This window comes from Panthera tigris, chromosome D1 (assembly GCF_018350195.1).
Source record: "Panthera tigris isolate Pti1 chromosome D1, P.tigris_Pti1_mat1.1, whole genome shotgun sequence".
Classification (NCBI taxonomy): domain Eukaryota; kingdom Metazoa; phylum Chordata; class Mammalia; order Carnivora; family Felidae; genus Panthera; species Panthera tigris.
The window spans coordinates 99,439,201-99,511,289 of NC_056669.1; the positions used below are offsets into that span (position 1 = coordinate 99,439,201).

The 72,089-nt window shown below is 38.1% G+C and overlaps 4 protein-coding genes, 1 long non-coding RNA gene and 2 pseudogenes across 5 annotated transcripts; 6 read left to right on the forward strand and 1 right to left on the reverse strand.

Annotated features, from left to right (window-relative positions):
* The first annotated feature begins 9,173 nt into the window (after positions 1-9,173).
* On the forward strand, positions 9,174-11,487 carry LOC122231127. Its single transcript, XR_006208284.1, has 3 exons — positions 9,174-9,241; positions 10,349-10,414; positions 11,383-11,487. It is a non-coding gene; the product is annotated as an uncharacterized LOC122231127 (long non-coding RNA).
* A 720-nt stretch (positions 11,488-12,207) lies between these two features.
* LOC102972175 (olfactory receptor 4A47-like) lies at positions 12,208-13,134 on the forward strand. Its single transcript, XM_007082180.2, has one exon. It carries the CDS (start codon positions 12,208-12,210, stop codon positions 13,132-13,134), a length of 927 nt encoding a protein of 308 aa, XP_007082242.1.
* Positions 13,135-13,957: 823 nt separating this feature from the next.
* Positions 13,958-15,535, forward strand: LOC102955698 (annotated as a pseudogene).
* Positions 15,536-32,079: 16,544 nt separating this feature from the next.
* On the reverse strand, positions 32,080-33,490 carry LOC102955987 (olfactory receptor 4A47-like). Its single transcript, XM_007082205.2, has 2 exons — positions 32,582-33,490; positions 32,080-32,166 (listed from the first exon to the last, which is right to left on the reverse strand). Exons 1-2 carry the CDS (start codon positions 33,488-33,490, stop codon positions 32,080-32,082), a joined length of 996 nt encoding a protein of 331 aa, XP_007082267.2.
* Positions 33,491-45,349: 11,859 nt separating this feature from the next.
* LOC102956277 lies at positions 45,350-46,295 on the forward strand (annotated as a pseudogene).
* A 12,179-nt stretch (positions 46,296-58,474) lies between these two features.
* LOC102956550 (olfactory receptor 4A47-like) lies at positions 58,475-59,404 on the forward strand. Its single transcript, XM_042959624.1, has one exon. It carries the CDS (start codon positions 58,475-58,477, stop codon positions 59,402-59,404), a length of 930 nt encoding a protein of 309 aa, XP_042815558.1.
* A 9,145-nt stretch (positions 59,405-68,549) lies between these two features.
* On the forward strand, positions 68,550-69,467 carry LOC102972462 (olfactory receptor 4A47-like). The gene has a single exon (XM_007082181.2). The coding sequence runs from the start codon at positions 68,550-68,552 to the stop codon at positions 69,465-69,467; it is 918 nt and encodes a 305-aa protein (XP_007082243.2).
* The last annotated feature ends 2,622 nt before the right edge of the window (positions 69,468-72,089 follow it).

A 72,089-nucleotide genomic window follows, 5' to 3' on the forward strand; every position in this document is an offset into this window, starting at 1 on the left:
CTACATTCTGTTAATTTGATGCCGTAAGTAACGCATGTAAGTGGAAGCATACAATATTTGTCCTTTTGTGACTGCCTTATTTCACTTAGAATAATGTATTGTAGGTTAATGAATGTTTTGGCATGTGTCAGAATTTCCCTCATATTTAAGGCTGAATAATATTTCACTGTGTCCATATGTGTCATTTTTTTATACATGTATCTATCTGTGGATTCTTTGGTTGCTTCTCCTTACTGACTGTTGTGAATACCACCATGGAGATGAGTGTAGAAATATTTGTTTGAATTCCTGATTTCCATTATTTTGGATATATACCTAAAAGTAAAATTGCTAGATCATATAATTAATCTTTAAGTTTTTGAGTAACTACAATAACATTTTCCATAGGAGCCACATCATTTGACATTCTCACCAGTAATGCACAATTATGCCATGTTCTCCATAGTCTCTCTTACATTTGTGTGGTGTGTGTGTGTGTGTGTGTGTGTGTGTGTCTTTCTTAATAGTTATCTTAATGAGTCTGAAGTGGTATTTCATTATGGTTTTGAAATGCATTTCCTAATGATTAGTGACGCTGAGATCTTTTCATGTGCTTACAGGCATATCTTTATATATCTTTTTCTGAGAAATGTCTATTCAAGTCCTTCATTTTTAATCAAGTTGTTTCTTTCATTGTGTTTTTAGATGTAGAAGTTCTTTATGTACTCTGGATATTAGTATCTAATCAAATATATTATTTGCAAATATTTTCTCCAATTCTGTCAATTACCTTTTTACTCTGTTGGTGTTGCTTGATGCACAAAAGTGCCTAATATTGATAAAGTATAATTTATCTATTCCTTTTTGGCCTGTGCTTTTGGTATCATACTCAAGAAATTACTGCCAAATCCAATGTCATGGTTATTATTCTATGTTTTTTAATAACTGTGGTATAGTCTTAGCTATATCTTAAGTCTTTGGTCCATTTTGAGTTACATTTTATATATGGTATATATAAGGATTCAAATTCATGACTATGTGGATATGAAGTGTCACAGCACCATTTTTTGAACTACCTGTCTTTAACCCACGAATACTCTTGACCCCCTTGTTGAAAATCATTTGAATATGTATGCAAAGCTTTATTTCTAGGTTCTTTTTATTCATTAGTTCATCTGTTTTTATGTTAACACCATCTTGTTTTGATTACGATAACGTTGTATTAAGTTTAGAGACAGGAGAATTTTCTGACTTTGTTCTTTTTGTTTCATTTTGCTTTGTTTTAAATATTAGCTTGGCTGTTTTATTCTCAGTTTATTCTTGGTTCTTAAGAGTCTCTCATGGTTTGCCTCCTTCCTGCTCGGTAACTTTTTTTGCCCCCTTCCTCTCCCCCATGGTCTTATGTTAAGTTTCTCAGGATCCACATAAGAGTGAAAACATATGGTATCTGTCTCTCTCTGTATGACTTATTTCACTTAGCATAACACTCTCCAGTTCCATCCACGTTGCTAAAAAAGGCCATATTTTATTGTTTCTCATTACCAAGTAATATTCCATTGTATATATAAACCACATCTTCTTTATCCATTTGTCAGTTGATGGATATTTAGGCTCTTTCCATAATTTGGCTATTGTTGAAAGTGCTGCTATAAACATTGGGGTACAAGTGCCCCTAGGCATCAGCACTCTTGTATCCTTGGGTAAATCCCTAGCAGTGCTATTGGTGGGTCATAGGATAGATCTATTTTTAATTTTTTGAGGAACCTCCATGCTGTTTTCCAGAGTGGCTGCACCAGTTTGCATTCCCACCAAGAGTGCAAGAGGGTTCCCATTTCTCCACATCCTCTCCAGCATCTATAGTCTCCTGATTTGTTCATTTTAGCCACTCTGACTGGCATGAGGTGATATCTCAGTGTGGTTTTGATTTGTATTTCCCTGATGAGGAGCGATGTTGAGCATCTTTTCATGTGCCTGTTTTCTTTAGAAAAGTGTCCATTCATGTATTCCGCCCATTTCTTCACTGGATTATTTGTTTTTCGGCTGTGGGGTTTGGTGAATTCTTTATAGATTTTGGATACTAGCCCTTTATCCGATATGTCATTTGCAAATATCTTTTCCCATTCCATCGGTTGGACTTTAGTTTTGTTGATTGTTTCCTTTGCAGTGCAGAAGATTTTTATCTTCATGAGGTCCCAATAGTTCATTTTTGCTTTTAATTCCCTTACCTTTGGAGATGTGTCAAGTAAGAAATTGCTGCGGCTGAGGTCAGGGAGGTTTTTTCCTGCTTTCCCCTCTAGGGTTTTGATGGTTTCCTGTCTCACATTCAGGTCCTTCAGCAATTTTGAGTTTATTTTTGTGAGTGGTGTAAGAAAGTGGTCTAGTTTCATCCTTCTGCATGTTGCTGTCCAGTTCTCCCAGCACCATTTGTTAAAGAGACTGTCTTTTTTCCATTGGACATTCTTTCCTGCTTTGTCAAAGATTAGTTGGCCATACTTGTGTGGGTCTAATTCTGGAGTCTCTATTCTATTCCACTAGTCTGTGTGTGTCTGTTTTTGTGCCAATACCATGCTGTCTTGATGATGACAGCTTTGTAGTAGTGGCTAAAGTCTGGGATTGTGATGCCTCCCACTTTGGTCTTCCTCTTCAATATTACTTGGCTATTTGGGGTCTTTTGTGGTTCCATATGAATTTTAGGATTGCTTGTTCTAGCTTCGGGAAGAATGCTGGTGCAGTTTTGATTGGGATTGCATTGAATGTGTAGATAGCTTTGGGTAGTATTGACATTTTAACAATATTTATTCTTCTAATCCATGAGCACAGAATGTTTTTCCATTTCTTTGTATCTTCTTCAATTTCTTTCATAAGCTTTCTATAGTGTTCAGCATACAGATCTTTTACATCCTTGGTTAGGTTTATTCCTAGGTACTTTATGATTCTTGGTGCAATTGTGAATGGGATCAGTTTCTTTATTTGTCTTTCTGTTGCTTCATTATTAGTGTATAAGAATGCAACTGATTTCTGTATGTTAATTTTGTATCCTGCAACTTTGCTGAATTCATGTATCAGTTCTAGCAGACTTTTGGTTGAGTCTATCGGATTTTCCATGTATAATATCATGTCATCTGCAAAAAGTGAAAGCTTGATTTCATCTTTGCCAATTTTGATGCTTTTGATTTCCTTTTGTTGTCTGATTGCTGATGCTAGAACTTCCAACACTATGTGAAACAACAGCGGTGAGAGTAGACATCCCTCTTGTGTTCCTGTTCTCAGGGGGAAAGCTCTCAGTTTTTCCCATTGAGGATGATATGAGCTGTGGGCTTTTCTTAAATGGCTTTTATGATGTTTAAGTATATTCCTTCTATCCTGACTTTCTCGAGGGTTTGTATTAAGAAAGGATGCTGAATTTTGTCAAATGCTTTTTCTGCATCAATTGACAGGATCATAGGGTTCTGTTCTTTTATTAATGTGATGTATCACATTGATTGATTTGCGAATATTGAACCAGCCCTGTAGCCAGGAATGAATCCCACTTGATCATGGTGAATAATTCTTTTTATATGCTGTTGAATTCGATTTGCTAGTATCTTGTTGAGAACTTTTGCATCCATATTCATCTTTTTTTGCATGCATCATATTTTGGGGGGGAGATTCAGGATTGTTTTTATTTTCAGATCCTGCAACAGGTGGTCAGCAATGCTAGCTAAGCTGGTACAATCTGAAGACCATCCCACCTCCCTTTCCAGGCATTCAGCCAACATAATCCCTATAAACAAGATTAGAGACCAACTGAGATGTGTCTCAATGTGTGGTGAGCGAGGGAAGAGGCCTTCCTCTCTCCTCCCGTTCCCCTCCTCCCCACTTACTTTTTCTAACAAGATTGTTTTATGGCCAAATGCAACTCAAACCCAGAACAGCAATCAGCCATCTCCATTACGACTGCTTCCCTCCCCAGTTCCAGAGCAGGAAGCGAGGAGATGAGACTGGCACTTGTGTGTAAGAAAAACCTGGCTATGCCCAACAGAGCAGAGATGGTGAGGAGGCTGGTGCCTGTGGGTGGGCATAAGCAGGAACCAAATAGGCCTGTCCAGCATCCACCAACACAGCCCCAGCTCCTTGGATAAGAGGTGTTCCTTTGAGACCCCCATTTCCATGGGGTTAGATGAGGGGGCAACTAGTGATGAGCCATCACTCCCTGTCCCTCAAATTCCAACATGATAAACTCAAAGTTTTACCTTCAAAATCTACTATGCTGCCTCCTAAGAAGCACATTCTATATGGTCATCTGTATGCGAGCACCCATATCCCTCTCCTAATGCCCAGGGCTTCCAGCCCATCTTTTCATCCTTGGGTGGCCCAGCCAACACTGATTTGATATTCCTTGACTCATGAAATGACTATTTTTAGAAAATTAAAAGCTATTCAAGAGTATCAGTAATAGAAGACACTCGGTGATTTTTTTTTGTTTTTGTTTTTGTTTTTGTTTTTTGGTACGTGGAAGTTTTAATAAGGAGTAGCACATACAAAGTTTAGTTAGATTGGCTGCAAGAGGAGTAGATGAGTAGATCTCTGGATCCTCTCACCAAAATCTTAAAGTTTACATAGCACATGACTGGGCTCAGTCATGCACACCATCCAGATGACCTCAAATACACTCTATTCTCCAAGGCTATGGCCCTTGAACTAGCTCCCACCATAGGATTGGTGTAGAATGTACTTTCCAAAGACAAAAAGGGTGAGGAGTCTCTAAATGTCCAATTGTAGCTCACAGGTCAACCAATAGTCCTGTCCTCTTAATGACCTCCTCCAACAAGCACTATGATTTTTTTTAGCAGAACCTTTGCAGGCCAGAAGTCATGGTATGACATATTCAAAGTGCCGAGTCCTTCCAATCAGCTGGAATTATAGTTTGGAGTTTTAAACGTTGACAGGCTTGGCTGGCATAAAGGCCCAACTCCTGGAGGGAAAATAGACAAACAACTTGGGGCAGACATGTGGAAACAGCAATCATGATCGGAGGATCCAAGATGGCGGAACAGCATGGAAGTTTTTTTTGTGTCTCGCGTCCATGAAATACAGCCAGACCAACACTAAACCATCCTACACACCTAGAAAACTGATTGGAGGATTAACACAACAATCTGCACGACTGAACCACAGAATTCAGTAGGTCCCTGGCGCGGAGAAGTGAACTTGGGGAGAGAAAAGCCTGCGGCGGGCAGGGAGCCACTTTTGCAGGGGGAGAGAGGATATAACTCGATATTGGCCTGTACTCTTTTTTTGCTGGGTCTCTGTCTGGTTTGGGAATCAAAGTAATGCTGGATTCATAGAATGAGTCTGGAAGTTTTCCTTCCCTTTCTGTTTTTTGGAACAGCTTGAGAACGATCGTTATTATCTCTGCTTTAAATGTCTGGTAGAATTCCCCAGGGAAGCCATTTGGTCCTGGACTCTTATTTGTTGGGAGATTTTTGATAACTGATTCAATTTCTTCGCTGGTTATGGGTCTGTTCACGTTTGCTATTTCTTCCTGTTTTGTGTGGGTGCTTGGGACTTTGTCCATTTCTTCCAGGTTGTCCAGTTTGTTGGCATATAATTTTTCATAATATTCCCTGATAATTGCTTGTATTTCTGAGGGATTGGTTGTAATAATTCCATTTTCATTCCTGATTTTATCTATTTGGGTCATCTCCCTTTTCTTTTTGAGAAGCCTGGCTAGAGGTTTATCAATTTTGTTTATTTTTTCAAAAAACCAACTCTTGGTTTCACTGATCTGCTCTACAGCTTTTTTAGATTCTATATTGTTTATTTCTGCTCCGATCATTATTATTTCTCTTCTTCTGCTGGGTTTGGGGTGCCTTTGATGTTCTGCTTCTAGTTCCTTTAGGTGTGTTGTTAGATTTTGTATTTGGGATTTTTCTTGTTTCTTGAGATAGGCCTGGATTGCAATGTATTTTCCTCTCAGGACTGCCTTCGCTGCATCCCAAAGCAGTTGGATTGTTGTATTTTCATTTTCATTTGTTTCTGTATATTTTTAAATTTTTTCTCTAATTGTCTGATTGACCCATTCATTCTTTAGTAGGGTGTTCTTTAACCTCCCTGCTTTTGGAGGTTTTCCAGACTTTTTCCCATGGTTGATTTCAAGTTTCATAGCATTGTAGTCTGAAAGTGTGCATGGTATGATCTCAGTTCTTTTATACTTATGAAGGGCTGTTTTGTGACCCAGTATGTGATCTATTTGGAGAATGTTCCATGTGCACTCAAGAAGAAAGTATATTCTGTTGCTTTGGGATGCAGAGTTCTAAATATATCTGTCAAGTCCATCTGATCCAATGTATCATTCAGGGCCCTGGGTTCTTTACTGATCCTGTGTCTAGATGATCTATCCATTGTTGTAAGTGGAGTATTAAAGTCCCCCGCAACTACCACATTCTCATCAATAAGGTTGCTTATGTTTGTGAGTAATTGTTTTATATATTTGGGGGCTCCCGTATTCGGCGCATAGACATTTATAATTGTTAGCTCTTCCTGATGGATAGACCCTGTAATTATTATATAATGCCCTTCTTCATCTCTTGTTACAGCCTTTAATTTAATGTCTAGCTTGCCTGATGTAAGTATGGCTACTCCAGCTTTCTTTTGACTTCCAGTAGCATGATAGATAGTTCTCCATCCCCTCACTTTCCATCTGAAGGTGTCCTCAGGTCTAAAATGAGTCTCTTGTAGACAGAAAATAGATGGGTCTTGTTTTTTTTATCCATTATGATACCTTATGTCTTTTGGTTGGAGCATTTATTCCATTTACATTCAGTGTTATTATGAAAGATGTCGGTTTAGAGTCACTGTGATGTCTGTAGTTTTCATGCTTGTAGTGATGTCTCTGGTACTTTGTAGTCCTTGCAACATTTCACTCACAGAGTCCCCCTTAGGATCTCTTGTAGGGCTGGTTTAGTGGTGAGGAATTCCTTCAGTTTTTGTTTGTTTGGGAAAACCTTTATCTCTCCTTCTATTCTGAATGACACTTTCTGGATAAGGATTCTCGGCTGCATATTTTTTCTGTTGATCACATTGAAGATTTCCTGCCATTCTTTTCTGGCCTGCCAAGTTTCAGTAGATAGGTCTTCCACTAGTCTTATGGGTCTCCCTTTATAAGTTAGAGCCTGTTTATCTTCAGAATATTCTCTTTATCCTTGTATTTTGCCAGTTTCACTATGATATGTCGTGCAGAAGATTGATTCAAGTTATGTCTGAAGGGAGTTCTCTGTGCCTCTTGGATTTCAATGCCTTTTTCCTTCCCCAGATCAGGGAACATCTCAGCTATGATTTGTTCAAGTACACCTTCAGCCCTTTTCTCTCTCTCTTCCTCTTCTGGAATTCCTATTATGCAGATATTGTTCCGTTTGATTGCATCACTTAGTTCCTAATTCTCCCCTCATACTCCTGGACTTTATTATCTCTCTTTTTCTCAGCTTCCTCTTTTTCCATAATTTTATCTTCTAATTCACCTATTCTCTCCTCTGTCTCTTCAATCCGAGCTGTGGTCACCTCCATTTTATTTTGCAGCTCATTTACAACATTTTTTAGCTCCTCATGACTATTTCTTAGTCACTTGATCTCTGTAGCAATAGATTCTCTGCTGTCCTCTATACTTTTTTCAAGTCCAGAGATTAATTTTATGACTATTATTTTATATTCATTTTCTGCTATATTTCTTAAATCGTTTTTTGATCAATTCGTTAGCTATCGCTACTTCTTGGAGTTTCTTTTGAGGAGAATTCCTCCATTTCATCATTTTGGATAGTCCCTGGAGTGGCGGGGAATTGCAGGGCTCTTGTGCTGTCTGGAGTAACTTGTGTTGGTGGGCGGGCCGCAGTCAGACCCCATGTCTGCCCCCAGCCCACCGCTGGGGCCACAGTCAGACTGGTGTGTACCTTATCTTCCCCTCTCCCAGGGGCAGGACTCACTGTGGAGTGGTGTGGCCCCTGTCTGGGTTACTTGCACACTGCCAGGCTTGTGGTGCTGCTGTGATGGGATCTGGCCAAGGGCGTATTAGCTGGGGTGGATCCGCAAGGTGCAAAGGGGTGGGAGGGGTAGGCTCAGCTCGCTTTGCCATTGGTGGTTCCCTGTGGGAGGGGCCCTACAGCACTGGGAGGGAGGCAGACCCCTCGGAGGGATGGATCCATAGAAGCACAGCATTGGGTATTTGCGCAGTGCAAGTAAGTTCCATGATGGGAACTGGTTCCCTTTGGGATTTTGACTGGGGGATGGGAGAGGGAGATGGTGCTGGCCACTGCCTTTGTTCCATGCTGAGCTGAGCTCTGTCTTCCGGGGCTCAACAACTCTCCCTTCTGGTGTCCTCTTGCCCTCCCACTCTCTGAGCAGAGCTGTTGACTTTTAACATTCCAGATGTTAAGTCCCGCTGGCTGTCAGAACTCACGCAGTCTGGCCCCAATGCTTTTGCAAGCCAGACTTGGGGGCTCTGCCTTGCCCGGCGGGCTGCCCCTCCATCGCCCTGGCTCTCCTCTGCCAGTCCATGAAGGACGCACTGCTCTCCACCCTTCCTACCCTCTTCCATGGCCCTCTTGTCTACGCTTGGCTCTGGAGAGTCCATTCTGGTAGTCTTCTGGCCATTTTCTGGGTTATTTAGGCTGATGTGGTTGGAATCTAAGCGATCAGCAGGATGAGGTTTGCCCAGCATCCTCCCATGCCTCCATCTTTCTTTCTCTTCAGCATTTTATAGTTTTTAAGTGTACAAAAGTTTTTGCCTCCTTATGTAAGTTTATTCTTAAATATTCTTTTTGATGCTGTTGTAAAAGGAATTGTATTTCCTCTCGGAGTTGTTCTTTGGTAGGATAGAATTTCAATGTATTTTCATGATACAAGTAACCTCACAACAAATTGGGTATAGAAGGCATGTACCTCAACATAATAAAGGCCATATGTGACAGATCCATAGCTAACAGGACACTCAACAGTGAAGTTTGAAAGCTTTCCCACTACAATCAGGAAGTTGATTAGAGTGCCCACACTTACCATTCCTTTTCAAAGGGCCCTGGAATAAAAATCTGTGTGAAGTTTTTAGCATTTTCTTACATAGGTCATGCCATCAATGAAGTGAGAACAAATTGCTTATAATTAATGTTTACTTAATTTTACTACCTGTAGGTGTTTCCAGTGGTAGCTGCCTTCTGTCCTGTGGATCTCAGCTTAAGCATCATCTTTGAAGAAAGATCTTCCCCGGTCACCTTCTCCATAGAATTCTCCCTGAGTATGCTGTTTGCTGTCTTATTAGCACTGATGAAGACTGTAATTAGTTTCCTAAATTGTCCCATTACGTACTGCCTGATTCTGTTATGAGAATAGAAGGTCCATGCAGGAAGGACCTGTTGCATAATTCGTCCCCCTATTTCATTAATTGCTGTGTCCACTCTCATAGCATGGTTTCTGGAAGTAACCAGGAGCTCCAAATTAAGGAAATTAATAATTGGGTAAATAGTTTTTCTGTCTAAATCTGTGAATAAATATCTACAATATCTACCACAGTTCAAGGTAGAATAAATTGAATATTAAATACAAGGGAAGAAAAACTTGCTATGGCAAGTGGGGAAATACATGATAAATTAATCTTCCCTCAAACAAAATGGGCAGAAATTTTATTTTTGACTGGCAGTAGTTTTACAATGGTTCTAAAGCTATTTTTTTGTTATTGTTACATCTTCCTAATTATCTGATTTTGCAAAATAGGATCTTTACATAGATATTTTTGAAAGTTTTTGCAAAAATTCCCAGTGAATTTAATTAAGCAAGAATCAGTCTTGGACACTTCCCAACTCTAGGACTTAATGAAGAATGTGGTTAGAAAGGATAAAATGTCCAGTGATCTTTGCCCTACTGGGAAGAAGATACAATAGTCTTAAATTGATACACATTTTTAAAGAAGGTTTCTGATAGGCTTAAAGAATTGCCTACAGAGAAGCACAAGAATGTCTCTTAAAATATCAAGTCAGCTAATGTGACGAAAGCAACAGTATAGAATGAGGATACCTAAGCCTTTGAATGGTATTTTTCTGTTTAGAAATCAGAGGCAAAGAAGTTACTTGAGAAAAATCTGCCTGGGAAATGACTGGTAGATATTTTTCTTATGTAAGGATAGGAATTTCTTGTCTTTTAAATAAATTATCCTAATGTGATAAATTTTTGCTTTTCTATATGGCCCTGGGAATTCCCAGGAAACAATCTGCAGTGCAAATAAAATCAACCTTCTGAATATTCAGGAGACTCCATGGAGAAAATGGATAGACAGTCAAATGAAATAAAATATGTCCTCAAGTAATAATGCAGCTTTTTTGCTTTCTCTTGTCAAATTGGATGACAGATGAAATCCAGGTTGCTATGAATGAATAAGAGGTGTTCCTTCAGATTGCAGACTTGCCTTCCCAAGGTAAGACTAATAGTAAATAGTGGAAACCAGCCTTGCAATTGTGTGACTATTTTTAATAAGAAAAAGTGAGAACACTTTGAGTGCAAGCAAACTTTGATTCTAATTCTAGTTTTATCACTTAAAAATGGGTGACCCTGGGAAAATTATTAGATGACCTGAGCCTTAGTCTTTTCACCTATGAAATGGAGATTATAGTTCCTGTTACTGTAAAATGAACTGTGATTCATTAAGTTGTGACTATGTGATTAGAATCCACTGTAGGTGTTGTTAGCAGTGGAGTGATAGATCAGATTCAGATTTGAAAAGGATCATTTGGTCTGAATGAGGAGAATAAATTGATGGAGGCCAGAATGAAAGGGGAAGGACCTGGCAGGAGGTTAATGTAGTAGGGTAGAAGTTGTGGGGAGTGGGGGTGGGGGGAGGGAAATGATCTTATTTGTGATGTGTGTGTGTGTGTGTGTGTGTGTGTGTGTGTGTACACACACACATTTTGTGTTTTGGTTTTAGCAAGAGAGCATAAGTGGAGGAGAGGGGCAGAGGGAGAGAGAGGGAATCTCTATCAGACCCCATGCTCACTGCTGAGCCCAACTGGTGGCTTGATATCGTGATCCTGGGATCATGACCTGAGCCAAAATCAAGAGTCACAATGCTCAACTGACTGAGCCTCTCAGGTGCCCATAATGTGATGTTTTAAAGGGCTTCATAAGACTTGTTAAAGGTATCAGTATGTGATACGAGAGCAAGAAACAGAATTGTGATATTTCTTGTCTGAGCAATGACACGGAAGGTGGTACTATTTAATGAGGTGGGATACGCCTATATTTATTGCTGAAAATTAAAAATTTAGTTTCATAAGCACTGAACTGATATTAAGTTGGAGCTGTCCAAATTTGCAGATGTTACATATATGAAGTTTAAAAATTAAGGGAGAGACACAACACTGAAGTGTTTCCTCATTTATTGGTCAGGAAAAGGAGGCATATCCAAGCAAAAATGCTAAGAAAGAGGTCTCAGTGAAGGAAGAAACAACCCAGGGCAGTGACCTTCCATTCCTAATTTGAACTTCTCATTTTGAATATGTAAGTTACCTTAAGTGGGTCTCAAGTATTTCACTTTTGGGACTTTATAAACTGTGTACCTTTTCATGGAATTCCCTTGGCTTGTTTTTGTTGTTCTCCCACTTTTCCTTTAAAACTCAGCTAAAGTATTGCTTCCTCTGGGAAGCCTTCTATGATTCCTGTTTGGTTGATAAATTTTTACTCCAGGATCTTCCCATTGTGCAGCCATTTTTATTTTTATTTCTTTAATTTTTAAATGTATGTTTATTTTTGAGAGAGAGAGAGAGAGAGAGAGAGAGAGAGAGAGAGAGAGAACAGGGGAAGGGCAGAGAGAGAGAGGGAGAGACAGAATCTGAAGCAGGATCCAGGCTCTGAGCCATCAGCACAGAGCCCAGTGCAGGGCTAAAACCCGCAAACCGTGAGATCATGACCTGAGCTGAAGTTGGACACTTAGCCAACTGAGCCACCCAGACACCCCTATTCAGCTATTTTTATAATGGCACTTATTACCTTGGTGATTATTATGTATGATATCACTGAGTATAGGAAACCATAGCTTATTCAACTTGGAAATCACAACATTGGTGAAACATGTGACACAAACAACTATTTCCACATTCTTTTAATTGTTTGAATGAATAAAAGATTGATCTTCTAATGCATTTAAAAGTTTCCCCCCCTTGTTTTGTAGATCACCTGCTTCTAATATGAGAAGTCAGCTCCTATGCAGACTAGATGGAAACAAGGAGCAATGTCACTTACTTTGTCCTCTTGGGTCTCACACAGGATCCAAAGGGACAGAAGGTCCTTTTGGTTATGTTCTTACACTTCTATATTTTGACCATGGTGGGCAATTTGCTCATTGTCATGACTATAACTGTCAGTAGGACCCTGGACTCACCTATGTACTTTTTTCTTGCTAGCTTATCGTTTATGGATGTCATTTATTCCTCTACTATTTCCCCTAGATTGATTTCAGACTTGTTGTTTGGGAAAAACACCATATCCTTTCAATCTTGTATGACCCAGCTGTTTACAGAGCACTTTTTTGGTGGATCAGAGGTCTTTCTTCTGCTGGTGATGGCCTATGACCGCTATGTGGCCATCTGTAAGCCCTTGCATTATTTGGTTATCATGAGACAGTGGGTGTGTGTTGTGCTGCTGGTAGGGTCCTGGGTTGGAGGTTTTCTGCATTCAGCCATTCAAGTTAGCACTATTTATAGACTCCCATTCTGTGGTCCCAAAGTCATTGATCATTTTTTGTGTGACATGTACCCCTTACTGAAACTGGTCTGTACTGACACCCGTGTCATTGGCCTGTTAGTGGTGGCCAACGGAGGACTGATCTGCACAATCGTGTTTGTGCTCTTGCTCATCTCTTATGGTGTCATCTTGCACTCTCTAAAGGACCTTAGTCCGGAAGGGAGGCGGAAAGCCCTCCAGACCTGTGGTTCCCACATCACTGTGGTGGTCTTCTTCTTTGTGCCGTGTATTTTCATGTACGTGAGACCTGCTAAGACCTTCCCTATTGACAAATCATTGAGTGTGTTCTATACAGTCATAACCCCCATGCTGAACCCCCTGATCTACACTCTGAGAAATTCTGAGATGACAAATGCTATGAGGAAGCTCTGGAAGAGAAATATATCTCTTAGTAGATAAGTATATAACCCACCATGAAGAGACTTATTTTCATTGGACCCCCTTTTTGAAGAATGCAGAAGTCTTAAAATGATTCTGATTTCCCTTTTTTCAAAGAACTTAATTATAATTAAAGAAAGAACTGGATGATTGTGCTATAATAACAGTTTCCCTTGTTGCTAGAATGTAAGGTCCATAACATCTTGTAGATCTCTTCACTTAGAAATCTGTAATGCCTTTCTAGTAAAGAATCAATAATAGGTAATGAATAGTGAGGGATTATTTATACGATTACACTAATTCTTAATTAAAAAAATTTAAAAACATTTTTTTCTAAGACAGTATTATTTTTAGTAAGACTGTGTTAGTTAACTTCATTCTTTTTATATTATTTAAAACATTAATGCCGTATAGACTTTTCTTTATTAATTTTTGGTTGCCTTATGTAAAATATTGGTTAATACTTTTAGTTTACATAAGAAAAATTGAAGTGTAATAGGTAGTAAATAGTAGTAATGAAAACCTTACAAAATGAGATAAAGTGTAGAATAAATTTCCTATTTATCTCTCGAATAGTTTCCAATCCTTTCCCCCAGAGGCAGTTTCTTTAGACTCATTAGGTAATAATCTTTACAAATGCACGTGTATTTAAATGTTTATATGTGAGTTTTTCTCTGTGTATGTAAATATTTCCTTTACTGTAGAATTTCTTTTTATAAGTAAACTTTTAAGTTTGTGATAGTTTTATTGATTTATTTTTAGTGTTGTAATTGAAGTATAGTTGACATAGAATATTACACTAGTTTCAGGCGTATAACATTGTGATTCAAGAATTATGTACAGTATGGAAGTGGGTGGGTTTGGGGAGGAAGGGAGGTGCTGAGCATTCCCTTGGAGAGCCCTCATTTTTGCAGGCCCCCCAGGCTTGGGGCGCCTCTGTTTCCCATGGCAGGGCGCCTGGCTTTCACTTGGCATTGTTGCACCCACACGGTAGGGGTGGTGTGGAGGCGATGGTCCACAGACCCACTGGATTGACCCTGGGACCTTGACTGAGCTTCCAAGGCCCTCCTGATGGGTCAGGAATTGGGCCAGGTGTCGGGCCGGGCGCTAGGGTGTGGGGGATGCCCCGGTGCCTCCTACTGTGTGAGTTCTATCGGGGGATGGAGTACTGTGGACCTCACGTAGGTGTATGGCTGGTGCCCCAAGGCAGCTTGGAGACCTCCTTTGGAGCCGGTCGCAAGCAGGGAGCCCAGGTGGAGAGCCAACTCTGAGGGCGTCTTTCCAGAGCAGTGCGCTACCCCGCCTGGGGCCCTGAAGCCTGACCAGGAAAAGCGGGAGCAAAACCCCGAGGAATCCCAGGAGGAAAGACCTGGAACAGTTCGCCAAGCTCCTGAAGCGGAAGAGGATCACTCTGGGATATACTCAAGCCGCAAAAGACCCTCTGCCGTTTCTAGGCTCTGCCGCTCAGTTTCCAGAATGTGTATACGCCGCGGCGCTGCTGCAGAATTGGGTGGAGGAAGCTGACAACCAGGAAATCTACAGCAGACTTGCAAAGCGGGGACCCTGCGCACGCCCCAGAGAGCAGGCGAGCAAGTATGGAGGAGAGAGTGAGAGGCAGCCTGGAGGACACGTTCCTGCAGTGCTGGAAACCCAGCCAGAAGCACAGCGGCCACAGGGCCCAGCAGCTCGGGCTACAGCAGGATGTGGTCCCCGTGTGGTTCTGCAACCATGGCCAGAAAGGCAACAGATCAAGCAGTGACTGTTTCCAAGGAGAGACCGCTGAGGCTGCTGGGTCCCCTTTCTCAGGGGCACCAGTATCCTTTCTTCTGGCACCAGGACCCCATTTTGGTACTCCAGGCTCTGGGGGCCCCCCTTCACTACACTGTACTCCCTGGTCTCTTTCCCTGAAGGTGAAGCCTTTCCCTGGGGTCTGTACCACTCTGGGCTCTCCCATGCATTCAAACTGATGCCGGCCCTTCCCAGCAATGGGGAGCAGAGGAAGGGGGAGAGCTATGGAAAGAGAGCCAGAGCCTTGGGATAAAGTTCTTCACTAAGAACAGATTTGGGAACACAAAGGGTGTGGGGGCAGGGAGTTGGGGGAGACTAGCTGGAGTGAAGGGGAAGTTCAAGGATACTCTTGTTTTTAATCCCCACATCACTCATCACTTTGTTCTTAAGCCTGGGACACAGTGGAAGAAAAGTGGGTGTTATGAAATGCCCATGTAAAAGTATAACTTCCATCTCTTACCCTGTACTGTACTGTTCATTCTTGTGAGTTATGTATTTTATTATGGCCACTTTGTACCTTTTATCCCCTTCACGCATTGTGCCTATCCCTCCACCCTTCTCAGCTCTGGCAACCACCAGTTTGTTCTCTGTATTTATGAGTCTGTTTTTGTTTTTTGTGTTTGTTTTGTTGATTAAATTCTACACGTAAGTGAAATCATATACAACATCTTGAAGATGTTCCACACCAGTCCATATAAATCCCTTAGTTTTTCTTGTACTCCATATTACTCACTTATAAGTATATATGAAAATAAACGTATTCATTCCTGTTCATGTCATTACCAACCTTTGTCTATGACACAGAGTTATTTTTTTGTTTATTTATTTTGAGAGAGAGACAGAAAGCATGAGCAGAGGAGGGTCAGAGAGAGAGACAGAATCCGAAGCAGGCTTCAGGCTCTGAACTGTCAGCAGAGTGCCCGGTGCGGGACTCAAACCCATGATCTGTGAGATCATGACCTGAGCCAAAGTCAGATGCTTAACCAACTGAGCCACTCAGTTGCCCCCAGAGAATTTTATAATAGTTATTTTTTGGTAAATCTAGGCAGATATGAGGTTGTATGAGAGGAATTGTTAGTATACATATTTGAATCAATGGTCATATAGTTAATTGTCAACATTCATAGTTATTGCCCAGCTGTCATCCTTGAGAGGGTACAAACAGCCTGCTGCTCCCAGTCTATGAGCATTCTTCTGTCCACTTCTCAACAACCAGTCCCTGATAAGTATTCATGGCATAAGGCAACCTGAATGCATTGCAGTCATTCTCATATCATTGAGTTTGACTATCTTTCCCTTTGTTTAATATGATTTCTCTCTTTTTCTGTGAATCCTCTTAATGTCTTTTATCTATTTCTTATAATTGCGGATCTTCTCCATAATGATGTTAGTGTGTACACTGAGGAAATGCTCTCTCTTACTGTTGTTTACGTAATTGTTATTTTTCTGACTTGTGATATGGTTTTGACACTTGTATACTGTGTAGGATGCCTTTGGCTGTAAGAAATGTTTTTATTCATTTAATACTTATTTTTAATTTTTATATCTTAAAAAGACTTTCCTTACTTCAATCATATCAAAATATTCTCCAACAAATTTTTGGCACTTAATTAAGTATTTTTGAGGCTGTATATCTTACATTAAGGCTTTTGCTCCTTCTTGAATTTATTTAGATGTGGTCATTAAAGAGGTATGGATTTAATTGGTTTTGTAAATTGCAGGGTTTTAAAAATAGTTATGTCATTTCCTTTTTGCCATTGACTTGAAATCGTATTATGTTCTAAAGTTCCATATACACTTGGATTCCACTTAAGACTCCGAGTGCTGAGAACTGTTATCCCTGAGCAGGCCTTGACATTTAACAGGTCATCTCTCCTGCCCTTGGGTACTGCTTCCGTTTTCTGCCTGCGTGACTTCTCCCTTCTAGAAGTCTGCTGTTCTTCCTCCATGACCCGTAAAATGCTGCCTGGCACTTTTGCTGTAAGAAAACCATCTCTCTGAGGAAGTACATGACTTAAGTCTTTGCTGAGCATCCATGTGGCCATCTGCAAATCCCGGTACCATGACATCATGAAGAGTGACAGGGATATGACTTCCTCTTTCAGGTGGCATGTGCTACAGACTTTGTCCCAGCAGCCATTCAGGTCCTCTTCACAGTGTGGCTGTGTGTGTGTGGCCCCAATGTCATAGACCATTTGTGTGTGATGTAAACCCATTTTTGAAAGTTGTCTGCATGGACCCAATCATACCCCTGGTCTCTTTGTTGCTGCCGACAGTGGGTTCATTGACCTGTTAACATTTTCTTTTCGATGGTCTCATAGGTGGTCATCTTCTACTATTCTCTGAGGACCTATATCTTTGAGGGGAGACACAAAGCTGTGTCCAACTGTGTCTCTCACACCACTGTGGTGTTCTTAGTATTGAGTCTGCATGTTTATATATTTGTAACCAATCACCACCTTCTCCACTGGTCAAGTTGTGGCTATGTTGTATACCACGGTAACTCCGTTGTTAACTTCTTAAACCTGAGCACTCAGGAATCTGGAGGTAAAAAAATGCCATGAGGAAGTTCTGGGGGAAAAAAAGTAACTTTGAGGGATATCCCTACCTTAATAAAATAAATTTGTCTTTTAAATGGAAAAGGGAAAAGAAGATAATTTCTGTGGTGCAGAGGCACATGAACACTATTTGTCCCAAGTATGTTTATTTTGTTATATAGGTACTGTGAGGAAAGGTCCAGGCAGGAAATTATTTGTCACTGTAAAAATGTCCTATTTAGATTTATGAATTGTCCAACGGGTTGTAGAAGTTTAATGTACTGTCAGAATTAGAGTTCTTACAAAATGCAGATTATCAGGACAGAGCTCTGGAGATTTAAATGTATTAGCTTTGTTGTTGAGTGACATACAGACTTTCTAAAGAAGTGTATGTAAAGCCAATGAGTTCTGCATGTATTCTTGCTATTGTGCTGTGCTTTGTGTTGACATCATGCACCTTTTAATGAAGTCAACTTAGTTTCTACATTTAGTTTTTTTTAAATTTTTTAGATGTTTATTTATTTTGAAGGAGAGAGAGAAAGTGAGCAGCAGAGAGGCAGAGAGAGAGGGAGACAGAATCTGAAGCAGGCTCCAGGCTCTGAGCTGTCAGCACAGATCCCGATGCGGGGCTTGAACTCATGGGCTGTGAGATCATGACCTGAGCTGAAGTCAGACACTTAACTGACTGAGCCACCCAGGTGCCCCTTTACATTTAGTTTTTAACTGTAGTAAAATACAAATAACAGAACTTGCAGTTTTAGCCATTTGTAAGTGCATAGTTCAGTGACATTGAGTTAATTCACATTGTCATGGTGGTTAATTAAGTTAATTCATGTTTGTTATGCTAATACCAGCACTATTCATCTCCAAAGCTTTTTCATGTTCCCAAATGCAAATTCCACTCATTAAACTTGAATTCCCTATTCCCTCTCTCTGGGCATTAGGCAAATACCATTTTATTTTCGTCCTGTATGAGTTTGGCTACTTTAAGTACCCTACCTATGTGGGATCATATAATATTTGTCTTTTTGTGATAGTCTTATTTCACTTAGTGTAGTGAATTGTAGGTTGATGTATGTTTTAGCATGTGTCAGAATTTCCTTCATTTTTAAGAGTGAATAATAATCTGTTGGGTGCATATACTTCCTTCTATTCGTACTTTTACCTGTCAGTAGACACCTTGGTTATTTGTTTCTGGTTATTGTGAATTATACTTCCATGAATATGGTTATAGAAATATCTTTCTGAGACTGTGATTTCCATGACTTTGACAAAGTCGAATTGTGGATTATTTTTTGCTTAATTTTTCAGGAACTACCATAACATTTTATATAGCAGCTACATCAGTTTACATTCCCACCAGAACGCACGGTTGTTCCCACATCTCCACTTTCTTACACGTGTTGTTATCATTACATTTTGTGGTAATAGCTCTCTTGTTAGATGTGAAATGGTATTGCACTATGGTTTTTAAGTGCATTTCCTAGGGAAAATGATTAGTATATTGAATATCTTTTCATTCGCTTATAGGGCACACATGCATTTTCTTTGGAGAAATGTCTATTGAAGTCCTTTGCTCATTTTTAATCGTTAGTGTTTGTGTGTGTGTGTGTGTGTGTGTGTGTGTGTGTTTGAGATGTAGAGGTTCTTTATATATTCTTGACATTAATACCTTATTAAATATATCGTTTGCAAATATTTTCTTTCATTTGTTGCATGCCTTTTCTCTCTGTTGATAGTGTCCTTTGGTGTACAAAAGTTCTTAAATTTGATAAAATAATTTATTTAGTTTTTCCTTTTCTTACCTGTGGTTTTGGGGTCATACCCCAAAAAAAATCATTGTCAAGCCCAAGGTTGTGAACATTTCTTTCATGTTTTCTTCTAAGAGTTTACTAGTTCTAGTGATAGTTGAGGTATTTGATCCATTTTGAGTTAATTTTTGTACATGCCGTATGTTAAAGATTCAGTTTCGTCCCTTTGTGTGGATATCCAGTTTCACAGCAACATTTTTTGAACTACCTGCCTTTTCCTCATGAATGTTACCTGTTGACAATCATTTGAACACGTATGCAAAGTTTATTTCTAGGTTCTGTATTGTGTGCCATTGTTATGTCCATCTTTATGCTAATACCATACAGTTTTTATTTGATTATGTAGCTATATAGTAACTTTTAGAACCAGGAAGTCCTCCAACTGTTTGTTTGCTTGTTTCCCAAGATTGTTTTGGCTGCTTGGAGTACATTGAGTTTCCACCAGAATCTTAGGATGGATTTATCTATTTCAGCAACAAACATTTTTTTTTTTTTTGGATTTTGATAGGGATTGCATTGAATCTGTAGATCACTTTAGGTAGCATTGACATTTTTTTTTTTTTAATGTTTATTTATTTTGAGAAAAAGAGAGAATCAGGGGAGTGGCAGAAAGAGAGGGAGAGAGAGAATACCAAGCAGGCTCTGTATCGATAGCCCTGATGTGAGGTTTGATCCCATAAAGCATGAGCTTATGACTTGAGCTGAAACCAAGAGTTGGACACTTAACTGACTGAGCCACCCAGGTGCCCAAGGCAGCATTGACATCTTAATAACATGAATTACATGATTTCAGGAATGTCTTCCCTTTTATTTGTGTTTTTTAGTAGATTGTTCAGCAACACTTTGTTGTTTTTCAGTGAAGAAGACTCTCTCCTCCTTGTTTAAGTTTATCCTAAGTATTTTGTTCGTTTGGTGCTGTTGTAAATGGAATTGTTTTCTTCATCCTCTCTGGCTTGTTCATTGGTAGCACAGACATTCAATATCTTTTCATGATTAAAAAAAACCTCTCAGGGAGTTAAGATGGTGGAGTAGTAGGAGGATCCTACACTTGCCTTGTCCCTCACACACAGGTAGATAAATATCAAATCGTTCTGAACACCCAGGAAATCAATGTGAGGCCTGAGAGGACAAACTGCGCAAGTAGAGGGAGTAAAGAGGCCATGTTGAGGAAGGTAGGAAGAATGGAGATGTGATTTGAGGTAGAAAAGAATGGCCAGTGCTACAGGGTGGAGGGAGCCCTGATCAGGAAGAGAGGGGAGAGAGAGGGAGGGAGAGAATGAGAGACAGAATGGAGTGCAGGGCATTTCACAAGGAAAACACTTCCCCAAAACCACTGTTGGGGAAAATGAGAGGGACTGTTTATCAGAAGTTTTTACAAGCAGTGGATCTCAATGTTTTAGAAGTCTGTGCTATGGCTCCACTAGGGTGGAGCTGGGTGGGCATATAGGTGCTCCAATGGGTAAGGAGGACAGAGGCCCAGGAGTGGACAGCATGGTATGAGGATCCCCTGGGTCACATTGGGAGAGATAGTTCCCCTTATTGGAGTGTATTTGGGAGAGGTGGCACTGCCTCTCCAGGGACAAAAGAGCCAGTGGGCACCACTGAGCTGCCCTGTTCATTGGCCTACAAACAGAGATGCCTACTGAGGGAAGCTAACCTGGATGCTAGTTTTCTTTTCTGAGCTTTACCATAAAGTCCACCTCCTGCACATTTGGTGCAACTGCCCTTCTGGGACAAAGTGTCACCAGCCCCAGCCTGGTGTGATCCTCTTCCAGAGGAGCACTGCACAACAGGCTGGGTAGATAGCTCAGACATAGGGGGAAGGCAGGCATCTGAGGGAAGCCTGGGACAAACAAGAAGAGATTGTTTGCTCATCTTTTAGGGCTTCCTGTACAGCAAGGGGTAGGAACTCCCCTCTCCCTCAGCACAGAGAGACTTCAGTGAACAGCACAGTACCCACAGTGGAGGCTAAAGCCGCCTACACCAAGCCCCGAAACCTGTGTCCTGCAGGTGTTTCTGAACTAGGACAAGTGTGCCTGAGAGTCAGCAGTAGCAGGCCCTTCCCTGAGAAGACCAACCCAAACCCCCTGCATGCACCAAGTTTACAGACCACAGAGTGCTGCAAAGCTTCAGTTCTAGGGGAAATAGGATCTAGCCTCTTTTAACAAGCAGACCAAAACAGACCTTGTTAAAACTCACCACACAGTGGATACATCCAAACATATGCCACTGCAGGCAAGAAGAAAGTCTTCAGAGGACTAACCTGAGGGAAAGAGCAGCCAAAACACAACAGTAGAATGCACACAGCATATGCCAGAAACACTTCCTGAAGTCCTGGGCTCTGGACGGTATATGACCTATTCTTAATATAGCCATTATCCTCAGAAGCAGGAAACAGAACAGGCTTTCCTAGCGCACAGAAGACAGAGACATAAACAAAATGCCAAAATGGAGGACTCCATCCTGAAAGAAAGAACAAGAGGAGGTCATGGACAGGGATCTAATTAAAACAGATATAATATATGCCTGATCCAGAATTTAAAACAACAATCATAAGGTTACTAGCTGGGCTTGAGGAAAGCATAGAAGACACCGGGGAGACCATTACCACAGAGCTAGAAGTCTTAAAATTAGTCAGGTTGATAGTAAAAAAATGCTATAACTGAGATGCAAAACTAGCTGGAGGCAATGATGACGAGGATGGAAGAAGCAGAGGAATGAATTAGTGATATAGAAGATAGAATTATGGAAAATAATGAAGCTGAAAAGAAAGGGGAGGAAAAACATTGGATCATCAATGTAGACTTAGGAAACTCAGTGACTCCATAAATCATAATAATGTTTGTGTCATAGTAGTCTCCAAAGAAGAGAAGAAAAAGGTACAGAAGGTTTTTTTGAGCAAAGTATAGCTGAAAACTTACCTAATCTGGGGAAGGAAACAGACATTCAAATCCAGGAGGCACAGAAAACTCCCTTCAAGATCAATAAAAACAGGCCAATATCAAGACATATTGTAGTAAAATTTGCAAAATACAAAGATAAGGAAACAATTCTGAAAGCAGCAAGGCTAAAAAGTCCCCAACCTAGAAAGGAAGATAAATAAGGTTAGCAGCAAATCTCTCTACAGAAACTTGGCAGGACAGAAATGAGTGGCATGATATATTCAACATGCTGAATGGGAAACATATAGAGCCAAGAATACTTTATCCAGCAAGGCTCTCATTCAGAATAGAGAGCTAAAGAGTTTCCCAAACAAAAACTAAAGGATTTTGTGACCACTAAACCAGTCCTGAAGAAATATTAAAGGGGACCCTTTCAGTGGGAGAGAAAGATCAATAGGAACAAAGACTAGAAGGAACAGAGAAAATCTCCAGAAACACTAACTTTACACGTAATACAATGGCACTAAGTTCATATCTATCAAAAATCACTCTAAATGTAAATGGACTAAATGTTCCAATCAAAAGATATAGGATATAAGAATGGATAAAAAACCGTCTACATGCTGCCTACAAAGGTGCATTTTAGACCTAAACATGCTTGCAGATTGAAAGTGAGGAGATGGAGAACAATTTATTATGCTAATGTACATCAAAAGAAGGCCAGAGCAGCCTTACTTATATCAGACAAACTAGATTTTAATCCAAAGATTGTAACAATAAATGAAGAAGGACACTTTTTCAAGATAAAAGGAACTGTCTGACAATAAGATCTAACAATTGTAAATATTTATGCACCCACATGGAAGAAGATAAATATATAAAAAATTTAAGAACATATATAAAGAAACTAATTGATAATAAAACAGTAAGAGTAGGGGACTTTAACACCCCACTGATAACAATGGACAGATTAAGCAGAAAATCAAGGAAACAATGGCTTTGAGTGACCACATGGACTTAACAGATATATTTAGAACATTTCATCCTAAAGCAGTAGAATAGACATTTTTTTCAAGTGAAAATGGAACATTCTCCAGAATAAATCACATACTGGTTCACAAATCAGGCCTCAACAAGTACAAATAATTGAGATCATACCATGCATATTTTCAGACCACAATGAAATGAAACTTGAAGTCAACCAAAAGACAAAATTTGGAAAGACCTCAAATACATGAAGGTTAAAGACATCCTACTAAACAATGAATGGGTTAACCAGGAAATTAAAGAAGTAAATACATGTAAGAAAATGAAAATGAAAATGAAACATGATAGTCCAAAACTGTTAGGATGCAGTGAACATGGTCATAGGAGGGCAGTATATAGCTATCCAGGCCTACCTCAAGATGCAAGAAAGATCTCAAAAACACAACCTAACCTTACACCTGAAAGAGACAGAAAAGGAACAGCAAATAAAGCCCAAGGCCAGCAGAGGTAGGGAAATAATAAAGATTAGAGCAGAAATAAATGATATACTAACAACCGCCCCCCCCCACCCCCAGTAGAACAGATCAATGAAAATAGGATATAACAAAAACAAACAAACAAAACAGCATCACACATCAACAAAACTAAGAACTGGTTCCTATAAAGAGTTAACAAAATTGATAAACCCCTAGCCAGACTTCTCAGAAATAAAAGAGAAAGGTCCCAAGTAGAAAAAATCATGAATGAACAAGGAGGGATCACAACCAATATCACAGAAATACAAACAATTAGAAAAGATTATTATGCCAAAAAACTGGGCAATCTGGAAGAAACGGACAAATTCAGAAACTCATAAACTACCAAAACTGAAACAGGAAGAAATAGAAAATTTGAACAAAACCCTAACCAGCAAAGAAATGGAATCAGCAATCAAAAATCTCCCAACAAAAAAAGTCCCGGGGCTTTTTTTGCCAGCAAAATTCTACCAGACATTTAAAAAGAGTTAATACCTATTCTCAAACTTTTCCAAAACAGAAATAGAAGGAAAACTTCCAAATTCATTTTACAAGGCCAGCATTACTTTGATTCCAAAATCAGACAAAGACCCTACTAAAAAGGAGAATGAGAAGCCAATATCCCTGATGAACATGGATGCAAAAATTCTCAACAAGGTATTAGCAAATTGAATACAACAGTACATTAAAGGAATTATTACTCACTACAATCAAGTGGGATTTATTCCTGGACTACAACACAAATCAGTGTGATACACCATATTAATAAAAGAAAGGATAGGAACCATATGATCCTGTCAATAGATGCAGAAAAAGTATGTGACAAAATATGGCATCCATTCTTGATAAAAGTCCTCAACAAAGTAGGGATCGATGGAACAATCGATTTATATCTTATTCATTCACACAGTTAAAATAATGTGGAAATAGTTGTTTGTGTCATATGTTTCACAGACTTTGTGATTTCCAAGTTTAATAAGCTATGGTTTCCTATGCTCAGTGATATCATAAATAATAATCATGAAGGTAATAAGTGTCATTAAAAATAGATGCACAATGCAAAGGTTGGTGTAGGAATATATCAACGAAACAGGAATCAAAGCAGGCTTCCCAGATGAAGCAATATCTTAACTGAGTTTTAAAGGAAAAGTGAAAGGACAACAAAAGAGGACAAGGGAATTCCATGGAAAGTTACAGTTTATAAAGTCCCAAAAGTGAAATACTTGAGAGCCATTTAACGTAACTGATATATTCAAAGTGAGTAGATCAAATTAGGAATGGAAGGTCACTCCTGGATTGTCTCTTCCCTCACTGAGACCGCTTTATTAGGATCTTCGGTTGGATATGCCTCCTTTTCCTGACTGATAAATGCCAACAAATGAGGAAACACTCCAGTGTTGTATCACTCTCTTAATTTTTAAGCTTCATATATACAACATATCCAAATTCAGACATCTCCAATTAGATACCAATTCAGTGCTTACGAAACTAATATTAATTTTCATCAATAAACATACATGTTCCCCACATCATTAAATGGTACCACCTCCATGTCATTGCTCAGATAAGAAATATCACAGTGTCCTTCATGCTTTTCTTGTTCTCTTATCACATATTGATACCTTTAACACCCTTATTAACCCCCTTTAAAATATATCACATTGGTCTACCTGGGTGGCTCTGTCACTTGAGTGTCTGACTCTTGATTTCGGCTCAGATCATGATCCCATGATCATGTGATTGACCCCTGTCAGACTCCTCGCTCAGCATGGAGCTTGCTAGAGATTCTCTCTTTCTCCTTCTGCCCCACTCCCCCACTTGTTTACTGTATCTCTCTTTTTAAATTTTTTTTTTAAGGTTTTATTCATTTTTGAGACAGAGAGAGACAGAGCATGAACGGGGGAGGGGCAGAGAGAGAGGGAGACACAGAATCGGAAGCAGGCTCCAGGCTCTGAGCCATCAGCCCAGAGCCCAACGCGGGGCTCGAACTCACAGACCGCGAGATTGTGACCTGAGCTGAAGTCGGACGCTTAACCGACTGAGCCACCCAGGCGCCCCTGTATCTCTCTTTAATAAATTAAATTAAAAACACAAAATGAAATGAAATATTTCACAAATTTTATCACTTCCCTCCCCTCCTCCCTTTCTCTGGCTCACTGCATTAGCCTCTTGCACATTACTCCCTTTTCATTCTGGTCTCCATCAATTTGTTCTGATGCAGCTTAAAAATGATCCATTTTAAATCTGATTCTGATCACTCCACTGCTCACAACACTTATATGGATTCCAATCGCATAGTCACCACTTAATAAATCACAGTTCATCTTACAATAACAGGAACTATAATCTCCATTTCATAGGTGAACAGATTGAGGCTAAGGACTTCTAATTAATTTTCCCAAGGTCACACATTTGTAAGTGATAAAACCAGAATTGGAATCAAAGTTTGCTTTCTCTCAAAGTGATCTCACTTTTACTTAATAAAGGGAGTCACACAGGGGAGCCTGGATGGCTAAGTTGGTTAAGCATCCCACTTTGCCTCAGGTCATGATCTTGTAGTTTGTGAGTTCAATCCCCGTGTCAGGCTCTGTGCTGACAGCTCAGAGACTGGAGCCTGTTTCAGATTCTGTTTCTCCCTCTCTCTCTCTGCCCCTCTCCCACTGATTCTCATTCTCTCTCTCTCTCTCTCTCAAAAAGAAATAAACATTAAAAATTTTTAAAAGGCTGGGGGAGTCACACAATTGCAAAGACTGGTTTCCACTATCTACTTTTAGTCTTACCTTGTAAAAGCAAGTTCACAATCTGAAGGAATGCTTTTTACTCATTCACAGCCAGCTGGATTTCTTCTCTCATCCAGTTTGACAGGAAAGGGCAAAAAGCTGCATTGTTACCTGAGGACATATTTTATTTCATTCACCTGTCTATCCATTTTTTCCATGGAGTCTTATCTTTATTCAGAAGGTTACTTTTATTTGCACTGTCGATTACTTCCTAGGAATTCCATGGTCCACACAGAAAAACAAAAATTCATCACATTAGGATAATTTATCAAAAAAAGAAAGGAATTGCTATTCTTACATATGAAAAGTGGCAGCCAGTCCTTTCTCGGGTAGACTTTTCTCAAGTTACTTCTTTCCTACCAATTTCTAAATAGAAAAATGTCAATCAACTGCTTAGTGGTCCTCTTTCTATACTGTTGGTTTGGTCAGATTAGCTGACTTGATATTTTAGGGGACATTCTTGGGGTTCCAGGTTGGCTCAGTCAGTTAAGCAACTAACTCTTGATTTTAGCTCAGGTCATAATCTTGCATTTGTTGAGTTCGAGCCACATATCAGACTGTGTGATGATGGTGCGGAGACTGCTTGGGATTCTTGCTCTCCCCCTCTCTCTGCCCCTCCCATGATTTCTCTCTCTTTCTTTCTCGAAAAAGAAGTAAAAAATACTTCAAATGAATTTTTTAATAAAAAAAAGACATTCTTGTGCTCTTCCTTCGGTAATGCATTAAGCCTAACAGAAATCTCCTTAAAAATGCATATCAGTTGTTAAAAACATAGTATCTTCTTCCCCATATCATCACCGGAGATCACCCATAGATCACCGGACATTTTATCTATTCTAACCATATTCCTCATTAATAATTAGGAAGTGTCCAAGACTGATTCTTGCTTATTAAATTCACTGGGAATTTCCAGAAAAAATATTTAAAAATATCTATATAACATTACTAATAGGCCAAATCAGATAAATAGGGTCAGAAAGATATGACATAAACAAAAAAAAAATAGCATTAGAACCATTATAAAACTACTGTCAAAGCACACTGGGTGGAGGGTCCAAAACATCACTATGAGTAAGGAGATAAAGCAACCAGAGTCATGAAATCAGCCCATAACACTCTCCAAAAAACACCTCCTGAAGGGCCAGGCCCTGGACACTATGTGACCCCTCTTTAATTTAGTAGTGTTCGCAGGTTCAGGACACATAGCAAGCTTTTAAAACACATAAGGGATAGAAAACTAGCCAAAATGATGAAATGGAAGAATTCTCCTCAGAAGAAATTCCAGGAAGAAATGACAGCTAAAGAATTGATCAAAACAGATATGAACAATACATCTGATCAAGAATTTAGAATAATAGTCATAAGATTAATTGCTGGGCTTGAAAAAAAATAGAAGACAGCAGAGAATCTATTGCTACAAAGATCAAAGAACTAAAAAATAGTCATGATGAATTAAGAAATGTAAATGAGGTGCAAAAGAAACCAGATGTGGTGACAATGAGGACTAAAGAGGAAGAGGGGAGAATAAGTGAAATAGAAGATAAAATTATGGAAAAAGATGAAGCTGGGAAAAAGAGAGATAAAAAAATTCTAGACCATGAAGGGATAATTAAAGACCTAAGTGATTCAATGAAACATAAAAATATCTGTATCATAGGAGTTCCAGAGGAAGAAGAGAAAGAAAGGAGCAGAAGGTGTTCTTGAACAAATCATAGCTGAGAACATCCCCAATCTGGGAAAGGAAACACACATTGAAATCTAGGAGGCACAGAGAAATCCCTTCAGATGTAACATGAATTGATACTCTGCATGACATATCATAGTGAAACTGGAAAAATACAAACATAAAGAGAGAATTCTGAAAGCAGCTAGGGACAAATGGGCCTTAACCTACAAGTGTAGACACATAAGGGTAGTAGAAGACCTATCTACTGAAACTTGGCAGGCCAGAAGGGGGTAGTAGGAAATATTCAATGTGCTCAATAGGAAAAATATGCAGCCAAGAATCCTTTATCCAGCAAGGTTGTCATTCAGAATAGAAGGAGAGATAAGAGAAGGAGAGAGAAAGATTTTCCCAGACACACAAAAACTGAAGTTCATAACCACTAAGCTAGTCCTACAAGAGATCCTAAGGGGGACTCCATGAGTAGAATGTTGCAAAGACTACAAAAGACCAGAGACATCACCATAACCATGAAACCTACAGATAACACAATGACACTAAATCCATATCTTTCAATAATAATGCTGAATGTAAATGGAATAATGGTTCCAATCAAAAGACATAGGGTATCAGAATGGATTAAAAAAAAACACATTCCATCTATTTGTTGTCTACAAGAGACCCATTTTAGACCTGAAGACACCTTCAGATTGAAAGTGATGGGATGGTGAACCATCTATCATGCTATTGGAAGTCAAAACAAAGCTGGACGAGCCATACTTATACCAGACAAACTAGATTTTAAACTAAAGGCTGTAACAAGAGATGAAGAAAGGCATTATATCATACTTATGGGGTCTATCCATCAAGAAGAGTTAACAATAATAAATGTTTATGCACCCAATTTGAGAGCACTCAAATATATAAAACAATCACAAACATAAGCAATCTTATTGATAAGAATGTGGTAATTGCAGGAGACTTTAATATTCCAATTAGCAATGGACAGATCCTCTAGGCACAGAATCAATGAAGAAACAAGGGCTCAGAATGATACACTGGACCAGATGGATTTGAGAGATATATTCAGAACTTTTCATCCAAAAGCAGTAGAATACACATTCTCCTTGAGTGCACATGGAATATTCTCCAAGATAGACCACATGTTGGGTCACAAAACAACCCTCAATAAATATAAAAGAATTGAGACCATACCATGCACTTTCAGATCACAGTGCTATGAAACCTGTTATCAACCACAGGAAAAAGTTTGGAAAACCTCCAAATGCTTGAAGGTTAAAGAACATCCTACTAATTAATGAATGGGCCAACCAGGCAATTAAAGAAGAAATTTAAAAATACATGGAAACAAATGAAAATGAAACCACAGTCTAAACCCTTTGGGATGCAGCAAAGTCAGCCCAAAGAGGAAAATACATTGCAATCCAGGACTATCTCAAGAAACAAGAAATATCCAAAATACAAAATCTAACAGCACACCTAAAGGAAATAGAAGCATAACAGCAAAGAAACCCCAAGGCAGCAGAAGAAGAGAAATAATAAAGACTAGAGCAGAAATAAACAATATAGAATCCAAAAAAAAAAAGTAGAAGAGGTCAATGAAACTAAGAGCTGATTTTTTGAAAAGATGAACAAAACCCCTAGTCAGACTTCTCAAAAAGAAGAGAGAGGATCCAAATAGATAAAATTACCAATGAAATTGGACTTATCACAACCAACCCCTCAGAAATACAAACATTATTGGAGAATACGATGAAAAATTATATGTCAATAAATTGGACAACCTAGAAGACATGGACAAATTCCTAGATACCTACACTACCAAAACTCAAATGGGAAGAAATAGAAAATTTGAACAGACCCAGAACTAGAGAAGAAGTTGAATCAGTTATCAAAAATCTCCCAAGAAATAAGAGTCCCGGGCCAGATGGCTTCGCAGGGGAATTCTACCAGACATTGAAAGCAGAGTTAATACCTATCCTTCTCAACTTGTTCCAAAAAAGAAACAGAAGGAAAGCTTCCAGACTCATTCTATGAAGCCAGCATTACCTTGATTCCCAAACCAAACAGAGTCCCCACTAAAAAGGAGAATTACAGGCCAATATCCCTGATGAAAATGGACGCAAAAATTCTCAACAAGATACTAGCAAATCGAATTCAACAGCATATCACCGTGATCAAGTGGGATTCATTCCTGGGGTGCAGGACTGGTTCAATATTTGCAAATCAATCAATGTGATACATCACATTAATAAAAGAAAGGATAAGAACCATATGATCCTGTCAATAGATGCAGAAAAAGCATCTGACAAAATTCAGCATCCTTTCTTAATAAAAACCTTCGAGAAAGTCGGGATCAAAAGAACATACTGAAATATCATAAAAGCCATTTATGAAAAGCCCACAGATAATATCATCCTCAGTGGGGAAAAACTGGGAGCTTACCCCTGAGATCAGGAAGATGACAGGCATGCCCACTCTCACCACTGTTGATTAACTTAGTGTTGGAAGACCTAGCATCAGTAATCAGGCAACAAAATGAAATAAAATTCATCCAAATTGGCAAAGAAGAAATCAAACTTTCACTTTTCGCCAACGACATGACACTCTACATGGAAAACCCGAAAGACTCCACCAAAAGGCCTGTAGAACTGATGCATGAACTCAGCAAAGTCACAGGATACAATATCAATGTAGAGAAATCAGTTGCATTTCTATATACCAATAATGAAGCAACAGAAAGAGAAATCAAGAAATCAATCTGACTCACAATTGACCAAAAACCATAAAGTACCTAGCAATAAACCTAACCAAAGATGTAAAAGTTCTGTATGCTGAAAACTATAGAAAACTTATGAAGGAAGTTGAAAAAGACACAGAGAAATGGAAAAAAATACTATGCTCATGGATTGGAAGAATAAATATCGTTAAAATGTCAATATTACCCAAAGCAATCTACACATCCAGTGTAATCCCAATCAAAATTCCACTGGCATTCTTCTCAAAGCTAGAACAAACAATCCTAAAATTTGTATGAAACCACAAAAGACCCCGAATAGCCAAAGTAATGTTGAAAAAGAAAACCAAAGCAGGAGGCATCACAATCCTGGACTTTAGCCTCTACTACAAAGCTGTAATCATCAAGACAGCATGGTATTGGCACAAAAAGAGGCACATAAACCAATGGAGTAGAATAGAGACTCCAGAAATAGACCCACAAATGTATGGCCAACTAATCTTTGACAAAGCAGGAAAGAGTATCTAATGGAAAAAGACAGTCTCTCTAGCAAAGGGGGCTGGGAGAACTGGACAGGAACATGCAGAAGAATGAAACTAGACCACTTTCTCACACCAAACACAAAAATAAACTCAAAATGGATGAAAGACCTAAATGTGAGACAAGAAACCATCAAAACTCTAGAGAAGAAAACAGGCAACAACCTCCTTGACCTCAACCACAGCAATTTATTGTTTGACAAGTCTCCAAATGCAAGGGAATTAAAAGCAAAAATGAAGTATTGGGACATCATCAAGATAAAAAGCTTCTGCACTGCAAAGGAAACAATCAACTAAACTAAAAGGCAACCAACGGAATGGGAAAAGGTATTTGCAAATAACATATCAGATAAAGGATCAGTATCCAAAATCTATAAAGAACTCACCAAACTCAACACCCGAAATATAAGCCAGTGAAGAAATGGGCAAAAGACATGAATAGACACTTTTCCAAAGAAGACAGGCAGATGGCCAACAGACACATGAAAAGATGCTCAACGTCACTCATAATCAAGGGAATACAAATCAAAACCATACTGAGACAGCACCTCACACTGGTCAGAGTGGCTATTAGCCTTAAGAAACAGATAAAGTGAATTCCTCTGGGGAAAGAGGAATAGAGACCGTGTTGAGAGATGAGTAGGTAATTTATTCACATTTTATCCCATTATGTAAGGTGTTCTCTTTTACTATTCATTATTATCCATTACACATCAATTTTTCTTATAAAAACAAAAGTGTTACACAAAATATTTTGCAGATAAGGCAACAGAAATTTACTGAACGAGACAGTCTATACATCATTAACATTATAATTGTTATAATAAAAAGAATTACCTGAAATAACAAGAATATAACTAAAATATTACTAAGTATCATAAAAATTAAAAAACATAAGTTGATTGAAAATTAGAGTAATCATATAAAAATTTACTAAATAATTACCTATTGTTGACACCTTGCTATGAAGGTATTGCACCTTTCTAAATGAAGCAATCTCCAAGGGATAATGGACTATAGATTCTACCAGGGAGGGAAATTGTTATTAAAGCACAATTATCCAGTTCATCCTTTAAAAATAATTAAGTTCTTTGAACAAGGGAGCTCAGAATCATTTTAAAAAGACATCTGCATTCTTATAAAATGGCCTCCAATGTCAGATAACTCTTTCATGGTGGATAATGCACTTACACACCAACAGATAACACATTTCTCATCCAGAGCTTCTTCATAGCATTTGTCATCTCAGAATTTCTCAGAGTGTAGATCAGGGGGTTCAGCATGGGGGTTATGACTGTATAAAACACACTCACTGATTTGTCAATGGGGAAGGTCTTAGCAGGTCTCACGTACATGAAAATACATGGCACAAAGAAGAAGACCACCACAGTGATGTGGGCACCACAGGTCTGGAGGGCTTTCCGCCTCCCTTCCGGACTAAGGTTCTTTAGAGAGTGCAAGATGACACCATAAGAGATGAGCAAGAGCACAAACACGATTGTGCACATCATCCCTCCGTTGGCCACCACTAACAAGCCAATGACATATGTGTCAGTACAGGCAAGTCTCAGTAAGGGGTACATTTCACAGGTGAAATGATCAATGACATTGGGGCCACAGAATGGGAGACTATAAATCGTGCTAACTTGAATGGCTGAATGCAGAAAACCTCCAACCCAGGACCCTACCAGCAGCACAACACACACCCACTGTCTCATGATAACCAAATAATGCAAGGGCTTACAGATGGCCACATAGCGGTCATAGGCCATCACCAGCAGAAGAAAGACCTCTGATCCACCAAAAAAGTGCTCTACAAATAGCTGGGTCATACAAGATTGGAAGGATATGGTATTTTCCCCAAAGAACAAGTCCAAAATCAATCTGGGGGAAATGCAAGACGAATAAGTGACATCCATAAAAGATAAGTTAGCAAGAAACAAGTACATAGGGGAGCCCAGCGTCTTACTGACAGCTATAGTCACCACAATGAGCAGGTTGCCCACCACCGTCAAAATATAGAAGAGCAAGAATATAACAAACAGAAACTTCTGTTCCTTTCCATCCTGTGTGAGGCCCAGGAGGACAAAGAAAGTTACATTGTTCTTTGATTCCATCCAGTCTGTATAGGACCTGATTCACATATTAGATGTAGGTTTCCTAGAAAACAAGGAGGGAAACTTAAATGCATAATAAGATTAATCCTTTATTGATTCATCAATTTAAAAAAAGTAGAAGACTACCTGTTTGTGTGGAGTATTTCACTGATGCTGTGATTCCCAAGTTAAATAATCCATGGTTTCCTACACTCTGAAAGAGCATACATAATGATCACCAATGTAATAAGTGACACACAGTGTAGGAATATATCAATCAAAGAGCAATCAATGAAGATATCCCAGAAGAAGCAATGCTTTAGCTGAGTTATCTAGAGCAAAAGTGGAAGGACAAAAAAGAGGACAAGAGAATTCCATGGAAAGGTGCACAGTTCTTAAAGTCACAAAAGTGAAAAACTTGAGAACCATATAAGGTAACTGGCATATTTCAAGTGAGTGGATGAAATTCGGAATGGAAGGTCACCACCCTGGAGTGTCTCATCCCTCTTTATTAGGGTCTTTGGTTGGATATCCCCCTTTTCCTGACCAATATATGTGAAAGCATTCCACTCTTATGTCTCCCCTTAATTTTTAAACTTCACATATGCAACATCTTTAAATCTGGACATCTCCAATAGGATATCAATTCAGTACTTACAAAACTAAATTTTTCATTTTTCACCATAAATCTAGTGTTCCACAATTCATTAAATGTCATTGCTCAGACAAGAAATATCACAGTGCCTTTATGTCTTTCTTATCTTCATGTCACATATTGATACCTTTAACAAATGCCATTAATGCCCTTTAAAACATATCACAAATTTGATCATTTCCCTTCCCTCCCCACTTCTCCTGACCCACTCCATTGGTTTCCTGCCACATCCCTACCCTTGTACTCTAGCCTCCATCAGTACATTCTGCTCATGCAGCCCAATTGATCCTTTTTAAATCAGATTCTGATCTATCACTCCACTGCTCACAATGTCTACAGTGGATTCCAATCACACACTCACAACTCAATGAATCACAGTTCATGTGACCATAAGATGAGCTATAATTCCCAGTTCACAGGTGAACAAACTGAGGCTCAGATCACCTAGTTAATTTTCCCAAGGTCAGCCATTTTTAAATGATTAAACCAGAATCGGAATCAAAGTTTGCTTCATCTAAAGATGATCTCACTTTACATAATAAAGAGAGTCACACAATTGCAAAGGCTGGTTTCCACGACTTACTTTTAGTCTTAACTTGTGAAAGCAGGTCTACAATCTGAAGGAACGCTTTCTACTCGTTCCCAGCAACCTGGATTTCTTCTGTCATCCAGTTTGACAAGAGAGGGCAAAAGCTGCCTTATTACTTGAGGATATATGTTATTTCATTCGGCTGTCTATCCGTTTTCTCCATAAGGTCTCCTGGTTATTCAGAAGGTTGCTTTTAGATTTTAGATCACTTCCTAGGAATTCCATAGTCCACAGAGAAAACAAAAATTTATCACATTAGGATAATATATCAAAAAGGTAGTGAACTAACTATCCTTACATGAGAAAAATAGCCACCAGCCATCTCCCATTTTTCTCAAGCAACTTCTTTGCTTCTAATTTCTAAATAGAAAAATACCATTCAACAGCTTAGTCATCCTCACTCTATAGTGTTGGTTTGGTCAGATTAGCCGACTTGATATTTTAAAGAGGCATGCTTGGGCTTCTCCTTAGGTAATGCTTTAAGCCTAACAGAAACCTCCTCAAACATGTGGATCAGTTGTTAAGAGCATAGCCTCTTCTTCCCCATGCAGGCAACCATCACTGGACATTTTATTCCTTCTAACCACATTCCTCATTAAGTCCTACAATTGGAAAGCTGCCAACACTGATTCTTGCTTAATTAAATTCACTGGGAATTTCCACAAAATCTTTTTAAAATACCTATATAAAGATACTATTAGGCCAAATCACATAATGAGGGTCAGAAAGATGCGACATAAACAAAACAAAATAGATAAAACAGCTTTAGAACCATTGTAAGAAGACTACTGGCAGTCAAGAATAAAATTTCAAGCCAGTCATTTTGTTTTAGGAAAGATTAATTTATCATATATTTCCCCACTTGCCATAGCAAGTTTTTCTTTCCATTAATATTCAACTTATGCTGCCTTGAAGTGTGGTTAGATGCTGTAGATATTTATTCACAGATTTAGACATAACAACTATTTATTCAATTAGTAATTTTTTTTCAAGTTGGACCTCCTATTTATTGCTAGGAACCATGCTGTATGAGGACACAGCAATTAATGAAATACGGGAGAGAATTATGCAACAGGTCCTTCCTGCTTGGACCTTACATTCTCATAGCAGAGTCAGGAAGTGAATAAGGGGACAATTTAGTAAGCTAATTGAAGTCTTCATCAGTGCTAATAAGAGACCAAACAGGGTACTCAGGGAGAATTCTACTATGGAGAAGGTGACCAGGGGAAGGCCTTTGTTCAAATTGAATGATTGATCTGAGATCCACAGGATAGAAAATGGCTACCATCAGAAAAATTGTTACAAGCAGTAAAATTAAGAAACATTACAAGCAATCTGTTCTCACTTTACTGATGGCATGACCTATAAGTAGAAATGCTAACAATTTCACAGGGATTTTTATTCCAGTGCTATTTTGAAAAGGAGAGGTGAGCGTGGGCACTCTGATCTTCTTGATTGTAGTGGGAAAGCTTTCAACCTTGCCCTGGTGAGTGTGATGTTACCGTGGATTGCTCATATATGGCCTCAATTATGTTGAGGTACATTCCTTCTCTCTTTTTTTTAAGTTTATTTATTTATTTTGAGAGAGACAGAGGGGTGGGAGAGTCAGACAGAGGGAGAGACAGAACCCCAAACAGGCTCCACACTGTCAGTGCACAGCATGACGTGGGTCTGGAGCCCACAAACTGTGAGATCGTAACCTAAACCAAGATCAAGTGTCAGACACTTAATGGACTGAGCCACCCAGATGCCCCAAGGTGCATCCCTTCCATATACAACTTGTTGAGATGCTTATTTTATCATGAAAGATAATGAATATCTGTGCTACCAATGAGCAACCCACAGAGGATTAAGGAAACAATTCCTTTTAGCGCAGCATCAAAAAGAACAAAGTACTTAAGAATAAACTTAAGGAAGTAAAAGTCTTTATATGGAAAACTAAAAAATGCTGCTGAAAGCTATTCTAGAAGACACAAATAAATGGAAGAGTTTCATGAACTGATACAGTTCATATTAAGATGTCAATGCGCCTAAAATAATCTACAGATTCAATGCAATCCCGATAAAAATCCAAAAAGTATATTTTTTGCTGAAAGAGATAAATCCATCCTAAAATTCAGGTGGAAACTCAAGGCACTCCAAGCAGCCAGAATAACCTTGGAGAACAAACAAACAAACAAACAAACGGAGGACTTCCTGGTTCTAAAACTTACTACAAAGCTACAACAAACAAAACAGAATGATATTGGCATAAATAGGGACATAACAATGGAAGAAAATACAGAACCTGGAGAGAAACCTTTGTATATGTGTTCAAATGATTTTCAACGGGTGACAAGAATATTCTTGGGGAGAGGACAGGTGGTTCAAAACATGGTGTGGTGAAACTGGATATCCACATGCAAAAGAATGAAACAGAACCCTTCATGTACACCATTTACAAAAATTGACTCAAAAGGGATCAAAGACCTCAATTGTCAGCTAGAACTATGAAACCCTTAGAAGAAAATATGACAAAAAAGTTCATAACTTTGGATTTGGCAATGATTATTTGGGTACAACACAGAAACCACAGGCATGAAAAGAAAAACACAGAAATTACTTGATCAAATTTAAGAAATTTTGTACATCACAGGACACTATCAACAGAGAGATAAGGCATCCCACAAACAACAGACAATATTTTCAAAGGATATAGTTGATGATGTGTTAATATCCAGAATTTATAACAAATTTCTACATCTCATTAACACAGAAAAACACCCTCGTGATGAAAAAATGGGCAAAGGACTCTATGAAATTAGAAGACAACCACAAGAAAAATTTGGTCAGCCCTCAAACACATGGAAGTTAAAGAAAATCGTACTAAAGAATGAATGGTTACCTAGAAAATTAAAGAAGAAATAAAACATATATGGAAGGAAGTGAAAATGAAAACATGAAAGTCCAAAACCTTTGGGATTAGCAAAGGCAGTCCTAAGAGGGAAGTATACTGCAATCTAGGCCTTTCTCAAGAAGCAAGAGAGGTCCCAAATACACAACCTAATGTTACACCTAAAGGAGCTAAAAAGGGAACAGCAGATAAAACCTAAAGCCAGCAGAAGGGAAATAATAAAGAGTAGAGCAGAAATAAATGATATACTAACAACACCCCCCCCCCCCCAGTAGAACAGATCAATGAAAATAGGACCTGGTTCTTTGAAAGAATTAATAAAACTGTTAAGCCCTTAGCCAGACTTTCAAAAGAAAAGAGAAAGTACCCCCCAGAAATAAAGTCATGAATGAAAGAGATCACAACCAACACTTCAGAAATATAAACAATTATAAAAGAATATTATGAAAAATCATATGCCAACAAAGTCAGCAATCTGGAAGAAAAGGATAAATTCCTAGAAACATATAAACTACCAAAACTGAAACAGGAAGAAATAGAAAATTTGAACAAACCAATAACTGGCAAAGAAATGGGAACAGTATTGAAAAAATCTCCCAACAACAACAACAACAACAAAAAATCCAGGGCTAGGTAGCTTGCCAGAAAAATTCTACCATTTAATTTTTTTTAAATGTTTGTTCATTGTTGAAAGACAGAGACAGAGCATAAGCGGGGGTGGGGCAGAGAGAGAGGGAGACACAGAATCTGAAGCAGGCTCCAGGCTCTGAGCTGTCAGCAGAGAGTCTGATGTGGGACTTGAACTCATGAACTCTGATCATGACCTTGTGGGACCCAAGGAATTTAACAAAAATCCTCTACCCCTGGACAAGCAGAGCAAGACTAACTCCATTTTGTGCTACACCCACCATCTCATGTATAACCCCCACATGACCTACTTATTGCTTAAGACACTCCCCCACCCTAGACAAGCCGCTGAGCACACCCTTACTGGAAACCGGCTCAAATAGGAATGCGGAACCCCCAGCCACCAATGAATGTAAACCCCGCCTTTTGCCCGCCAAACTTGCGTGCCAATTCTGACCAGAGTGATAGGCTAGTTCAAACAGTTACTATAGGGTAAATTGTAGTTCAATTGGCTACCGGTATGTGGACTGACATGACTATGCAACTTTCTGTGTGTGTTACAATCTTATTGGCCACTGGCCCCTATAAAACTGCTACACCTTGTAACCTAGGCGTCCAAGTCCCTGCTCCGCTGTGTCGGGTATACTTGGGCCCAAGCTCGAGCTTGCAAATAAACCCTTGTGCGTTTGCATCGGTATCGGCTCCTTGGTGGTCTCTCGGATTCGAAATTGGGGGCATTACACACCTGAGCTGAAGTTGGATGCTTAAACTACTGAGCCACCCAAGTGCCCTCTACCAGACATTTAAAGAAGTTAATATCTATTCTCAAATTGTTCCTCAAAAGAGAAATGGAAGGCAAACTTACAAACTCATTTTATGAGACCAGCATTACCTTGAATCTAAAACCAGGCAAAGACCCCACTGAAATGAATGATAGGGCAATATCCCTGATGAACATGGATGCAAAAATTCTCAACAAGCAAATAGAAACCAACAGTACATTAAAGGAATTATTCATCACAATCAAGTGGGATTTATTCCTGGGCTGCAAGGGTGGTTTGCAAATCAATGAATGTAATACACCATATTAATAAAAGAAATGGTAAGAACCATATGATCTTGTCGATAGATGCAGAAAAAAATTTGACAAAATACAGCATCCATTCTTGATAAAAACCCTCAACAATGTAGGGATAGATGGAACATAGCTCCCAATAAAGGCCATAAACAATAGACCCACAGCTTATATCATCCTTAATGGGGAAAAACTGAGAGCCTCTAAGGTCATGAATAAGCGATTTCCACCCTCACCACTGTTATTTAGCATAGTAATGGAAGTCCTAGCCTCAGCAATCAGATGGCAAAAAGGAAATAAAAGGCATCCAAATTGACAGGGAAGAAGTCAAGCCTTCACTATTCCCAGATGACATGATACTCTCTATAAACCTGAAAGACTCCACCAAACAATTGCCAGAACTGATACATGAATTCAGCAAAGTTGCAGGATACAAAATCAATGTGTAGGAATCTGTTGCTTTTCTATTTATTAATAATGAAGCAGCAGAAAGAGAGAAATTAAGGAATCCATATCATTTACAATTGCACCAAAACCCACAACTTACCTAAGAATAAATGTAAACAAAGAGGAGAAAGATGTCTACTCTGAAAATTATAACAATACCAATACTGATGCAAGTAATTGAATAGAAAGAAATGGAAAAACATTTGCATGCTCATGGATTGGAAGAACAAATACTGTTAAAAATGTCCATACTACCAGGGGCACCTGGGTGGCTCAGTGGGTTAAGCGTCCGACTTCAGCTCAGGTCATGATCTCACAGTTCGTGAGTTGGAGCCCTGTGTCAGGCTCTGTGCTGACAGCTTGGAGCCTGGAGCCTGCTTCAGATTCTGTGCCTCCCTCTCTCTGCCCCTCCACCCAACTTGTGTGCACTCTCTCTCTCTCTCTTTCTCTCTCCCTCACTTGCAAAAATAAAGAAACATTTAAAAATATATTAAAAAATGTCCATACTACCCAAAGCAATATATGGATTTAATGCAATCCCTATCAAGTACCACCAGCATTTTTCACAAAGCTAGAACAAACAATCTTAAAATCTGTATGGCACCACAAAAGACACCAAATAGCCAAAGCAATCTTGAAAATGAAGAAAGGCATCACAATGCCCATCTTGAAAATGATGGAGGCATCACAATTCCAGACTTCAAGTTGTATTACAAAGCTGTAGTGATCAAGACAGTATGGTACTAGCTCAAAAACAGACATGTAGATCAATGGGACAAAATAGAAAATCCAGAAATGGACCCACAACTATATGGTCAACTAATCTTCAACAAAGCAAATTGAAAATGGAAAAGATGGAAAAAGTCATGTTCAACAGAGTGTTGGGGAAACTGGACAACAACATGCAGAAGGATGAAATTGGACCACTTTCTTACACAGTGTACAAAAATAAATTAAAAATGGATGAAAGACCTAAGTGTGAGACAGGAAACCATCAAAATCCTAGAGGGGAACACAGGCAGTAACCTCTTTGACCTCGACCATACCATGTCTTCTTACTGACATGTCACTGCTGGCAAGGGAAACAAAAGCAAGATGAACTATTGGGTCTTCATCAAGATAAAAAGCTTCTGCACAGCAAAAGAAACCATCAACAAAACTAAAATCCAACTTAAAGAATTGAGAAGATATTTGAAATGACATATCTAATAAAGGGTTAGTATCTAAAATTTATAAGGAAATTATCAATCTCAACATCCCCTGAATAATCCAGTTAAGAAATGGGCAGTAAGATGTGAATAGACATTTCTCCAAAGACTTCTAGATGGCTAGCAAGATGCATGAACAGGTGTTCAACATCACTCATCATCAGGGAAATACAAATGAAAGCCATGATGAGATACCACCTCACACCTGTCAGAATGGCTAACATTAACAACACAAGAAACAACAGATGTTGGTAAGGATGCAGAAATATACTGCTGGTGGGAATGCAAACTGGTGCAACCACTCTGGGAAACAGTATGGAGGTTTCCCAAAAAGTAAAAGCAGAACTACCCTATGACCCAGGAATTGCATTACTAGGTGTTTACCCAAAGGATATAAAAATAGTGATGCAAATGGGCACGTGCATCCTGATGTTTATAGAAGCATTACCAACAATAGCCAAATTGTGGAAAAAGCCCAAACATCCATTGACTGATGAATCGATAAAGAAGATTGGCATATACAATGGAATATTACTCAGCCATGAAAAATAATAAAATCTTGCCATTTACAACAATCTGGTTGGAGAGAGAGTATATTATGCTAAGTGAAATAAGTCAGAAAGACAATACCATATGATTTCACTGATGTGGAATTTAAGAAGCAAAACAGGTGAGCATAGGAGAAGGGAAAAAGTAAGGGAGGCAAACCATAAGAAACTCTTAACTATAGAGAACAGACTGAAGGTTGCTGGTGGGGAGGTGGTCGGGGAATGGATTAAATGGTGATGGGCATTAAGAGGGCCACTTGTGATGAGCATTGGGTGTTGTATGTAAAGGATGAATCACTGAATTCTACACTTGAAACTAAGATTACCTTATATGTTTACTAAAATTTAAATAAAAACTTAAATAAATAAGTGAAAAATTAAAAAAATAAGAAAGTTGAGGGGCACTTGGGTGGCTTAGTCGGTTGAGCGTCCGACTTCGGCTCAGGTCAGGATCTCACGGTCTATAGGTTTGAGCCCCACATTGGACTTTGTGTTGACAGCTCAGAGCCTGGAGCCTGCTTCAGATTTTGTGTCTCCCTCTCTCTCTGCCCCTCCCCTGCTCATGCTCTCTTTCTCTCTCAAAAATAAATAAACATAAAAAAAAATAAAAAAAAGAAAGTTGAATTTACATAAGAAAAACAGTCCACTGAAGAAGGAACAAATTAAATAAAATGAAATGTTTTATTTATCATTAAAAAATAAATAAATTTAAACTTCCAAGAAGTTGCAAACATAATATAGAATTCTCACATAGCTTTCACCAGTAGCACAATAAATTAGATGCTCAGTAAACATACTAAAATGTAAGATAAAAATCATTTACTAGAATGAAATTTAAAAAAACTCTCTTATTGGGGAGGCAAACCATAAGAGACTCTTAAATACAGAGAAGAAAATGAGGGTTGTTGGAGGGTAAATGTGTGGGGGACAGGTTATGGGTGGCGGGCATTAAGGAGGGCACTTTTCCAGATGACCACTGGGTGTCATATGTAAGAGATGAATCACTGGGTTCTACTCCTGAAGTGAAGACTACACTCTATGTTAACTAACCTGAATTTAAAAAAAAAATCTCAAAAAATTGGGTATAGAAGGAATGTAACTCAACATAATAAAGGCCATATATGACAGATCCACAGCTAATATGACACTCGAGTCAGGGTTGAAAGCTTTCCCACTACTATCCGGCACAATACGAGAGTGCCCACACTTACCACTCCTTTTCAAAAGGGCACTGAAATAAAAATTCCTGTGTAACTTTTTAGCATTTTCTACATATAGGGCATGCCATCAGTGAAGTGAGAACAGATTGCTTAATTTTACTACCTGTAACAATTTTTCTGATGGTAGCCACTTTCTATCCTGTGGAAGAAAAGCCTTCCCTGGTTATCTTCTCCATAGGAGAATTCTCCCTGAGTACCCTGTTTGCTGTCTTATTAGCACTGATGAAGACTGTAATTAACGCACTAAATTGTTCCCTTATATACTGCCTCCCTCTACCATGAGAATATAAGGTCCGTGCAGGACCATGCAGGAAGGACTATTTGCATAATTTTTTCCTATTTCAAAAATTGCTGTATTCTCACAGCACAGTTCCTGATAGTAAATAAGCCCTCCAAATTAAAAAAAAATTGTAATTGAATAAAGAGTTATTATGTTGAAATCTGCAAAAAAATAAAATGCCCAACCCTACTTCAAGGCAGCATAAATTGAGTATTAATAAAAGGGAACAGAAACTTGCTATGGGAAGTGGAGAAACACATGAAAAATAATCTTCCTAAAACAAAATGACTGGGCTGAAATTTTATTCTTAACTGGCAGTAGCCTTACAATGGTTCTAAAGCTATTTTTTTTGTGTGTCACATATTTCTGACACTAATTATGTGATTTGGCCTAATAGTATCTTTACATAGATATTTTTGAAAAATTTTGTGAAAATTCCCAGTGAATTTATAAGCAAGAATTGGTCCTGGACATTTTCCAATTGTAGGACTTAATGAAGAATGTGGTTAGAAGGGATAAAATGTCCAGTGATATTTGCCCGTATGGGGAAGAAGAGGCTATGCTCTTAACAACTGATACACATTTTTAGGAGGTTTCTGTTAGGCTTACAGCATTACCTAAGGAGAAGCCCAATGATGTCTCTTAAAGTATCAAGTCTGCTAATCTGACCAAGCCAACAGAATGAGGATGCCTAAGCCATTGAATGGTATTTTTCTATTTAGAAATTAGTAGGAAAGAAGTTACTTGAGAAAAATCTCCCTGGGAGATGGCTGGTGGCTATTTTCCTTATGTAAGGATAGGAGTTAATCTTGTCTTTTTGATATATTATCCTAATGTGATAAATGTTTGTTTTCTGCGTGGACCATGGAATTGCTAGGAAGTCATCTACGGTATTAATAAAAGCAACCTTCTGAATAACCAGGAGAAACTCTGGCGAAAATGGATAGATAGTCGAATGAAAAAAAAAATGTCCTCAAGCAATAATGCAGCTTTTGCCCTCTTGCCAAACTGGATGACAGAGTCAAATGTGTTCCTTCAGATTGTGGACATGCCTCTATAAGGTAAGACTAACAGTAAATAGTGGAAACCAGCCTTTGCAACTGTGTAACTATCTTTATTATGTAAAAGTGAGATCACTTTGAGAGAAAGCAAACTTTGATTCCAATTCTAGTTTTATCACTTAAAAATGGTTGACCTTGGGAAAATTAATTAGATGTTCTGAGCCTCAGTTTGTTCAGCTGTGAAATGAAGATTATAATTCCCTTTACTGTAAGATGAACTGTGGTTCATTAAGTTCTGAGTGTGTGATTGGAAGCAACTGTAGGCATTGTGAGCAGTGGAGTGATAGATCAGAATCATATTTAAAAAGAATCCATTTTAAGTTTCATCAGGAGAACAAATTGATGGAGACCAGAATGAAAGAGGAGGGACGTGGTAGGAGGCTAGTGCAGTGGGCCAGAGGAAGTGGGGAGGGGAGGGGAATGATTAAATTTGTGATAAATTTTAAAGGGGATAAATATCATTTGTTAAAGGTATTAATATGTGACATGACCGCAAGACGGCATGAAGGACACTGTGATTATTTCTTGTCTGAGCAATGATGTGGAAGGTGGTACCATTTAATGATGTGGGAAGCATCTATGTCTATTGTGCAAAAAAAAATAGTTTTATAAGTCCTAATTGATATCCAATGGAGATTTCTGAAGTTGGAGATGTTGCATATATGAAGTTTAACAATTAAGGGAGAGACACAATAGTGGAATGCTTCCCCATTTATTGGTCAGGGAAAGGAGCCATATCCAACCAAAGATCCTAATAAAGAGGTCTCAGTGAGGGAAGAGACAACCTAGGGAAGTGACCTTCTGTTCCTAATTTGATCTACTCACTTTGAATATGTCAGTTACCTTAAATGGGTCTCAAGTATTTCACCTTTGGGACTTTATAAACTGTGCATCTTTCCATGAAATTCCCTTTCCCTCTTCTCTTGTTCTTCCACTCTTCCTTTAAAACTCAGATGAAGCATTGCTTCCTTTGGGAAACTTTTTTGATTCCCGTTTGGTAGATATATTCCTACCCTGGACATTTCGTGTTCTGTATTTTTATAATGGCACCTATTATATTGGTGATTATTATGTATGATATCACTGAGTGTAGGAAACCGTGGCTTATTCAACTTGAAATCCTAATGTCTATGACACATGTCACACATGTGAGACAAATAGGTACTCCTTCTACATTCTTTTAATTGAATGAATCAATAATCTTATAATGCATTTATCTTCCTTGTTTTGTAGATCAGCTGCTTCTAATATGAGAAGTCAGCTTCTATGCAGACTAGATGGAACCAAGGAGCAATGTAACTTATTTTATCCTGTTGGGTCTCACACAGGATCCAAAGGAGCAGAAGGTCCTTTTGGTTGTGTTCTCACTCTTCTATATTTTCACTGTGGTGGGCAACCTCCTCATTTTGGCGACTGTAACTGTCAGTAAGACCCTGAACTCACCTATGTACTTGCTTCTTGCTAACTTACCTTTTATGGATGTCATTTACTCCTCTTCCATTTCCCTCAGATTGATTTCAGATTTGATATGTGGGGAAAATAACAGGTCATTTCAACACTGTATGACCCAGCTGTTTACAGAGCAGCTTTTTGGTGGATCAGAGATCATTCTTCTCTTGGTGATGGTTTATGACCTCTATGTGGCCATGTGTAAACCCCTGCATTATTTGTGTATCATGAGGCAAAGGGTGTGTGTTGTGCTGCTGGTAGGGTCCTGGGTTGGAGGTTTTCTGCATTCAGTAATTCAAGTTAGCACTATTTATGGGCTCCCATTCTGCGGTCCCAATTCATTGATCATTTTTTGTGTGACATGTACCCCTTACTGAAACTGGTCTGTACTGACGCCCATATCATTGGCCTGTTAGTGGTGGGCGATGAAGGACTGATCTGCACAATTGTGTTTGTGCTCTTGCTCATCTCTTATGGTGTCATCTTGCACTCTCTAAAGAACCTTAGTCCGGAAGGGAGGCGGAAAGCCCTCCAGACCTGTGATTCCCACATCACTGTGGTGGTCTTCTTCTTTGTGCCATGTATTTTCATGTACGTGAGACCTGCTAAGACCTTCCCTATTGACAAATCAGTGAGTGTGTTTTATACAGTCTTACCCCCATGCTGAACCCCCTGATCTACACTCTGAGAAATTCTGAGATGACGAATGCTATGAGGAAGCTCTGGAGGAAAAATGTCACATCAAGTAGTAAAGGAGTGCATTTTCTACCATGAAGAGAATTACTTGACATTGGCCTGCATTTTCTAAGAATGCAGAAGACTCCTTAAAATGATCCTGACTTTGTGTCAAGTTTTAAGTTAATTATAAAGAACAAACTGGATGATTGTGCTTTAATAACAGCTTCCCTTCCAGTAGAATGTAAGGTCGATAATACCTTGTGGATCAGTTCATTTAGAAAAGTGTAATTCCTTTATATAAAAGGAGGCAACATTCCAAAGGCAAGGGAATTAAAAGCAAAAATAAAGTATTGGGAGCTCATCAAGATAAAAAGCTTCTGCACAGCGAAGGAAACAATCAGCAAACCTAAAGGCAACTGACAGAATGGGAGAGGATATTTGCAAATGACTTATCAGATAAAGTGTTAGTATCCAAAATCTATAAGGAACTTATCAAACTCAACACCCAAAAAACAAATAATACAGTGAAGAAATGGGCAAAAGACATGAATAGACACTTCTTCAAGGAAGACATCCAGATGGCCAACCGACACATGAAAAAATGCTCCATGTCACTCATCATCAGGGAAATACAAATCAAAACCACAATGAGATACCACCTTACACCTGTCAGAATGGCAAACATTAACAATTCAGGCAACAACAGATGTTGGCCAGGATGCGGAGAAAGAGGATCTCATATGCATTATTGGTGGCAATGCCAGCTGGTGCAGCCACTCTGGAAAACAGTATGGAGGTTCCTCAAAAAATTAAAAATAGAACTACCCTTTGACCCAGCAATTGCACTACTAGGCATTTATCCACAGGATACAGGTGTGCTGTTTCGAAGGGACACATGCACCCCCATGTTTACAGCAGCACTGTCAACAACAGCCAAAGTATGGAAGGAGCCCAAATGTCCATCAATGGATGAACAGATAAAGAAGATGTGGTGTATATATATACAATGGAGTATTCCTCAGCAATCAAAAAGATTGAAATCTTGCCATTTGCAACTAAGTGGATGGAACTGGAGGGTATTATGCTAAGTGAAATCAGTCAGTCAGAGAAAGACAAAAATCATATGACTTCACTCATATGAGGACTTGAAGAGACAAAATAGATGAACATAAGGGAAGGGAAACAAAAATAATATAAAAACAGGTAGGGGGACAAAACAGAAGAGACTCATAAATATGGAAAACAAATTGAGAGTTGCTAGAGGGGTCGTGGGAGGGGGAGGGGTTAAATGGGTAAGGGGCATTAAGGAGCCTACTCCTGAAATCATTGTTGCATTATATGCTAACTCATTGGAAGTAAATTTAAAAAATTAAAAAATAAAATAAAAAAAAGGCCACTGATGGAATGGGAAAAGATATTTGCAAATGACATATCGGATAAAGGGCTAGTATCCAAAATCTATAAAGAGCTCACCAAACTCCACACCTGAAAAACAAATAATCCAGTGAAGAAATGGGCAGAAGACATGAATAGATACTTTTCTAAAGAAGACATTCAGATGGCCAACAGGCACATGAGAAGATGCTCAACGTCACTCCTCATCAGGGAAATACAAATCAAAACCACACTCAGATACCACCTCACATCGGTCAGAGTGGCTAAAATGATCAAATCAGGAGACTATAGATGCTGGCGAGGATGTGGAGAAATGGGAACCCTCTTGCACTGTTGATGGGAATGCAAACTGGTGCAGCGCTCTGGAAAACAGTGTGGAGGTTCCTCAAAAAATTAAAAACAGATTTACCCTATGACCCAGCAATAGCACTGCTAGGAATTTACCCAAGGATACAGGAGTGCTGATGCATAGGGGCACTTGTACCCCAATGTTTATAGGAGCACTTTCAACAATAGCCAAATTATGGAAAGAGCCTAAATGTCCATCAACTGACAAATGGATAAAGAAGATGTGGTTTATATATACAATGGAATACTACTTGGCAATGAGAAACAATGAAATATGGCCCTTTGTAGCAACGTGGATGGATCTGGAGAGTGTTATGCTAAGTGAAATAAGTCAGGCAGAGAAAGCCATGGATACCGTATGTTTTCACTCATATGTGGATCCTGAGAAACTCAACAGGAGACCGGGGGGAGAAGGGGGGAAAAAGTTACGGAGAGAGACGGAGGCAAAACGTACGAGACTCTTAAATACTGCGAACAAACTGAGAGTTGATGGGGGGGTGGTGAGGGGAAAGTGGGTGATGGCCATTGAGGAGGGCACCTGTTGGGATGAGCACTGGGTGTTGTATTGAGCCAATTTGACAATAAATTTCATATTTAAAAAAAGGAGTCAACAATAGGTAATGAATTAATGAAGAAATTTTTAAATGATTACACTTTTTTATCAACATGTTTTTTCCTGATACTTAGTATTATTTTTAGTTAGATTCTTATCATTTAAGGAAATTCTTTTTATTTTACTATTTATAGTATTTAATGATGTATAGATGGTCTTGCTAAGTAAATATCTGTGGCCTTTTATGTAAAACACTTTGATATTTGTTTTTATAAGAAAAATTGATATGTAATGGATAGTAATAAATAATTTTAGAGAAAACCTTATATAATGGAATAAAATGAGAATAAATTACCTACTCATCTCTCAGCACGGTCTCTAGTCTCTTCCTCAGAGGGCGTCATTTAATCTGTTTCTTAACACTCCTGTGATAATAACGACATTTGTATTAAAGTATATGTAATGTGAATTTTTCTCTGTGTATTTAACTTTTGCTCCTATTATACAACTTCTTTCTTTAAAATAAACTTTTAAGTTTAGGATAGTTTTGTTTATTTTTGATATTTCAATTGAAAATTGTTGTCATACAATATTATCCTAGTTTCTGGTACACAACATAGCGACTGAACAATCATGTACATTAAGAAATGCTCATATCATGATATGTGTAACTTCTGTTACCATAAAAAGTTGCTATAAACATGTTCACTCTGTTCCCTATGCTGTACTTTTCATTCTCGTGACGTAACTGAAACTTTGTACCTTTGGTCCCTTTCACCCATGTCACCTATCCCTCCAACCTCCGCAGCTCTGGCAACCCCCAGTTTGTTCTCTGTGTGATGAGTCCTTTTCTGTTTTTGTCCATGTGTTCTTTTTTTACTTCCACATATAAGTGAAATCATTTGCACCATCTTGAAGATACTGCATACCAGTCTGGAGCGATCTCTTAGTTTTTCTTGTACTCCATATTACTCCCTTATAAAATCAATAAAAATGTATATAAAATAAATGTGTCCATTTCTATTCGTGTTATTACTAACCTTTTTCTATGACAAAGAAGTTTATAATAATTACATGCTTGTGAATGTGTGCAAGTATGAGTTCCTCGGAGTGGAATTGTTGATGTATGTATTTGAAACAGTGATCAGATAGTTTAATGTTGATATTCATAGTTATCACCAAACTGCCAACCTAGAGTTTGTATTAGTAGCTACACTGATGCTCACCGTCTGTGAGAATACTTCAGTCCACATTCTCAACCACCCATACCTGATATGGATTTATGGCATAAACAGTCCAATTAAATTGCAATCTTTTTCATATTATTGAGTTTACCTATTCACACGTTGGATATGATTTGTATTTCTTTTTCTGTGAATTGTCTATTCATGCCTTTACCTATTTCTTCAGTCGTTGCTCTTTTCCATACATATTTTGATGATTGGTTACATCCTAAAGAAATGATCCTTTTAGTATTGTGTATGTAACTATTATTGTTCTGTCTTGTGATGTATTTTTTTTTTAATGTTTATTTATTTTTGAGACAGAGAGAGACAGAGTGCAAGTGGGGGAGGGGCAGAGAGAGAGGGAGACACAGAATCTGAAACAGGCTCCAGGCTCTGAGCGGTCAGCACAGAGCCCGACGCGGGGCTTGAACCCACGGACTGTGAGATCATGACCTGAGCCGAAGTCGGACGCTCAACCCACTGAGCCACCCAGGCGCCCCACTTGTGATGTGTTTTTATCTTTTGTACACTATAAGGAACACTTTTGGTGTGCAAACATTTTTTTTCATTTAGTGTGTAATTTTTTATAGGGAATTCACAGGTGTTCCTTGCTATTTATTTATTTATTTATAATATAATTTATTGTCTAGTTGGCTAACATACAGTGTGTAAAGTGTGCTCCTGGTTTTTGGGGTAGATTCCCGTGGCTTATCGCTTACCTACAACACCCAGTGCTCATCCCAAGAAGTGCCCTCCTCAATGCCCATCACCTATTTTCCCCTCTCCCTTACCCCCTCAGCCACCCTCAGTTTGTTCTCTGTATTTAAGAGTATTTTATGGTATACCTCCCTCCCTCTCTGTTTGTAACTACTTTATTCCCCTTCCCTTCCCCCATGGTCTTCTGTTAAGTTTCCCAAGATCCACGTATGAGTGAAAACATATGATATCTGTCCTTCTCTGACTAACCTATTTCGCTCAGCATAATATCTTCCAGTTCCATCCACGTTGCTGCAAAAGGCATCACATATATTCTTTGGAGCAAGGTCTCTTAAAGTTCCTTCCTCTTTGGTTTTTAATAAAAAAGAAGTTTTTGTCCCCATCCCCCCTTTTTAAATTTAAATTTTAGTTAACATACAGTGTAATATTGGTTTCAGGAGTAGAAATCAGTGATTCATCACTTACATACAACATGCAGTGTTCATCATAACAAGTGCCCTCCTTAGTCCCCTCACCCATGTAAGCCATCTCCCACTGCCTCCCTTTGTCAACCCATAGTTTTTTTTCCCTCTATCATTAAGAGTCTCTTGTGATTTGTTTCCCTCTCTTCTCTTATCTCTCCCCTCTTCCCATATGGTCATCTGTTTGGTTTCTTAAATTTCACATATAAGTGAAATCCTATGGTATTTGTCTTTCTTGACTTATGTCGCTTAGCATAATACATTCTAGTTCCATCCACATCATTTGAATGGCAAGATTTCATTTGTTTTGATGGCTGAGTAATACTCCATCATATACCACATCTTTATCCATTCATCAGTCGATGGACATTTGGACTCTCTCCATAGTTTGGTTATTGTTGATAATGCTGCTATAACATTGGGGTGCTTGTACCCATTTGAATCTGTATTTTGTATCCTGTGGGTAGATACCTAATAGTGTGTTAGGTCACTTTGTCATAAGGTAGTTTTATTTTTGCTTTCTTGAAGAACCTCCATACTTTTCTCCAGGGTGAGCGCACCAGTTTGCATTCCCACCAACAGTATAAGAGGATTCTCCTTTCTCCACATCCTTGTCAACACCTGGTGTTTCTTGTGTTGTTAATTTTAGCCATGCTGACAGGTGTGAGGTGATATCTCATCATGGTTTTGATTTGTATTTCCTTGATGATGAGTGATGTTAAGCATCTGTTCATTCATCTGCTAGCCATCTAGAAGTCTTCGTTAGAGAAATATCTATTCATGTCTTCTGCTCATTTCTTAACTGGGTTATTTGTTTGTTGGGTGTTGAGTTTGAGAAGTTCTTTATAGATTTTGGATACCAACCCTTTATCAAGTATGTCATTTGCAAATATCTTCTCCCATTCTGTAGGTTGCCCTTAGTTTTGTTGATTGTTTCCTTCACTGTGCAGATGTATATATTGATACAGTCTCAGTAGTTCATGTTTATTTTTGTTTCCTTGCCTTCGATGACGTGTCTAGTAACAAGCTATTGTGGCCAAAGTCAAACAGGATGTTGCCTTGTTCTCCTCTAAGATTTTGATGGTTTTCTGTCTCACAGTTAGGTCTTTCATCTATTTCAAATTTAGTTTTGTGTATGATGTAAGAAAGTGGCCTAATTTCATTCTTCTGTATATCACTGTCCAGTTTTCCCAACACCATTTGTTGAAGAGACTGTCTTTTTTCCATTGGATATTCTTTCCTGCTTTGTCAAAGACTAGTTGACCATATAGTTGTGGGTCCATTTCTCTGTCTTCTTTTTCGTTCCATTGATAATGTGTCTATATCACATTTGTCTTTTTTTTTTAAACGGTCTTGATGACTACAGTGTTGTAATATAGCTTGAATTCTGGAATGGTGATGCCTCCAGTTTTGTTTCTCTTTTTCATGATTGCTTTGGATACTTGGGGTCTTTTGTGGTTCCATACAAATCTTAGGATTGTTTGTTATAGCCCTTTGAAAAATGCTGGTGTTACTATGATAGGGATTGCATTAAATGTGTAGATTTCTTTGGGTAGTATATTTTAACAATGCTTGTTCTTCCCATCCATAACCATGGAATGCTTTCCCATTTCTTTGTGTCTTCTTCAATGTCTTTCATCAGTGTTCTACAGTTTTCAGAATATAGATCTTCAATTTATTAGTGGTTATTTATTTGGGAGAGAGAGAGAGAGAGAGAGAGAGAGAGAGAACGAACAAACACTGGCGAGGGGCAGAGAAAGAGAATTCCAAGCAGGGTCCATGTTATCAGTGCAGAACCCAACAGGGTTCTTGATTCCACAAACTGTTTGATGATGATCTAAGCCCAAATCAAGAGTCAGACCAGTTGAGCCACCCAGGTGCCGCCAGAGTAGAGATCTTTCACTTCTTTACTTAGGTTTATTCGTAGGTATCATATTGTTTTTGGTACCCTTGTAAATGGGATTGATTCCTTCACTTCCTTTTCTGCTGCTTCCTTATTGGTGTATAGAGGTGCAACAGATTTCTGCATGTTGATTTTATATCCTGTGACTTTGATGAATTCATGTATTAGTTCTAGGAATTTTTTTAGCGCAGTCTTTTGGGTTTTCTACATAGAAAAGCTGTGTAGAAAATAGTGTCATCTGCATGTTGTCTGCAAATAATGAAATTTTGACTTCTTCCTTGCTGATCGGATACCTTTTGTTGTTGTTCTTGTTGTTGTTGCTGCTGCTGCTGCTGCTGCTGCTGCTGTTGTCTGATTGCTGAGGCTAAGACTTCCAGTACTATGTTAAATACCAATGTTGAGAGTGGATATTTTTGTCTTATTCGTGACCATAGGGGAAAGGCTCTCAGTTTTTCCCCATTGAGGATGATATTAGCTGTGGGTCTTTCGTATGTGGCCTTTATGATGTTAAGATATGTTCCATCGATCCCTACTTTGTTGAGGACTTTTATCAAGAATGGATGCCATATTTTGTCACATACTTTTTCTGCACCTATTGACAGGATCATATGGTTCCTATCCTTTCTTTTATTAATATGGTGTATCACACTGATTTGTGTTGTAGTCCAGGAATAAATCCCACTTGATTGTAGTGAGTAATAATTCCTTTAATGTACTGTTGTATTCAATTTGCTAATACCTTGTTGAGAATTTTTGTATCCATGTTCATCAGGGATATTGGCTTGTCATTCTCCTTTTTAGTAGGGTCTTTGTCTGATTTTGGAATCAAAGTAATGCTGGCCTTGTAAAATGAATTTGGAAGTTTTCCTTCTATTTCTGTTTTGGAAAAGTTTGAGAAGAATAGGTATTAACTCTTTTTAAATGTCTGGTAGAATTAGCTGGCAAAAAAAGCCCCGGACTTTTTTTGTTGGGAGATTTTTGATTGCTGATTCCATTTCTTTCCTGGTTAGGGTTTTGTTCAAATTTTCTATTTCTTCCTGTTTCAGTTTTGCTAGCTTATGAGTTTCTGAATTTGTCCGTTTCTTCCAGATTGCCCAGTTTTTTGGCATAGTATTCTTTTCCAATTGTTTGTATTTCTGTGATCTTGGTTGTGATCCCTCCTTGTTCATTCATGATTTTATCTACTTGGGACCTTTCTCTTTTACTTTTGAGATGTCTGCTAGGGGTTCATCAATTTTGTGACTCTTTCTAGGAACCAGTTCTTAGTGTTGTTGATGTGTGGTGCTGTTTTGTTTGTTTGTTTTTGTTATATCATTTATTTCTGCTCTGCTCTTTATTATTTCCCTTCTGCTGGCTTTAGGTTTTATCTGCTGTTCCCTTTTTAGCTCCTTTAGGTGTAACATTAGGTTGTGTATTTGGGACCTCTCTTGCTTCTTGAGAAAGGCCTAGATTGCAGTATACTTCCCTCTTAGGACTGCCTTTGCTAATCCCAAAGGTTTTGGACTTTCATGTTTTCATTTTCACTTGCTTCCATATATTTTTTATTTCTTCTTTAATTTTCTAGGTAACCATTCATTCTTTAGTACGATTTTCTTTAACTTCCATGTGTTTGAGGGCTGACCAAATTTTTCTTGTGGTTGTCTTCTAATTTCATAGCGTCCTTTGTCCATTTTTTATCATGATGGTGTTTTTCTGTGTTAATGAGATGTAGAAATTTGTTATATATTCTGGATATTAACACATCATCAACTATATCCTTTGAAAATATTGTCTGTTGTTTGTGGGATGCCTTATCTCTCTGTTGATAGTGTTCTGTAATGTACAAAATTTCTTAGATTTGATCAAGTAATTTCTGTGTTTTTCTTTTCTTGCCTGTGGTTTTCATGTTGTACCCAAATAATCATTGCCAAGTCCAAAGTTATGAACTTTTTTGTCATATTTTCTTCTAAGGGTTTCATAGTTCTAGCTGACAATTGAGGTCTTTGATCCCTTTTGAGTCAATTTTTGTAAATGGTGTACATGAAGGGTTCTGTTTCATTCTTTTGCATGTGGATATCCAGTTTCACCACACCATGTTTTGAACCACCTGTCCTCTCCCCAAGAATGTTCTTGTCACCCGTTGAAAATCATGTGAACACATATGCAAAGGTTTCTCTCCAGGATCTGTATTTTCTTCCATTGTTATGTCCCTATTTATGCCAATATCATTCTGTTTTGTTTGTTGTAGCTTTGTAGTAAGTTTTAGAGCCAGGGTGTCCTCCAACCGTTTGTTTGTTTGTTTGTTTGTTCTCCAAGGTTATTCTGGCTGCTTGGAGTGCCTTGAGTTTCCACCTGAATTTTAGGATGGATTTATCTCTTTCAGCAAAAAATATATTTTTGGATTTTTTTCGGGATTGCACTGAATCTGTAGATTATTTTAGGTGCATTGACATCTTAATATGAACTGTATCAGTTCATGAAACTCTTCCATTTATTTGTGTCTTCTAGAATAGCTTTCAGCAGCATTTTTTAGTTTTCCATATAAAGACTTTTACTTTCTTGTTTAAGTTTATTCTTAAGTACTTTGTTCTTTTTGATGCTGCGCTAAAAGGAATTGTTTCCTTAATCCTCTGTGGGTTGCTCATTGGTAGCACAGATATTCATTATCTTTCATGATAAAATAAGCAGCTCAACAAGTTGTATATGGAAGGGATGTACCTTGGGGCATCTGGGTGGCTCAGTCCATTAAGTGCCTGACTCTTGATCTTGGTTTAGGTTACGATCTCACAGTTTGTGGGCTCCAGACCCACGTCATGCTGTGCACTGACAGTGTGGAGCCTGTTTGGGGTTCTGTCTCTCCCTCTGTCTGACTCTCCCACCCCTCTGTCTCTCTCAAAATAAATAAATAAAAAAAAAGAGAAGGAATGTACCTCAACATAATTGAGGCCATATATGAGCAATCCACGGTAACATCACACTCACCAGGGCAAGGTTGAAAGCTTTCCCACTACAATCAAGAAGATCAGAGTGCCCACGCTCACCTCTCCTTTTCAAAATAGCACTGGAATAAAAATCCCTGTGAAATTGTTAGCATTTCTACTTATAGGTCATGCCATCAGTAAAGTGAGAACAGATTGCTTGTAATGTTTCTTAATTTTACTGCTTGTAACAATTTTTCTGATGGTAGCCCTTTTCTATCCTGTGGATCTCAGGTCAATCATTCAATTTGAACAAAGGCCTTCCCCTGGTCACCTTCTCCATAGTAGAATTCTCCCTGAGTACCCTGTTTGGTCTCTTATTAGCACTGATGAAGACTTTAATTAGCTTACTAAATTGTCCCCTTATTCACATCCTGACTCTGCTATGAGAATGTAAGGTCCAAGCAGGAAGGACCTGTTGCATAATTCTCTCCCGTATTTCATTAATTGCTGTGTCCTCACAGCATGGTTCCTAGCAATAAATAGGAGGTCCAACTTGAAAAAAAAATTACTAATTGAATAAATAGTTGTTATGTCTAAATCTGTGAATAAATATCTACAGCATCTAACCACACTTCAAGGCAGCATAAGTTGAATATTAATGGAAAGAAAAACTTGCTATGGCAAGTGGGGAAATATATGATAAATTAATCTTTCCTAAAACAAAATGACTGGCTTGAAATTTTATTCTTGACTGGCAGTAGTCTTACAATGGTTCTAAAGCTGTTTTGTTTTCTTTTGTTTTGTTTTGTTTATGTCGCATCTTTCTGACCCTCATTATGTGATTTGGCCTAATAGTATCTTTATATAGGTATTTTTAAAAGATTTTGTGGAAATTCCCAGTGAATTTAATTAAGCAAGAATCAGTGTTGGCAGCTTTCCAATTGTGGGACTTAATGAGGAATGTGGTTAGAAGGAATAAAATGTCCAGTGATGGTTGCCTGCATGGGGAAGACGAGGCTATGCTCTTAACAACTGATCCACATGTTTGAGGAGGTTTCTGTTAGGCTTAAAGCATTACCTAAGGAGAAGCCCAAGCATGTCTCTTTAAAATATCAAGTCGGCTAATCTGACCAAACCAACACTATGGAGTGAGGATGACTAAGCTGTTGAATAGTATTTTTCTATTTAGAAATGAGAGGCAAAGAAGTTGTTTGAGAAAAATGGGAGATGGCTGGTGGCTATTTTTCTCATGTAAGGATAGTTAGTTCACTACCTTTTTGATATATTATCCTAATGTGATAAATTTTTGTTTTCTCTGTGGACCATGGAATTCCTAGGAAGTGATCTAAAATCTAAAAGCAACCTTCTGAATAACCAGGAGACCTTATGGAGAAAACGGATAGACAGCCGAATGAAATAACATATATCCTCAAGTAATAAGGCAGCTTTTGCCCTCTCTTGTCAAACTGGATGACAGAAGAAATCCAGGTTGCTGGGAACGAGTAGAAAGCGTTCCTTCAGATTGTAGACCTGCTTTCACAAGTTAAGACTAAAAGTAAGTCGTGGAAACCAGCCTTTGCAATTGTGTGACTCTCTTTATTATGTAAAGTGAGATCATCTTTAGATGAAGCAAACTTTGATTCCGATTCTGGTTTAATCATTTAAAAATGGCTGACCTTGGGAAAATTAACTAGGTGATCTGAGCCTCAGTTTGTTCACCTGTGAACTGGGAATTATAGCTCATCTTATGGTCACATGAACTGTGATTCATTGAGTTGTGAGTGTGTGATTGGAATCCACTGTAGACATTGTGAGCAGTGGAGTGATAGATCAGAATCTGATTTAAAAAGGATCAATTGGGCTGCATGAGCAGAATGTACTGATGGAGGCTAGAGTACAAGGGTAGGGATGTGGCAGGAAACCAATGGAGTGGGTCAGGAGAAGTGGGGAGGGAAGGGAAATGATCAAATTTGTGATATGTTTTAAAGGGCATTAATGGCATTTGTTAAAGGTATCAATATGTGACATGAAGATAAGAAAGACATAAAGGCACTGTGATATTTCTTGTCTGAGCAATGACATTTAATGAATTGTGGAACACTAGATTTATGGTGAAAAATGAAAAATTTAGTTTTGTAAGTACTGAATTGATATCCTATTGGAGATGTCCAGATTTAAAGATGTTGCATATGTGAAGTTTAAAAATTAAGGGGAGACATAAGAGTGGAATGCTTTCACATATATTGGTCAGGAAAAGGGGGATATCCAACCAAAGACCCTAATAAAGAGGGATGAGACACTCCAGGGTGGTGACCTTCCATTCCGAATTTCATCCACTCACTTGAAATATGCCAGTTACCTTATATGGTTCTCAAGTTTTTCACTTTTGTGACTTTAAGAACTGTGCACCTTTCCATGGAATTCTCTTGTCCTCTTTTTTGTCCTTCCACTTTTGCTTTAGATAACTGAGCTAAAGCATTGCTTCCTCTGGGATGTCTTCATTGATTGCTCTTTGATTGATATATTCCTACACTGTGTGTCACTTATTACACTGGCAATCATTATATATGCTCTTTCAGAGTGTAGGAAACCATGGCTTATTTAACTTGGGAATCACAGCATCAGTGAAATACTCCACACAAACAGGTCGTCTTCTACTTTTTTTAAATTGATGAATCAATAAAAGATTAATCTTATTATGCATTTAAGTTTCCCTCCTTGTTTTCTAGGAAACCTACATCTAATATGTGAATCAGGTCCTATACAGACTGGATGGAATCAAAGAACAATGTAACTTTCTTTGTCCTCCTGGGCCTCACACAGGATGGAAAGGAACAGAAGTTTCTGTTTGTTATATTCTTGCTCTTCTATATTTTGACGGTGGTGGGCAACCTGCTCATTGTGGTGACTATAGCTGTCAGTAAGACGCTGGGCTCCCCTATGTACTTGTTTCTTGCTAACTTATCTTTTATGGATGTCACTTATTCGTCTTGCATTTCCCCCAGATTGATTTTGGACTTGTTCTTTGGGGAAAATACCATATCCTTCCAATCTTGTATGACCCAGCTATTTACAGAGCACCTTTTTGGTGGATCAGAGGTCATTCTTCTGCTGGTGATGGCTTATGACCGCTATGTGGCCATCTGTAAGCCTTTGCGTTATTTGGTTGTCATGAGGCAAGAGGTGTGTGTTGTGCTGCTGGTAGGGTCCTGGGTTGGAGGTTTTCTGCATTCAGCCATTCAAGTTAGCACGATTTATAGTCTCCCATTCTGTGGTCCCAATGTCATTGATCATTTCATCTGTGAAATGTACCCCTTACTGAGACTTGCCTGTACTGACACATATGTCATTGGCTTGTTAGTGGTGGCCAACGGAGGGATGATGTGCACAATCGTGTTTGTGCTCTTGCTCATCTCTTATGGTGTCATCTTGCACTCTCTAAAGAACCTTAGTCCGGAAGGGAGGCGGAAAGCCCTCCAGACCTGTGGTGCCCACATCACTGTGGTGGTCTTCTTCTTTGTGCCATGTATTTTCATGTACGTGAGACCTGCTAAGACCTTCCCCATTGACAAATCAGTGAGTGTGTTTTTTACAGTTATAACCCCTATGCTGAACCCCCTGATCTATACTCTGAGAAATTCTGAGATGACAAATGCGATGAAGAAGCTCTGGATGAGAAATGTCGTATCTGTTGGTGTATAAGTGCATTATCCACCATGAAGAGAATTATTTGACATTGGATGCCATTTTATAAGAATGCAGATGTTTTGTTAAAATGATTCTGAGTTCCCTTGTTCAAAGAACTTAATTATTTTTAAAGGATGAACTGGATAATTGTGCTTTAATAACAATTTCCCTCCCTGGTAGAATCTGTAGTCCATTATCCCTTGGAGATTGCTTCATTTAGAAAGGTGCAAAACCTTCATAGCAAGGTGTCAACAATAGGTAATTATTTAGTAAATTTTCATGGTTAATTTTCAATTAATTTATGTTTTTTAATTTTTTTGATACTTAGCAATATTTTACTTATATTCCTGTTATTTCAGGTAATTCTTTTTATTATACTAATTATAATGTTAATGATGCATAGACTTTCTTGTTCAGTAAATTTCTGTTGCCGTATCTGCAAAATATTTTGTGTAACACTTTTATTTTTACAAGAAAAATTGATGTGTAATGGATAATAATGAATAGTAAAAGAGAACACTTTACATAATGGGATAAAATGTGAATAAATTACCTACTCATCTCTCAACACGGTCTCTATTCCTCTTTCCCCAGAGGAAGTCACTTAATCTGTTTCTTAAGCCTCTTGAGGTATTAACATCATTTGTATTTATGTATGCAAATTTTTCTCTGTGTATTTAAATATTTGTTTTTATTATCAACTTTTTAAAAAATAAACTTTTAAGTTTAGGATAGTTTTGTTTATTTTTGATTTTTCAGTTGAAGAATTGTCCCACAATATTATCCTGGTTTCGGATACACAACATAGTGACTGAACTATCATGTATATTAAGAAATGCTCATTATGATCATGGTAGCTTCCATCTGTTAAGATAAAAAGTTGCTACAACATATTGGATGTGTTCCCTATGCTATACTTTTCATTCTTGTGATGTATTTATTTTATAAGTGAAACTCTGTACCCTTTATCTCCTTCACCCATTTTGCCTATCCCTCCATCCCCCTCAACTCTGGCAACTGCCAGTTTGTTCTCTGTATGCGTGAGTTTGTTCCTGGTTTTTGTTTTTGTTTTTAAATTCCACGTATAAGTGAAATCATTTGCAACATCTTGAAGATATTGCATACTAGTCCATAGAGATCTCTTAGTTTTTCTTGTACTGCACATTACTTATTAACATATACTAAAATAAATATATCCATTCCTGTTCATGTTTTTACTAACCTTTTTTTTTTTTGACAAAGAAGTTTGCTATAATTGTATGCTTGTGAATAAGTGCAAGTATGAGTTCCTAGGAGTGGAATTGTTGAGATATGTATTTGAAACAATGATCACATAGTTAAGTGTCGATATTCATAGGTATCGCCAAAGTGCCGTCCTAGAGATTGCCCCAGTAGCTACACTGATGCTCACCATCTGTGAGGGTACTTCCGGCCACATTCTCAACCACCTGTAGCTGACGAATATTTGTGGCATAGAACAATCTGACTAAATTGTAATCTTTCTTATTGTTTAGTTTATCTTTCCAGATGTTGAATATGGTTTGTATTTCTTTTTCTGGGAATCATCTGTTAATACCTTTACCTATTTCATTCAATTGTTGCTCATTTCCATACTGATTCTTATTGATTACATTCTAAGAAAGGATCCCTTTTACTATTGTGAATGTAAGTATTATCTTTCTGACTACTGGTGTGTTTTTAACTTTTGTATACTCTGTAGAATGCTTTTGGTGTGTAATGATGTTTTCTTTAAAACATTTTTTTAATGTTTACTTATTTGTGAGAGAGAGAGACAGAGACAGAGCTTGAGCAGGGGAGGGGCAGAGAGAGAGGGAGACACAGAATCCGAAGCAGGCTCCAGGCTCTGAGCTGTCAGCACAGAGCACAGTGTGGGGCTCAAATTCACTAGCTGTGAGATCATAACCTGGGCCAAAGTCGGATGCTTAACTGACTGAGCCACTCAGGTGCCCAATGTTTTCTTTTAAATCCAATAAGGATTTTTTTTAAAGACTCTTTGTTCATGCCAAAATATTCTTCAACTATATTTGAGCACTTAATTTTTAAAGTATTTTTGAGGTTATGTATCATGCATTAGAACTTTTGCTGCATTTGGAATTTATTTTGATCTATGAGTTGAAAAGAGATAGAATTTTAGTGGATTTTCTAAAATTTAAGATTTTTTTTATAGTTGCATATTTTTCTTTTTGCCATTGACTTGAAATCCTGATATTATATTCCTAAGCCCCATATATATTTGTATCCAATTCAAGAATCAATTCTGTCTCATTGATCTCTTTATTCATGTCCCAGTTGATATGAAATATAGTTGCTTTGATACAATGACACATTTTGATATGTGATGAGACCAGCAGTCCCTCCTTAATATGCCTTTTCAGAATTATGTCTAGTTTTGCATATTTACATTTCCAAATCAAGTTTAAAATGAAATAGTAAGTTTACATTTAAATAAGATAATACAAGTTTAACATTACAATAAGTTTACAATGAAGTTAAACAGGTTTAAAATAGCATAGTTTTAAAACAAAAGTCAGTTATGATTTTCAAGAAGATTCAATTAGAGAAGATTAAGGAAATTTACCTCTTCCGAGTGCTGAGAACTGTTATCCCCCACCGGGTCTTGACATTTAACATTGGGTACTGCTTCCATTTTCCACCTGTATGACTTATCCCTTCTAGAAGTCTGCTGTTCATCCTCCATGAGCCACCCCCCCCCCCCCCCCCCCCGAAATGCTGCCTGGCACTTTTCTGTAAGAAAACCATCTCTTTGAGGAAGTAAATGCCTTATGTCTTTGCTGAGCATCCATATGGCCATCTGCAAACCCCAGCACCATGACATCATCACGAGTGACAGGGATATGGCTTCCTCTTTCAGGTGGCATGTGCTACAGACTTTGTCCCAGCAGCCATTCAGGTCCTCTTCACAGTGTGGCTGTGTGTGTGTGGCCCCAATGTCATAGACCATTTGTGTGTGATGTAAACCCGTTTTTGAAAGTTGTCTGCATGGACCCAATCGTACCCTTGGTCTCTTTGTTGCTGTCGACAGTGGGTTCATTGACCTGTTAACATTTTCTTCTTGATGGTCTCATAGGTGGTCATCTTCTACTACTCTTGCTCCCTGAAGACCTATAGCTTCAAGAGGAGACACAAAGCCATGTCCACCTGTGTCCCTCACGTCACTGTGGTGGTCTTAATATTGTGTCCGTATATTTATATATTTGCACCCAGTCACCACCTTTTCCACTGCTCAAGTTGTGGCTGGGTTGTATACCACAGTAACTCCCTTGTTAAACTTCTTAAACCTGTGCACTCAGAAAGTTGGAGGTGAAAAATGCCATGAGGAAGTTCTGGAGGAAAAAAGGTAACAGAGATATCCGTAACTTTATTAAATGTTGGTCTCTTTAATGGAAAAGAGATAAGAAGATACTTTCTGTGGTGCAGAGGCACATGAACACTATTTGTCCCAAGTATGTTTATTTTCACATATAGGCACTGTGAGGAAAGGTCCAGGCAGGAAATTATTTATCATTGTAAAAATAGCGTATTTAGACTTATGTATGTCTAATTGATTGTCAAAGTTTAACGTACTGTCCGAATTAGAGTTCTTGTAAATGCAGATTATCAGGACACAGCTCTGGAGATTTTCGTTTACTAGCTTTGTTGTTGAATGACATACTACTTTCTAAAGAGGTGTACGTAAAGCCAAAGAGTTCTGCATGTACTCTTGCTATCGTGCTGTGCTTTGTGTTGACATCATGCACCTTTTAATGAAGTCAACTTAGTTTTTACACTTAGTTTTTAACTTGTAGTAAAATACAAATAACAAACTTGCAGTTGTAGCCATTTGTAAGTGCATAGTTCAGGGGCGTTGAGTTAATTCACATTGTCATGATAGTTAAGTTAATTCATCTTGGTTATGCAAACACAAGCACCATCTGTCTCCAAAGCTTTTTCATCTACCCGGGTTGAAATTCCACACTCATTAAACATTAATTCTCTATTTCCCTTTCTCTGGGCCTTAGAAGATACCATTCTACTTACTTTCTGTCTATGAATTTGGCTACTTTAAGCACCATATGTAAGTGGAATCATACGTTAAATTGTCTTTTTGTGACTGTCTTATTTCACTTAATACGTGAATGTATGTGTTAGCATGTGTCAGAATTTCCTTCATTTTTAAGGGTGAATAATAACCCGTTGTGTACATAAACCTCACACTGTTCATACATTTATCTGTCAGTAGACACCTTGGCTGCTTCTACTTTGTGTCTATTATGAATTATAGTGCCATGAATATAGATATAGAAATATCTGTCTGAGACTGTGGTTTCCATGATTTTGTGTATATACCCCAATTGTGGATCATATAATAATTTTTTGCTTAACTTTTTAGGAACTACCATAACATTTTCCATAGCAGGTACATCATTTTACATTCCCACCAGAATGCACGTTTGTTCCCATTTCTCCACTTTCTTACATGTGTTGTTATCATTACATTTTGTGGTAATAGCTCTCCCGTTGGATGTGAAATGGTATTGCACGATGGTTTTGAAGCGCCTTTCCTAAGGAAAATGATTAATGTAATGTAAGCACATCTTTTCATGTGCTTATAGGGCATTCATGCGTCTCTTCTGGAGAAATGTCTACTGAAGTCCTTTTCTCATTAAAAAATTTTTTTTAATGTCTATTTATTTACTTTGAGATGGAGAGAGAGCAAGTGGGGGAGGGGCAGAGAGAGGAGGAGAGAGAGAATCCCAAGCATGCTCTGCGCTCTCAGGCGCTGGCACTTTTGCTGTAAGAAAACCATCTCTGTCAGGAAATACACGACTTAAGTCTTTGCTGAGCATCCATGTGGCCATCTGCAAACCCCTGTACTATGACATCATCATGAGTGACAGGGATATGGCTTCCTCTTTCAGGTGGCATGTGTGAGAGGCTTTGTCCTTGCAGCCACTCATGTGAGACTCGAACTCACAAACTGTGATATCATGACCTGAGCCTTAATCAAGAGTTGGACGCTTAGCCTACTGAGGCACCCAGGTGCCCCCTTTGCTCGTATTTCATCAGGTTCTTTTATTTTTTGAGATGGAGTAGTTCTTTATATAATGTTGATATTAACACCTTATCAAATATATCATTTGCAAATATTTTCTCTCCTTTGTGGGATACCTTTTCGGTCTGTTGATAGTGTCTTTTGGTGTATAAAAGTTCTTAAATTTGATAAAGTAATTTATGCATTTTTTCTTTTCTTGCCTGGGGTTTTGGTGTCCTACCCATGAAATTATTGCCAAACCTAAAGTTATGAATTTTTCTTTCATGTTTTCTTCCAAGACTCTCATAGTTCTGTCTAGTAGTTGAGGTCTTTGTTCCATTTTAAGTTAATTTTTGTATATGCTGTGCATTAAGGGTTCAGTTTCTTTTTTTTTTTTTGTGGATATCCAGTTTCACAGCACCATTTTTTTAAACCACCTGTCCTCTCCCCATGACTGTTCTTGTCACCTGTTGACAATCATTTGAAGACATATACAAAAGTTTATTTATAGGCTCTGTATTTTATTCCATTGTTATGTCCATCTTTATGTCAACATCATACTGTTTCGATTACTGTAGCTTTGTAATGAGTTTTAGAACCAGGAAGTCCTCAACTGTTTGTTTGTTTCCCAAGGTTATCTTGGCTGCATAGAGTTTCCACCAGAATCTTAGGATGGATTTATTTATTTCAACAAAAGCTTTTTTTTTTATTTTGATAGGGATTGCATTCAATATGTAGATTACTTTAGGTAGTATTAATAACATGAACCACATCAGTTCATGAGCCACATGAGTTCATTAATAACTCATGAGTTCATTAATAACATGAGCCACATCAGTTCATGCCATTTATTTGTGTCTTCTAGAATATTTTTCAGCAACATTTTGTAGTTTTTCATTGTACAAGACTTTTGCTTCCTTGTTTAAGTTTATCCTCAAGTACTTTGCTCTCTTTGAAGCTATTGTAAATGGAAGTATTGTCTTAATTCCCTCTCTGGGTTGTCATTGGTAGCACAGAAATTCAGCGTCTTTCTGTGAAAACAAAACAGAACGGAACAACCAAAACCAGAAAACTCCCAACAAATTGGGTGTAGAAGGAATGTACCTCAACATAAGAAAGGCCACATATGACTGATCCACAGGTACCATCACACTCAACAGGGAAAGGTTGAAAGCTTTCCCAATCAGGAACAAGATGAAAGTGCCCATGATCACCCCTCCTTTTCAACATGGCACTGGGATAAAAATCCCTGTGACATTTTTAGTGACATGAGGTTATTTTGCTTACTCAATTTTTACTAAATTTTACTATAACAGTTTTTCTGATGGTAGCCACTTTCTATCCTGTGGATCTCAGCTTAAGCATCAACTTTGAAGAAAGGCCTTCCCTGGTCACCTTCTCCATAGTAGAATTCTCTCTGAGTACCCTGTTTGCTCTATTATTAGCACTGATGAAGACTGTAATTAGCTTACTACATTGTCCCCTTATTTACTGTCTGACTTTATTATGAGAATATAGGCTTCATTCAGGAAGGAACTTATACATGATTTTTCCCATCGTTAATTGCTGTATCCTCACTCTTAGTACATTTCCTATCATTAAAGAGTTGCTCCATATAAGAAAAATACTTAAACAAAAAAACTTGAATAGTGATTACATTAAAATTTGTGAATAAATATTTAAAATATGTAACAACACTTCTAGGCAGATTTAATTGAGTATTAAATAAAATGAAGGAAAAACATTATATGACAAGTGGGGAAATATATGATAAATTAATCTTTACTGGAACAAAATAATGGCTGAAATTTTATTCTTGACTGGCAAAGGTCTCATAATGGTTTTAAAGCTTTTCTTGTTTTGTTTTGTTTTTGCTCCATGTTATATCTTATAGGCCTTCATTATGTGATTTAGTCTAGTAGTATCTTACGTTTAGATGTGCTTTCAAACTTTTGTGAAAATCTGAGCGAATTATGTAATTAAGCAAGAATCAGTCTTGGACACTTTCCAATCCTATAACTTAATGAGGAATGTGGTCAGAAGGGATGAAATGTCCAGTTATCTTTGCCTGTATGGGGCAGAAGATGCTAGAACTGATAAAATTTTCAGGAGGTCCTTCTTAGGCTTAAAATATTGCTTAAGAAAAAGTACAAGAGTGTCTCTCAAATTTCAAGTCAACTATTCTGCCCAAACCAGTACTATAAAATGATAAGGACTCACTAGCTGAATGGTATTTTCTATTTAGAAATTAGTGGGAAAGAAATTACCTGAGAAGGTCTCCTTGGGAAATGGCTGGTGGCTCTCTCCTTATGTAAGGATAGGAATTCCTTGTCTTTTTGATAAATTATCCTAATGCGATCAATTTTTGTTTTTCTGTGTGGACCATGAAATTCCTAGGATGTAATCTACAGTGCAAATAAAAACAACCTTCTGAATAAGAAGGAGACTCCACAGAGAAAATGGATAGACAGTTGATTGAAAGAAAATATATCCTCATGTAATAATGCAACTTTTTGTCCTCTCTTGTCAAACTGGATGACAGAGGAAATCCAGGTGGTTGGAAATTAGTAAAAAGTGTTCCTTCAGATTGTGGATTTGCCTTCACAAGATAAGACTAACAGTAAATAGTGGAAACCAGCTTTTGCAATTGTGTTGACTATCTTTATTATGTAAAAGTGAGATCACTTTGAGATAAAGAAAACTTTCATTCCAATTCTAATTTTATCACTTAAAAATGGGTGACCTTGGGAAAATTAATTAGATGATCTGATGAGCCTCAGTTTGTTTAACTATGAAATGGGGATTATAATTCCTGTAACTGTAAGATGAACTGTGATTCATTAAGTTGTGAGTGTGTGATTGGAATCCACTGTAGGCATTGTGAGCAGTGGAGTAATAGACCAGAATCATATTTAAAAAGGATCATTTTTAAGTTGCATCAAGAGAACCAATTGATGGAAGCCAGAATGAAAGGGGAGGGACAAGGCTAGTGTGGTGGGACATAAGAAGTGGGGAGGGGAGGGAAATGATTAAATTTGTGATATATACATATATTTTTAAATGTTTATTATTGAGAGAGAGAGAGAGAGAGAGAGAGAGAGAGCGAGCATTGGGGAAAGCAGAGAAAGAGTGGGAGACACATAATCTGAAGCAGGCTCCAGGCTCCAAGCTGTCAGCACAGAGCCCTACGTGAGGCTTGAACTCACAAACCATGAGATCATGACCTGAGCTGAAGTTGTATGCTTAACTGACTGAGCCCCCTGCTGCCGGTGCCCCAAATTTGTAATATATTTTAAAGGAGGTTAAAGATTTGTTGAAGAGATCAATATGTGATATAAGAGCTAGAAAACAAGAAGAGCACTGTGATATTTTTTGTCTGAGCAATGACATGGAAGATGGTTCCATTCAATGAGGTGGGGACCACCTATGTTTGTTGCTGAAAAGTAAAAAATTGGCTTTATAAGTCCTGAACTGATACCCAATTGGAGATGTCCAAAGTTGGAGATGTTGCATATATGAAGTTAAGGTAGAGACACAATAGTGGAATGCTTCCACATTTATTGGTCAGGAAAATGGGGCATATCCAACCAGGGAAGTGACCTTCCATTCCTAATTTGATCCATTCAATTTGAATATGTCAGTTACCTTAAATCGGTCTCAAGTATTTTACTTTTGTGACTTTATAAACTATGCATCTTGTCGTGAATTCCCTCGTTCTCTTTTCTTGTCCTTCCATTTTCCCTTTGAAAGTCAGCTAAAGCCTTGTTTTCTCCGGGAAGTCTTCTCTGATTGCATTTACTCTTTGGTTGATATATTCTTACCCATGATCTTTGCATTGTGTAACCCTTTTCATAATATTTTTATTACATTGATGTGATTATTATGTATTTACCGCTGAGTATATGAAAGCATGGCTTAGTCAACTTGGAAACCGCAGCATCTATGAAACACTCCACACAAGCAGGTAGTCCTTATACATTCTTTAATTGAATTAATCAATAAAAAAATTAATCTTATAATGCATTTAAGTGTCCCCCCCCTCCACCTCCGCCTTGTTTTGTAGATCACCTGCTTCTAATGTGAGAAGTCAGCTCCTATGCAGACTGGATGGCATCCAGAAATAATGTAACCCACTTTGTCCTCTTGGGCCTCACACAGGATGGAAAGGAACACAAGGCCCTTTTTATTATATTCTTGCTCTTCTGTATTTTGACCGTGGTGGGCAACCTGCTCATTGTGGTGACTCTAGCTGTCAGTAAGACCCTGGGCTCAACTATGTACTTGTTTCTTGCTAACTTATCTTTTATGGATGTCATTTATTTCTCTACTATTTCCCCCAGATTGATTTCAGACTTGTTGTTTGGGAAAAACTCCATATCCTTCCAATCTTGTATGACCCAGCTATTTACAGAGCACCTTTTCGGTGGATCAGAGGTCATTCTTCTGCTGGTGATGGCTTATGACCGCTATGTGGCCATCTGTAAGCCCTTGTGTTATTTGGTTGTCATGAGGCAAGAGGTGTGTGTTGTGCTGCTGGTAGGGTCCTGGGTTGGAGGTTTTCTGCATTCAGCCATTCAAGTTAGCACGATTTATAGTCTCCCATTCTGTGGTCCCAATGTCATTGATCATTTCATCTGTGAAATGTACCCCTTACTGAGACTTGCCTGTACTGACACATATGTCATTGGCCTGTTAGTGGTGGCCAACGGAGGGATGATGTGCACAATCGTGTTTGTGCTCTTGCTCATCTCTTATGGTGTCATCTTGCACTCTCTAAAGAACCTTAGTCCGGAAGGGAGGCGGAAAGCCCTCCAGACCTGTGGTTCCCACATCACTGTGGTGGTCTTCTTCTTTGTGCCATGTATTTTCATGTACGTGAGACCTGCTAAGACCTTCCCCATTGACAAATCAGTGAGTGTGTTTTATACAGTCATAACCCCCATGCTGAACCCCCTGATCTACACTCTGAGAAATTCTGAGATGACAAATGCTATAACGCAGCTGTGGAGGAGAATGTGCACATGAAGTAGTAAGTGAGTGTATCATCCCTCATGAAGGGAGTAACTTAGCATTAGGGCCAGTCTTCTCAAGTGTTGAAGTCCTTTTTACTGTAAATGCATTTACAGTTGGAGTCAGTAAATAATCTGCAATGAAAACATAAGTGAAATACAGAGTTATGCTAATTCATAATTAGTTGCTCCATTTACTTTTATTACTCTTATTTTCATTCTTAATTTTATTTCTATTCAGTTTCTTGTCTTTTATTTATATTCTTTTCATTGTTAAAATATTTGTTGCTATATAGACTTTCTTCTCTATTTAATTTCTTTCCATTACATACGAGATTTTAATGTAATAGTTACTTTAAAAAAGTTTATTTATTCATTTTATGAGAGAGAGAGAGAGAGAGAGAGAGAGAGAGAGAGAAGAGTGGAGGTGGGGGGACAGAGAGAGAACCCCCTACAGCCTCCTTGCTGTCAGTGCAAAGCCCTACACAGAGCTCTATCTCATGAATCACAAGATCATGACCTGAGCTGAAATCATGGGTAGGACACTTAAACAACTAAACCATCCAGGTGCCCCAACATTTTAAGGTATATTTGAAAGTATAGTAGATAATAATAAACATTAAAAATAGAATCCACACTAAGGGGACATAGTATGGAATAAACATCCTCCCCATCTCTCACTGTAGTCTCCCTGTTCTTCTATATGTAATCAGTATACTAAGAGTATCATTGTTTCTAAGACTTCTCAATTAATAATCTTTGCTAATAAAATCATATTTCCATATATGTGTTTGTGTTTATGTCTCTGTGTATAACTTGTGCACTTACTACTCAGCCTCTGAAGATCTTTCCATATCAGTCTATAGATGTAATTCATTCTCAGGTTCTTCATACTGCCTAAAACTTCTGTATAAAGATACAGTAAAATTAGTGTTTCCAGTCCTTTTCATGTTCCTGAGCCTTTTTCTATGGTCAATAACTGCCTTTGTGAAAATTTTCAAGTATGAGTTTTAGAAGTGGAATTGTTCCATCATTTGGTATGTGTATTTGAAATCGTTGATAATAGAGTTTTTGCCCAAATATCATCCATGAGCTTGGACCAAATGACACTACTTCCCTTGGTCTAGAAAACACCTTTTTGTGCACATTCTCATCAACCAGTGCTTGACAACCATTTATGGTATTTTAGAATCTGATTAAAGGACTTGTGTTTCATTACTTTAATTGAAATTCAGTAACTATAATTGAACTTGAGCATCTATTCATATGTTTAAAATTATTATATTATTCTTTAGTGAATTATATATTAATGACTTTTACCTGCTTTATTTGATTGCTGATCTTTTCCACGTGGATTTGTGTGATTTAGTCATACAGTGACGAAGCTATCCCTTTCACCATTGTATGTGTATATTCAATTTGGATATGATTCAGTTTGGATATTATTATAGCATGCAGAATATTTTTGGTCATGTAGAAATATTATTACATTTATATAATCAAATCTCTTAATAATTTCTTTGGCTTTTGTATCTTGCTCAGAACATCTTTCGCTATTTCAGTGTTAACAAAATATTCTTCCACATGCTTTCCAACATTTAACTTTTTCATTGTTTTGTGGTCATATATTTTACATTGAATTTTTTGATCCATCTACATTTTGATGTAAGGAGTTACTAGAGATTGAATTTTATTTATTTTTCTAGGTATTTGTACAGATGTATCCTTCTTTTCCCCCATTGCTTTGATACCCTAAGTTTGTGTTCTAAAATATGGCATATGCTTAGATCCAATTAAGACTCTGTTATTTTCCATTTTTTTTATTCATGTGCCATTTAAGATACAATGTAATTGCACTTTATTTATAAGACACCTTGATATCTGACAAGCCTAGTACTCCATACTATTTCTTATCAGAACTGTGTCTATTCTTTCATATTTATGTTTTAACATAAAAATTTGATAGGTTACTCTAGTAAAAACTAAGTTTAATTAATATTTTCAATGCGATTTGATTTAGAAAGAGCTAATATCTTTAGAGAATTGAGAATTCTCATCCCAAAACTGGGTAGGTCTTTTCATTTAACAAACCTTCTTTGATGTTCATATAGACCTAGTGTGTTTCTTTGTAAATGTAGTCTTTTTGAGTAAAGTTCTTTTATGCTCTTCTGCAAATAGAATCTTATATTATGTTTTCCAAGTGTCTGTTGTTTCAGTGTAGACAATGTTTTCTCCCCACTTTTAAATAAGATATAATCTTCATAGTACATATTTCATCTTTTTTAGTCTATTTTCCCCCAAGTTTTGACAAATACATACAGTTATGTATGGTATGGTAAACACCATCACCATCAGTATGTGAATGTTTCATCACCAAAAACATTTCTCCATGTATCTTTGTAGGCCCCTTCTACTCTAGCCTCTAGATCCTGGCCAATTGTGATCTATTTCTATCCCTATTGTTCTATCTTTCCCAGAATGTCATATGAATTGAATCATCCAGATAGAGTCCTTTTTTCTTCTACCTTTATTGAGGTATAATTGACTAATTGAAATTGTATAGATTTAAGATGCAATATGTGATGATCTGATATATGTACACATTGTGAAGTGGTTACCACAATCAAACTCATGAACG

What these genes read in the sequence shown, in the direction of transcription:
- LOC102956550 (XM_042959624.1), top strand. Translation starts at nt 58,475, where the DNA reads ATGGAATCAAAGAACAATGTAACTTTCTTTGTCCTCCTGGGCCTCACA.
- LOC102972175 (XM_007082180.2), top strand. Translation starts at nt 12,208, where the DNA reads ATGGAAACAAGGAGCAATGTCACTTACTTTGTCCTCTTGGGTCTCACA.
- LOC102972462 (XM_007082181.2), top strand. Translation starts at nt 68,550, where the DNA reads ATGGCATCCAGAAATAATGTAACCCACTTTGTCCTCTTGGGCCTCACA.
- LOC102955987 (XM_007082205.2), bottom strand. Translation starts at nt 33,490, where the DNA reads ATGGAATCAAAGAACAATGTAACTTTCTTTGTCCTCCTGGGCCTCACA. An exon ending in AGAAGCTCTGGATGAGAAAT is followed by an intron (nt 32,167 to 32,581) that starts GTGTTATCTGTT and finishes AATGATGTATAG; the next exon opens with ACTGTCTCGTTCAGTAAATT.